Below are 72,089 nucleotides of genomic sequence, written 5' to 3'. Positions count from 1 at the left end.
CACTATAACATGCTGAACAATTTCAATTATAAATTTCATAAGAAACTAACCATTAAAACAACCAGCATTTTATTTTCATAATCATACGATACTTTCTTACATGCTAAGTACCAATAAAGGAACTAGTAAACAACAAATTCAAACATACCTAACATTAACCAATGCAGTTCTTAGCATAGTGTCCCAGCTGTCCACATTTATAACATTTTCCCACTAGTTCATTTGGTTTAGGACATCTTCGAATAGTATGCCCAACTTCCCCGCAGTTCAAACAATTACCATCAAATCTCTTTAGCGAAGCACTCGCGTCCTTATTCACATGCTTACTTGTTTGCCTATTATATGGGTGATGCTGACTTTTTCTTTGCCCTTGACGTGGTTGACTAGAAATAAGGTGTAAGCTGGCTTGTTTTGGGGCATTCTCTTTAATCTTCTCATCTCTGGGTTTATTATCCAATTGTTCATATCTTAATGCCAAATCTAACACGCGATCGAAATTTTCTGAATCAAAGGGTATCAAATAACTCGATAGATATGGCTCTAGTCCACGGATGAACTTTTGGTTCTTCTTTACATGGGTATCCACTAGATAAGGAGCATACCTCGATAGTTCATTGAACTTAGTCACGTACTCTGTAACAGTTTTTCCTCCTTGGGTTAGATGAAAGAATTTCTCAGTTAATTGCTCCTTAACAGCATTAGGAACAAACCTTCCCTCAAATTTTACCTGGAAATCCTCCCAAGTCATAGTTCCCACATCCACATTATCCTTAATAGACCTCCACCAAAATAAAGCTGACCCCTCCAACTGGTGAGAAGCCAACTCCTGCTCCTGCACCTCAATGAGTTGCATCTTAGCAAACACGGACTCACACATAGTAATCCATTTCTCAGCATCAATGGTCCCTTTCTCTCCCTTGAACTTCTAGCCTCCTAAAGTAGCAAAATCCTTGTTTCTCTTAGCAAAAGGATCCCCTAGATTAGCATGTTGACCCCTCTGAATAGTCTGCACCAACTAAGTTAATATTGCTCCCAAATCAGCAGATATGGTATTACTTCCAGTACCAGTAACGTCAGTGTCATCTCCAGCCATCACCTTAAAACAAAACGGACTTCTATTAGTACTCCAAACATCTTAAACTCAAACACACTCAACCACCACATTCCGAGGATCACCTAGACCTTCCCAATCTAGGATAACCTAAGCTCTTATACCAAAAATGTCACAGCCCGAATTTCTAAACAATTAAAAAAAATGAATATTTGAAATATAAATATCTCAAACATCACTCAGTTCAATTGTCTAAAAACCCAGGCTATGACGGGGTGGATACAACACATGTCAAAACCTAAAACCCACATCATAAAGAATCTTAACAACAAAAATAATCTCCAAAAATTTCTCTTTATTTCTTTATGAAAGTCTATCTTCCATCCAAAAATCATCAATATAACATTCTAAGAATAATAGGTCATCAACATCGTATTCTCATGTCATATGAATAGGAAACTACGTTATTACATACTTCCAAAAGGTCAGACCTAATAAAAATAAACTCCCGGATTGCTCCAGATCAAATCCAAATCAAACGCCGCGGTTCAACTGCCTTCCACCTATGTTCCCAAGAACACACCCACGTTACCAAAACAAAGCAAACATGGGTCAGCAAAATGGAATTTGCTGGTATGAGTAGACTAATCACATATAAACATTATCATACTTTAATTATCAAACTATCACTTTAAATGTATCCTAATTTAATCATTCTCAGCTTGGAAGATAGATAGTTTCGTCATTTCAACCGGCATAGTTTCTTCCCAAGCAAGACTTCCATTTTATTAACTCATTATAATAACTTGTTTGAATAACTAAGTCATTGAATTAAAACTTACCGATATCCACTGTTGTATAAGGGTAGGACCGCGTCCCTGTACAAAATATTATTAAGTTCTACCCTTCTGCAAAAGAAAGTTATAACTTCTATATAACATATGTAGATATCCTATAGGTATTCAAAAGTAAGCCCAAACACACTCGCATAATCAAATCAATACCACTAACCCGCAAGGCAAATACCTTAGTTCCTCTCTAGGGCAGTCCAAACAATCTGGTCATTCATGGCACATTCAATGAATACCCGGGTCATTCATGGCACATTCAATGAATACTCATAGATAACGCTAACGGGCCATTTATGGCACATTCAATAAATGCCCACCTAACATATGACATCAACAGTCATAGAACTCAATTCCAAAACTTGAGACGTGGAGAGTTCTAAAAGAGTGCGGTAAATTTGTTTACGCATTATTGAACTTTATTCCATATATTATTTCAGAGAACGAAAGAATATCTTGATTCATGTATTTTTGGTTTACGCGTTATTAATTTCATGGATGTATAAGGGTCATGACGTTGTATAACATAAAAACTGAAATATCACACAGTAGTTAATACACGTACATAAGTATATTTAGAAAGGTCTTAACCTAAAGCCAAGCATGCTAATAGTCCTAGACTTATCCTAATAGACCGAATCATAATCCGAGTTAAAAGTCAACTCTGGTCAAGAGTCAAAGTCAACCAGCCCCAAACTCCTCTAAACCAAAAGCCCAAAGTCAAAGGCCCATAGTCTAAACTTAAGTCAAAAAATAAAATCTAAAATTTAAAAATTCAACATTCAAGCCCACCCACAAAATTCGGGCCCAAGCCCAACAAAACAAAAAAATAACTTCACTGTTCATCTTCCTCACCAACGCCTCCACCTCCAGCCACCACCAATCAGCCACTCGCCACCACTAGTGAACCCAGCGGTTTGGTTCCTTTTTCAAACCCCTACCTATCTATACTAACAAATCATGATTCTCTTATACTGGGTAAATCGAGGTTGACGCCATTAATGGCTCCTCTGGAGCTTCAACAGCCCCAACCACAACAAAATCAACTCTCCACTAACTGAATTTAACCTACAACAAAACCCCATCTAACCATACAAAGAAAACGCGATTTCCCCCACTTCTCAAAATACATCCGACTGCCATTAAAGCTCTCTCAGAGCTTCCACAGGTATCGCTCGGCACCACTGAGCCATGTCCACTCAACACACAACCCTCAACACCTTACCCAACATCCTCCATGTTCAATTCAATCGACAGAAAACAAATCCAAGATATAGAATTCATCAGACATCAATGAAAACAGTTTACATTCTCAACAATCAATAAGTTTTTGATTAAATCTAAGCACGATGAAATACTTAATTCCATGGAAACTCGATTCCATTTATGGTTAAACAGAAAGACAACGTCTTCCATTTTCCCTCGGTATCCGAGGACGAGGTTGCAGTATATATGTTCCTCTGCGTTATACATCTTGTTTTCCTTTTATATACCATATAGTTCAAACAATAACATGCTTATACGACCAAATTTCCACAACTTTACAAATGAAAACAAAACGACGATCCAAAGAATAAACAAACAGATAAAGATTTTCAAAGTGTAACTTTTTATATCTTTGAAAGTATCTACTCACCTTTAGCTCGACGATCTATCAACCCTACCGTAGAAAATCTTTTTTTCTCTCGCCAATAAAACCCCCTTTTTTTTTTTCTCCTCTCTATAAAACTCTCGATGTGTTTTTGACCAACCCTATTCTGTTTCCTTTCTGTTAAAAAACAAAACCCCCGGAATAGGGAAGAAGGTTTATCCCATAAACCCACGTCTCATATTTCCACTAACACTTATCCTATTTTAGTTTATTTATTATCTATTATAGTTATTATTAGGAAAATAAAAGAATAAAAACACGGGGTGTTATAACTACCATCATGGAAGTGATTTCTTTTGTGCATATATTCAGAGAAGTGAATAGAGGTTGCTGACTTTCTAGCTAAGTTATCAACTGATTATAATGAGGAACATATAGTTTTCTATCCCCCTCTATGTAAAACCCTCTATGAGATAGTGGAGGAAGCAAGATGTAACAAGTCATTACTTGAGAATCTAATACAGGTGGAGGTCTGCCTAACCTCAGTAACATTTCTTAAAAAAAGGTTTTCATTCGTTGCCTCCCGGCCAGATTCAAACAAATGAGCTCCGATTCATAACCACATTCTACTATCCTTATGGGTGAGATATTTGAGAATGCTAGCAATGCACTACATCTCAGTCTACCTTATCAATTTTGATTTTAATTCTCTAGTAGTGATTATTGCTACCGTCATTTCAAAACCACAAAATTTTTGGCGGAAGCTTACTACAGTAAGATTGTTTCTATAGTCTTCAGAGAGAGTATGTTATCATCTACTCACCAAAAGCGGTGAATGCTTACAATCCAACATGCGAAGATTTCCTACTTATTAATTGCAATCCCAATGTGGAGACTTGGGCACCAGTACAATATTGTGTCATCATCTTCTGATTCCTTTGTATATTGGCATTTTTTTTTGGAAGCCCTTGATCTGATCCGAAGTAACCCCTACAAGCTACAACCATCAAGTAAGAGTAAAAGTTGCTCTTGCTCAAGCACAAACGCTCCAGAGCAACAAGAACAACTTTCCTCTTACTATCGTAAATATGTAGTAGTCAGGTAAAGTAGAATCCTTTGCGTAAAGATCAGATGATATCACTGAATATTTCAATGTTTCATTTACAAGTACCAATTTCAATCTGTTTTGTTCTTTGGTTCAAATATGATGAAAACTCTACTAAAATTCTGATCAATCTGCTAGAAAGGGAGATAAAGAGAGGACTATGGTAAGCAACCGCGTCAACCCATTGCAACTTCTTCAGGTTTTGAGGACCAAAGGACTTCCTTGCATACGTATGCATCCTACTCCCGCTATGGCACCCAATTGTAATCAAATACATGACAAATTCCTTCAATTCTTTAATATCCCTTAACTGGGGGAGGGAGGGGGGAGTTTTTAAGTGGAGGTATGTTTGAATGTTTGATTCAATAAACGGCTTTATGTTAATAAACTAGTTTTTTATTATTGTTAGGAAACTATAGATTAGTAGAGTCATAGTTGGATTAGAAATTGAGTCTCTATATATAAAGAAAATAGCTTCAGCAGAAATAATATTAAGAGTTTAAGGTAGTCTGGTCTCTAATCAAAAGATGATGGTTTGATCTCCAATTCAAAATATCAATTTAAGGTTCTTAGTTAATTTGGTTAAGCGCTATAAAAAAAATTTGGTTAAGGACCCTATCACTTCAGAACAAAAGTGAAGGATGAATCCCCAATACTACCATTAACATAACGCATAGAGGGCCTGCACATATTTAAACTACTGACCTTATAGCCTACATGATATGATGTAACTCAAACTTGGAACTTGCTAGAGTATATTCAAATATCTCGGCACTGACGAGCGTATTTAACATGTCGGAATGAAGTCGATCAAAAGGAAGGTTCTGTCACTTTGTTCTCCACATAAATATGTTCATTATGTTGATTTGAAAAGTCGCTAGAACGTAGAACCATCATTAAAAAAAAAACGTTATGAGTTCTGAAACAGATATTATAGACAGGAAATTGGGAAAACTCAACTCAACACAACGAAACTTTTCAGCATTGTCACAATTAATAGCTCCAAGAGCTCAAACCCACAAAACATACTAGGGAATTTTATCTAACTAACAACTTTCATCTTCAGTTGGTTCAGCTTGTTGAGTTTGTAGACCAGTTGATGCGAGATTACTCATATACAGCTAGGGAATTTTATCTAACTAACAAAACATACTAGGGACCACAAAACATACTAGGGAATTTTATCTAACTAACAACTTTCATCTTCAATTGGTTCAGCTTGTTGAATTTGTAGACCAGTTGACGCGAGATTACTCATATACAGCTAGGTCAGCTAAGGTTGGCTGATCAGCTAGATCAGTTGTGTTGAGTTTGTAGCCACTCAGGCAAGACAACCTAAGCTTGAAAACCTAATGCAGAGAAACCGAGAATTCGGAGAAGAATACAATTGAAATAGTGGAAGTACACTGAGATATCATCGCTTGTTTTATGGAACTGTAATCCTGAGAATAATATTAAAATTGTTCAGAGTATCTAAATGGATAAAAAGGGAACATGCAAATGAAATTAAAGCTAAATCCACCTTAAGTTTACCCAACAAGACTAGGCTATTTGGATCTTGTTGTCGAATTATGGACTTGGAATCTTGTAGCACATACCACTCGATGGCAGACTGGCACTCAAACTTCTCAGATGAATGGCGGGAATATTGCCCATCTCCATGGGTATTTTGCCCTTCCCTCTTTCCCATCAAATAACTGCAGCAGAAAGACTAAAATATATGAGACAAGGGCAAAGGAAACTGGTCCAGTGATCTGATGTACCAGATCAAAAGGAATCACCTAACATAGATTCAACCATCATATCCGTGGCATATTTGGATCCGATGGTTGTTCAGGTTAATGTTTATGTCGAAGACACACTTTAAGTTATAGCTCTGTAACATGTGTGGTACGCAGAAGATAAATATACCTTTACTAAACGCCTGTGCTTTGCAAGAGCCCAGTTGGTCATGATAGAAGCAGCAACCACAAGGAAGACATAACCCGCAACCGTCTGCGTTGCAATATTGAAACCCAACCACTGATAGATTTCGGTTGTATAATTTGCACAGGTCACAATATTGAACAGAAAACCACGCGGGATTTGATACCCTCCCTTACCATCACTCCTAAGATTCCTCAGCAAAAGGTGGCAATAGAAGTTCAAAACTTGAGAGATCAACCCAAACCCAAGTCCAATCTTCACTTGGAGGTCATTTACAGGAGTATAAAGTGGATGGTTGACATAGTACGCAACATATGCGCCAAATGTCCAATAATAGACACAATTACGGAACACATTGGAGAGAGGTGATGTTGCATGGCTAAACCTGTGGACAAAGAATGTTTCCATGATACGTTTAAAGTAGTGGAAACACCAGTAATACATTGCATAGGTCTGCACCGGGTGAATAACACGCTCCCCTTTGTATCCAAAGAACCGGTAGACAGGAAGGTGGTAAAATATTGGGTAGATGATCAGAGGGCCCAAGTACTCAAAGAAGAAAAGGGTTTTATAGGAAACCTGTGTACCGAGATCCTTAAACACGACAGTCAAGTTGTCACCACTTCCATCACAGTAATCTTGGAGACTTTTCTTGGCATTGAGGACAACTGCTTTCTCCTTGGAACCAGGTCGGAGGGGAAGAGTAAGGCGCTGTCTAGATGGATAATACTTTTTAGCTGGTAAAAAAAATAAACAGAAATCATATATCGATCTATTAACAAATCAATCAAAGACAACTAGATTCATCAGAACAAACATTACAAGTAACCAGAAAATAAATGAATAACAATTGTGCTCAAACAACTAACAAGGCCTTTGTTTTAAAGCATTCTCAGAAGTCCAGGTATGAGTATGAAGCGGATCACTTGTGACAAGTCTCTTAAGCAGAAATATACATAATGGGTTTTATTTGGGACATCTCCAGATCTATCCACATAATTTTGCATTCCCGTAAATATAGTTTTAAGTTCCAAATCTCCTTTGTGATAGGTGCATGTAAAATGTAAGGAATGATGGGGGGAGAGCAACTCTACTTTTTATGCAAAGTTTCTCTCTTCAAAACATAGCATTGCCTCCAAATATGATAACCTTCCACAACAACCTAAATAGGCAGCACAAATTCTTTCATCCCTTTGCACAGATCACTCGAGGCATTTGAGTGGAAAAACTCCCAATTTTTCTGTGCAAATACTGACCAATAGACAGCTTTAATTGAAAATAAATTTCCATGACCATTTGGCAAGCACAAATATGCACAGCCAAAAGAAAGGACGCCATGTGTGTATGTTTCAAAATTACCATACCCCTAGTTATGCTCCAACAAGTAGCACTTTCTCAAGTCACAAAGTAAATAGAAGTATGAGCACGATTTCCATATATATCACAAAATCAACACGACTTTGCTATCTACTAAAATATATAAAGGGTATACACCCTAAGGGGCGATTATTTGGTTTGTACAGAAGTTGATGGCATGTTACTTTTTCTAACCCTGAAATATATATGTTTACACGGGTGACTTTTAGTAATGATAACACTTTCACAAAACCATCAAATCGGTTCATACTAGCATATTGATAACTTAACACCATGTGTTAGATAACTGTTTCAAAGGGGTTTAGTAACCACAGATAACCCACTAAACTCTAACTTTGATTCTTGATGATGCTCGAATTCTTAGTCTCTACCAGTGGGACCATCTCTGAAAATCAGTTGGTTCATCACTCTATGGAGATTTAGTTTTGTAATTAAAAATTCTTCCACCCCCAGTCAAATTTCATGTCTCACGACTTGGCAGTGTTTCTTCCAAGTGTATCAACAAATACCATAAAAAGTTCCTGCTTTAATTTCTTGCTGTTCTGAAGGATATGTTTATAATAATCATCTAGAGAATGTATATTATAACGAAAATTTTAAAAGTTCATTATTGGTTTAAGGATATTTTTTGTACAAATCATAAACTGATGTGAAATGACAACACTAACAAAGTCTAACAAAATATGGTGTGTGTGTGTGTGTGTGTGTGTGTGTGTGTGTGTGTGTGTGTGTGTGGGGTGAGAGGTAACAAAACCGTTAAGTAGGCGACTTAAGAGCTAACGCCTCAAGCGCTTAGTGAATAGAAATGAAATGCATGAGTTTTGCATGTCAAATGGTCTAATAGCAATAATGGTTAAACCATCGAAGGTGTCTAGTGGTCGAGAGACCTTCACCAGGGAAAAAAGGAATTTAAATGAATAGGAAATTAAGTCCTAAGTTCTAACTCTATCAGAAAACCAGAAAATAATTTTTTAAAAAAATGTCTATCATAAAAAGAGTATAACATAAACAAAAAGACAATAAACAACTTAATAAAAGAAACAAGTAATAATTAATTCTACTTGATGTTACAAGTTGCAATGCTGCATGCACATATGCAAAGATTACTATAAATAATCTTTGGACCATCAAGATCGTTATGACTGTTGCATGTCAATAGAATAGATCAGAACTTGACCGCAAGAGAAAATATCTATCTTGCAACACAACAATGTCAGTAACATGTCTTGTAACCCTTGAGCCTTGAGCGGCACAAGTCTGAAACCTGTATGTTTCTGATATTCTGTCTTTACTTCATTCCTGATACTAAGAACTGCTATTTAACTATAGAGGAGAGTAAAACGCCACACAAAGTAAAGTAACAAATGAACAGATCATACCAACCCATAGGCTGTATCTAGCACTGGGATTGCTTCAAACTTAAATTTGCTTTTCCTAAGTAGTTTATCATAGAGACAACAAATAATAAGAAACTCAATTCAGTATTTAAAGTTCTTAAAGAAACATATCAACTTTATTGATCTCACCTTTCTTCTTCTTTATATACAAATCCTAAACGGTAACTTTCTTAATAGAGGTGTTAAACTTTAGATTTCATTTTCAATCTTTCTATTGATCATTACAACTCTAGATAAAGATCACCTAACCCTTCACACCTCTTAAACTCTAGCATCTAATAAGAAACCAACCCAACATGTAAATAACATTGCTTATACTTGAAATAATCCAAGACACGTGGTCTCAAAATTGATTCTCTTTCCCTTCACCTTCGGACCACAAAAATCTCTGCACCACCATTATTACTCCACTCCTCCAAAGCCCATATCTACTAATGAGTTGAGTGAATAACTAAAATTAGTAAGATACTGATGGAAAAAGGGGCTTATGTATGACTCTTGTAAAAGACTAATTAAGTGAGAAGGTCATTCCAACTGCTATAAATCAATCAAGCTACTTATATTATAACAATTACAGAAAGAAATGGAGTTCCCAGTACTTACTTTTACGATAAATAGCCTCTTGCAGATCACTCACATTGGCCTGCACAAAATCAATATCAATCATTCCAGCAAAGAAGATCTAAAAAACGTAATTCAAGAAAATAAAACTGACCGAATCATTGAGCTCAACCCCGCCCTTAATCACCTCCCTACCACTCCGAGAAACAACACTGACCTTCATCTTCATCAAAAATATGAAAGAAGTGGAAGTTTAAACTTTAAAGAAGATGATTTGTCAAAATTAATAATAATTCATGCAACTGGGTAGTGTGAGAATTTAAAGAGGGCAGTTAGAAGTAGATGGGTGGACCGAGGCATGGCAATTAATTTGGAATTTATAGTTGGGGGGTAGGAGAACTAATGACCCATCGACCATGTGAATCTCTTTTCTAGCTTTTAAGAATGTGTACTCAATCTGTCAAGTGTTGCTAACCTTAATATGGGCATGATTGAGCCAATTAAAGATATGGGCAGTGTCTTACTGTCTCATGTATGTGACCACCTGACTCGAATTAGCGAGCGCAACAGTACCATGTAGTCCAATCCGTTATCTACGAATAATAGTCATTGTTAACGATTTTTCCCTTTATTTTTCTTAGGAAGGTTACCTAGTTATCTATCTTCTTCTAACTAATAAAACTAATTTTTGAAACTGTGTTGTCATAGTATATTATTCTAAAAAATATTAGCAACTATGCATAGCTATAAAATATAAAAATTATATTAATCACTCATTCAAATTTCTTGTATCACTCTCTATAAAAACGAAACATCAAATTTTGACAAAACTCATCGACTTCTTTTTGTTATTAAGTTTAATAATAGAAGTTTGATTGAAATTTTATGAAGATGCACAATGTGGCGAAAATAATATTGAAGCTACTTTAATAGCAAGCCATTCTCAATCATAATAAAATAATATTTGTCGATATATTTATTCTCCCTACATATAATACAAACATGTTTTAGTATTATTAGTTCAATGATATGCATTTGCATTAAGTTTCTGATTTTCCATTAATTATTATTTGAGGTTAGTTCAATGTAGTACGATGTATCCAGTTTCTAATTTCTCATTAATTATTCTTTGAGGTTAGTTCAATGTAGTTGCATCAAGAGTTTCCGATTCACCGTTAATTATTATTTGAGATTAGTTCAGTGCAATTGCATCCACTTTATGATTTCCCATTAATTATTCATTAATATTAATTCAGTACATTTGTATCTAGTTTTCAATGTTTTGTTAATTAGTCATTGAGATTAGTTCATTGCATTTGCATCCAGGTTCCAATCTCCCGTTACTTACTCTTTGAGGTTAATTCAATACATCTACATCCAGTTTCTGATCTTCCGTTAATTATTTTTCTAGGTTAGTTCGATAATTTATAATTTATAGTTATTTATATTTTGAGGTTAGTGCAATTTAGTTACATCCGGCTTCCGATTTCTAGTTAACTATTCTTTGAGGTTATTTCAATACATTTACATCCAATTTCTGATTTCTAGTTAGTTAATCTCTTATTTTAGTTTAACGCAGTTGCATCTAGTTTTTGATTTTTCGTTAATTATTCTTTGAGATCAGTTCAATGCAGTTGCATCCAATTTTTGATTTTATGTTAATTGTTCTTTGAGGTTAGTTCAATGCATTTGCATCATGTTTTCGATTTCTCGTTAATTATTTTTTTAGGTTAGTTCAATGCAGTTACATCATACTTATAATTTTCTGTTAATTATTCATTTAGGTTAGTTTAGTGCAGTTTCATCCATTTTTCAATGTTTCGTTAATTAGTCTTTGAAATTAGTTAATTGCATTTGCATTCAGTTTCCGATTTTCCGTTAATAACTATTTAAGGTTAGTTAGTTCAATACATCTGCATGACTGCATCTACTTTCTGATTATTTATGTTTTGAGGTAAGTTCGATGCAATTACATCCGGTTTCTGATTTCCCGTTAATTATTCTTTGAGGCTATTTCAATGCATTTGTATTTAGTTTCCGATTTCCTACCAATTATTTTATAAGGTTAGTTCAATGCAGTTGCATTTGGTTTTTTATTTTCTGTTAATTATTTTTTGAGTTTAATTCAATGCATTTGCATCCAGTTTTCAGTTTTCCATTAATTATTATTTGAAGTTTGTTTGATGTATTTGCATACCATTTATGATTTTTAGTTAAATATTTTTCAAAGATTTGCATCTAATTTCTAATTTCCCGTTAGTTATTCTCTGACATTAGTTTAATGCAATTGCATCCAGTTTTCAATTTATAGTTAATTACTTTTTGAGTTTATTTTATTACATTTGCATAAAATTTCTGATTTTCCATTAATTACTTTTTGAGCTCAATTATGTATTTGAATCCAGTTTCCGATTTCATTTTAATTATCTAATGTGGTGTGTAATACCAACTTCTACTGATCCATCTGTAGTGTCCTTGCAAACATGACATAAAAATTAAATTATGTTTGATTTACTATGTGGGATCATCGAAGATTATCCAGTTCCCGATTTTTTGTTAATTATTATTTAAATTATGCATGACTTATTATGTGGAATCTTCAAAGATTATCTACTAACGGGTACTGTTATATTAATTATTCTGAAAAATATTTGTAAATATGCAAAACTATTATATATTAATATTATATTGATTACTCATATAAATTTCTTATAACGTGAAAACCTCACTCTCCATTAAAAAATAAATAATAACTCGCATTTGATAAAACCCTTCAACTTCATTTTGTTGTTTAATAATAGAAGTTTGATTGAAGTTTTGTAAGATTGCCTAATAAGGTGAAATTCATATATATTGAAGCTACTTGAATAGCTTGGAGTTTCCAATCATACAGAAAGAGATAAGATAAACACCATTTTAAATGCAAAACTATACTTATTGAGATATTCCCACAACATAAAACTCAACTATATTTTGAGGTTAGTTCAATGCATTTGCATCCAGTTTTTTATTTTCCGTTATTTATATTTTGAGGTTAGTTCAATGCAGTTGCATCTAATTTCCAATTCTCGTTATTTATTTTTTTAAGTTAGTTCAATACAGTTGCATCCAGTTTTCGATTTCTCATTAATTATTATTTGCGGTTAGTTCAATATATTTGCATTTAATTTCCTATTTCCCGTTAATTATTCTTTGAGATCAGTTCAATGCATTTGTATCTAGTTTCTAATTTCTCATTAATTATTCTGTCAAATTAGTTTAATCCATTTGCATCCAGTTTCCGATTTATCGTTTATTATTTGATAAGGTTGCATTTGCATCTTGTTTCTGATTTTTCATTAATTATTGTTTAAGGTTAGTTTAATGAATTTGCATATAGATTCCGATTTACCGTTAATTATTTTTTAGGTTAGTTCAATGCTTTTGCATCCAGTTTATTTTTTGAGATTAGTTCAGTGCAGTTGCATCCAATTTCCGATTTCCCTTTAATTATTTTTTAAGATTAGTTCCACGTATTTGCATCATGTTTCCAATTTATAATTAATTTTTCTTTGAGGTTAGTTCAATGCAGTTGCATCCAGTTTTCAATTTCCCGTTAATTTAATCTTTGAGGGTTAGTTCAATGCATTTGCATCCAGTTTTCGATTTCTTGACAATTATTTTTTGAAGTTAGTTTGATGTATTTGCATCCAAGTTTTAATTTCTCGTTAATTATTCTTTGAGGTTAGTTTAATGCAGTTGTATCCATATTCTGATTTTCTATTAATTACTTTTTAAGATTAGTTTAATGTTTGCATTTGCATTCAGTTTTCGATTTCCCGTTTATTTGAGGTTAGTTTGATGTATTTGCATCCAGTTTTCGATTCCTCATTAATTGTTCTCTGACGTTAATTTCATTCAGTATTATATATTTTTTAAAATACTAATTTGTCATTATTGCTTTGCCGTTATTTTATTTTTTTCATTTTCTATTATATATTTTGTGATGTTATTTTTTGTGTAATTTAATTTTCCACATGTAATTTGGTTTGGTTTGGTATATAATTTATTTAATCCTAACGTCCACTTTAACTGAATCTCGTTATTATATATATATTTATATATATATATATATATATATATATATATATATATATATATATATATATATATATATATATATATATATATATATATATATATATATATATATATTTATATAAAAGTAGCTACTTAAGTTAACTTAAAATAAGTACGTAGATAAAACTTCAATTAGAAAATGAATTCAACCTCAATGTTTTGTAGATATGATAAGCTCACTATAAATATCATCTCCATATAAAAAAAATTAGTTCATTGGAAACCTCTAACATTGGCAAAAAATTATTGCAAAAACTCGACATTTCTGAACCGTTAGATTTATTTTTAAAGATGACAACAATTTTTCATCTATGTTAGAGGTTTCCAAATGAGTTGAAATTTTGTGGAGGTGATCTTTATGATAAGTACTTCATATCCACAAAAAATTAGGGTTGAATTCATTTTCTAGGTGAAATTTTACTTACATACTTATTTTAAATTAACTTAAGTAATTACTTTTTAGTGTTGAAGTATATATATTGTTACGTTTGAAGTTTTACTTACGTACTTATTTTAAGTTAACTTTAAGTAGCTACTTTTTAGTTTTACTTACATACTTTTTAGTTATTTTAGGTGAAGTATATATATTATAGCTCTACCATTGGAAATTACATTGTAGTGTTGAAAAAATATAAATTCATAAATTTTATTATAATATGTCATAATTAGTGTGGCCAAAATTGTGATTTTTTGAATCTTTAACTATGAATAAATGTCTAAATCCCACAGCGAATGACACATCAAATCAAAAGGGTTTTGGGAAAATTATTTTCGGTGGAAACTATTGTTTTTAGCAATTTAGTTTTTTGTCTCTTTTTTTTTTTTTCGTAATTAGCTATATTGTTTAGGACAAGTTAGAGACTCTGTGAAACTCTATATGATATTGTTTATTCGTAATTAACTATAATGTTTAGAAAAAGTTAGAGACTCTGTGAAACTTTAGATGGAATTGTTTCCTTCTTTATATCCTACTATTTTATAATTAGTAATAAAGTTTAGAAAAAACTGGAGTATCTACGAGTGTTCCAAAAAATAGATTGGTGGAGGGTATAACTATAATATGTATCTAGGGATAAAGATAAATATTTGTTTCCTATTTGATTTCATATTTTTTTCTTAATTAATCATGACACGTGGACACTCTAGAAATGCTTCCTCAATTGAATAAGGTAGAGCTATAATATATATATTAGCTTTCGAACCCATCCTATGAACATGTGTCGTTATATTAAATTATTATAAAAAATATTAGCAATTATGCAAAGCTATGAGATATGAAAATTATATTAATCAGCCATTCAAATTTATTGCACCACTCTCTATAAAAAAGGAAGCATCAAACCTTGATAAAACTCATCGACTTCTTTTTGTTGTTAGGTTTAATAATATAAATTTGATTGAAGTTTTGTGATAATGCCCAATGTGACGAATATAATATTGAAGCTACTTAAATAGCATGACTTTCTTAAACATAATAAAAAAAATTATGATAAACACTACTTAAAATGCAAAACTATATTTGTCGAGACATTTATTCCCCCTACATATAATACAAACATGTTTTAGTGTTATTAGTTCAATATATTTGCACCAAGTTTCTGATTTTCCATTAATTATTCATTGAAGTTAGTTCAATGTAGTACATTGCATTCAGTTTCTAATTTCTCATTAATTATTCTTTGAGGTTAGTTCAATACAGTTGCATCAAGTTTTCAATTTCCAGTTAATTATTATTTGAGGTTAGTTAAGTGTAATTGCATACACTTTATAATTTCTCGTTAGTTATTCATTAAAGTTAATTCAGTATAGTTGCATCCAGTTTTCGATATTTTGTTAATTAGTCTTTGAGATTAGTTTAATGCATTTGCATTCAGGTTCCAATCTCCCGTTAATTACTCTTTGAGATTAGTTCAATACATCTCCATCCAGTTTCTGATTCTCTGTTATTTATATTTTGAGGTTAGTTGAATGCAGTTGCATCCAATTTTTTATTATCGTTATTTATTTTTTGAGGTTAATTCAATGCAGTTGCATCTAGTTCCCGATTTCTCGTTAATTATTATTTGCGATTAGTTCAATATATTTGCATCCAATTTTCAATTTCATGTTAATTGTTTTTTGAGGTCAGTTAAATGCATTTGCATCTAGTTTCTGATTTTCGGTTAATTATTTTGTGAGATTAGTTTAATGCATTTGCATCCAGTTTCCGATTTCTCGTTTATTATTTGATAAGATTGCATTTGCATCTAGTTCTCGATTTATAATTAATTATTGTTTGAGATTAGTTCAATGAATTGGCATTCAGTTTCCGATTTCCCGTTATTTATTTATTGAGGTTAGTTTAATGCATTTACATCTAATTTATTATTTATGTTTTGAGGTTAGTTCGATGCAATTACATTCTATTTCTGATTTCCCGTTAACTATTCTTTGATGTTCTTTCAATGCATATTTGCATTTAGTTTCTGATTTCCCACTAATTATTCTATGAGGTTAGTTCAATGCAGTTGCATTCGCTTTTTTATTTTTTGTTAATTATTGTTTGAGTTTAGTTCAATACATTTGCATCTAGTTTATGGTTTTCCATTAATTATTATTTCAGGTTTGTTTGATGTATTTGCATACTGTTTACGATTTCCCATTAAATATTTTTCAAAGATTTGCATCCAATTTCTAATTTTCCGTTAGTTGTTCTCTGACATTAGTTTAATGCAATTACATTTAGTTTCCGATTTCTAGTTAATTACTTTTTGAGTTTAGTTTATTGCATTTGCATAAAGTTTTTGATTTTCCATTAATTACTCTTTGAGATTAGTTATGTATTTGAATATAATTTTTGATTTTCTTTTAATTATCCAATGTGGTATGTAATACAAACTTCTACTGATCCATTTGTAGTGTTCTTGCAAGCATGACATAAAAAATAAATTTTGTTTGATTTACTATGTTGGATCATCAAAGATTATCCAGTTCCCAATTTTTCGTTAATTATTTTTTAAATTATGCATGACTCACTATGTGGAATCTGCAAAGATTATCTACGAACGGGTGTTATTATATTGATTATTCTAAAAAATATTTGCAAATATGCATAACTATTATATATTAATATTATATTGATCACTCATCCAAATTTCTTATAACGTGAAAACCTCACTCTATAAAAAAAAAAAAAACTCACATTTGATAAAAACCTTCAACTTCATTTTGTTGTTTAATAATAGAAGTTTGATTGAAATTTGGTGAGATTGTCTAATAAGGCGAAGTTCATATATATTGAAGCTACTTGAATAACAAAGAGTTACCAATCATACAGAAAGAGATAAGATAAACACAATTTTAAATGCAAAACTATACTTATCGAGATATTCTCACAATATATAATCCAACTATATTTTAAGGTTAGTTCAATGTATTTGCATTCAGTTTCTAATTTTCCGTTATTTATATTTTGAGGTTAGTTCAATGTAGTTGAATCCAATTTTCGATTCCCATTATTATTTTTTTAGGTTAGTTCAATGCGGTTGCATCTAATTTTCTATTTCTAGTTAATTATTTTTTGCAGTTAGTTCAATACATTTGCATCCAATTTTCAATTCCCTGTTAATTGTTATTCTTTGAGGTCAACTTAATGCGTTTGCATCCAGTTTCTGATTTCCTGTGAGATTAGTTTAATTCATTCGCATACAGTTTCTGATTTCTCGTTTATTATTTGATAAGGTTGCATTTGCATTTAGTGTCCAATTTCCCGTTAATTCTTGTTTGAGGTTAATTCAATGAATTTGCAACCCAGTTTCCAATTTCCCGTTAATTATTTCTTGAGGTTAGTTCAATGCATTTGCATCAAGTTTATTTTTTAAGATTAATTCAGTGCAGTTGTATCCGGTTTCTGATTTTCCGTTAATTATTCTTTAAGATTAGTTCCACGCATTTGCATCATGTTTTAAATTTATAATTAATTTTTCTTTGAAGTTAGTTCAATGCAGTTACATCTAGCTTTCAATTTTTCATTAATTTAATCTTTGAAAGTTAGTTCAATGCATTTGCATCTAGTTTCTGATTTCGACAATTATTTTTTTATATTAGTTTGATGTATTTGCATTCAAGTTTTGATTTCCCGTTAATTATTCTTTGAGGTTAGTTTAATGCAGTTGTATCCAGATTCCGAATTTCTATTAATTACTTTTTAAGATTAGTTTAGTGCTTGTATTTACATCCAGTTTTCGATTTCCGGTTAAATAATATTTGAGGTTAGTTCAATGCATTTGCATCCAGTTTTCGTTTCCCCATTAATTGTTATTTGACGTTAGTTTCATTCAGTATTATATATGTTTTAAAATATTTGTCATTATTGCTTTGCCGTTATTTTTTTTTTTATTTTCTATTATATATTTTGTGATGTTATTTTTTGTATAATTTAATTTTTCACATGTAATTTGTTTTGGTTTGGTATATAATTTATTTAAGCCCAACGTCCACTTTAACTGAATCTCGTTATTCCGCCGAATTATATATAATTATATATATATATATATACATCCCGGCTCCTAAAAGGACCTTAAATAAGTACCAAATCTAAAACACCCACAACTTCACCTACAAAATGATTTAAACCCTAATCTTTTTGTGCATATGATCTACTAACCATAAAGAACATCTCTACAAAAATTCAACTCGTTTGATATCCTCTAACTTTGATAAAATTGTTTTCCACTTTTGAATATATATATATAAAGGTCCAGAAATGTCTAGTTTTTGCATTCATCTTTTGCCAGTGTTAAAAATTGTCAAACGAGTTGAATTTTTGTAGAGATGTTATTTATAGTTAGCAGATCATATGCACAAAAGATTAGGGTTTTAATTATTTTGTAGGTGAAGTTGTGGGTGTTTTAGATTTGGTACTTATTTAAGGTCCTTTTAGGAGCGGAGGCTATATATATATATATATATATATATATATATATATATATATATATATATATATATATATATATATACGGTTTGTCTAGAGTGCCACTCTTATAGTGACACTCTTATCTCACTCTTCTCCTCAGCCGTCCGATCTCGCCCTCAAGATCTGAAGATCTAATTCACTGATAAAACCGATATTTCAAAATTTCGTGGTATTTCAAAATAAAAAAAAAAACGAAAATTAAAAAACACGAAATTGGGTTCTCTCTCTCTCTCGGCTTTTTCTTCTCTGAGGGTATCATTTGGCAATTCGGCTTCTTCTTCTTTGACAGGTATCATTTGGCAATTCAACTACCAGTTGCATCAATTCAAATTTAAACTTCTTTTGACTGTCTTTGTGGATAGAATTGATAGATATGTAATTACTATAGTGCACTTTTGGTTATGGTGCTTGCCTATTGGAACGTTTTAATTGACACTTGGATTGTCATTATACCATAAAAACTTGAATTTTGATTTAATTTAGGTTGCTATGATTATAGTTATGATTGATACCCTCGTTTAAAGACGGCGACAATTTCGGTGAACTCTGTCAGAGTTCGGTGAACTAGCATATTTGGTGAACTCTGTCAGAGTTCGGTGAACTCTATCAGAGTTTTGAACTCTTTCAGAGTTTTGAACTCTATCAAAGTTCGGTGAAGTAGCATATTCGGTGAACTCTGTCAGAGTTCGGTGAACTCTATCAGAGTTTTGAACTCTTTCAGAGTTCGGTGAACTCTGTCAGAGTTTTGATGTTTAAGTTATTTACACTGTTTATGTACATTGGGATTTTTGACTGTTTAAGTTATTTATATTTTAATTTTTTCGATTTATAGAAATGGAGACAGAGACATCAATCAATATCGAAGAAGACGTAGTTGGGTCTTCATCTACTAAAGCCCATGTTCAAGGCACACAAACATTAGCTGCTTTTACAAGTGTTAACGAGGCAAAGACTTATTACAAAGAGTATGGTCAACAAGAGGGATTTGAGACTCGTGTTCGGATGACTTCCAAGCAACAAAATCAGGTGGATTTGGTTAGTGGTTGTTTACTGGTTTGCTCACGTGAAGGGGTTAACAAGAGAGATGAAGTCCGATCAAGAAATACATCAACTATCCGGTGTGGTTGCCAAGCTAGAATTCGTATTAAGAAAAGAATGCATGAAGAGATATATGAGGTCAGCGTTGCTCATAATGACCATAGTCACGGTCTAGTGACCCCATCGAAGAGAATTTGCATGAAAACTAACAAACATATGCCTGAAGCAGCGAAGTGCTTGACCTCATTATTTAGTGATAACAGCTTATTTGTTGGGAAAGTGGCATCTGTTTTCCATGGAGAGGAAGTTGGGTTTACATAGAAAGATTGTTGGAACCATTATTATGGTTTGACCAGAAAGATGCCTAAAGAAGGTGATGCAACTGCCGTGCTGCAATATTTTATGCAGAAGAGTGCCGAGGATCTCCGGTTCTACTACGCTATTGATTTAGATGAAAATGGGACTGCAATGAACTTTTTCTGGGTTCATGGGAGGTCTTGATGCCAGTATGACTATTTCGGGGATGTTATGTCTTTTGATACCACATATCGTACCAATACATATTCCATGCCTTTTGCCCCTTTTACTGGAGTCAACCATCATTATCAGTCGATTCAGTTTGGTTGCGCATTGTTGCTTGATGAGACAGAAGATACATTCATATGGCTATTTAAGGCCTGACTTGCAGCCATGGGTGGTCGTGCGCCAACTGCAATCATCACTGACCAGGATAGAGCGATGACTGCAGCCATTGCCAAAGTGTTTCCTAGTACTCGCCATCGTATCGTCTTTGGCATATTATGCAGAAATTCAAGAGAAGATGTCATTTACCAAATTTGAGACATTGGTAACCGAAGTTGAAGAACATTATTTCTTTTTTCAGATAGGATTGTTGATTTTGAGAGAAGATGGTGTACAATCATTGAGAAGTATGAGTTGTCCGAAAATCCTTGGTTGACAGAGATATATTTAATGCGGAGAAATGGGTTCCTTGTTATCTCGGTGGCACCTTTTTGCTAGTATGCACACGACCGGGAAGTGAATCGATGAATGCTCATTATGACCCGTTTGTCAATTTGACGACCACGCTTTATGCAGTTTGTACATGGTAATGAGAAGTCTTTGGCTTTGCTTGCTAGGAAAGAAAGAGATTACGATTACCGCGACCGAAAGCATAGTTCACGGATTGTGCCTAACGATGCTTTCCTCCTTATGCATGTCGCTGAAGGTCTATAACGATCTCAATATTCAATAAATTTAAAGAGCAACTAGAAAAGGCAAAGATGGAGTACAAAATTGATGGGGGAACAGATTGATGTGTATGGAACCGAAGCTACATGGTGAAATGGAGAGACCCATTTAAAGAATTTGTTTTGGAAAGTGAGTTTCGATAGAGGAACCTTAGAGGAGATCGCGAATGCAAGTACTTTCAGTTTATGGGTTTGCTTTGTGGTCATATCTTAAAGGTTTTTACGCTTACGAGAGATTGAAGAGATTCCAAACCATTTTAGATTGACGCGGTGGATGCAAAAGGCTAACACTTATAGAGCGGAGTTTGATACTGGATTTGTGGTCGGGAATGTCTCAAATGAACCTTTGAGAGTGGCTCATTCTATCAAGGTTGCTTCTCAAGTGGCTTTACGATCGTCGCGATACTTTTTTGAGGGTTATTCATATTTTATTGAAAAGATTGGTGAAATGGCTATTGAAATTTCAAAGTTTAATGAGACTTCCTACTGAAGGAGACGCTTGAAGTTGCAGAGCCTCCAATTGCAGAGCCTTCGATACCTTCGGTTAATACATCACAAGTTTTTTTTTATTTGAATGTTTAATTTGATATAAATTTAGTGTTTAATTCGGTGTTTAATTTGATATAAATATTTATTTTAATTCGGTCTTTATTTTAGCTATTGATTTTGAATCCCAACATTTCTCAAACAAAAGGGAGGGGGAAGAAGAAAGCGGATAGATGGAAATCCCCCAAAGAGATAGCCCTAAACAATTCAGGAAGAAAGTGTCACAGATGTGGACAGATTGCTAACCATGACTCGAGAAATTGTCCGGAGAAAAATAATACGTAATCTATTGATTGTAAGTATAGCTTTATTCAAAACTCTTTGATTTATTTGTTCACTAGTTCTAATGATATTTTATCTGCGCGTCATGGACTTCATTGATGTCTGGACTTGTTAAGAGTGGTTTAGATATGGTAGCCTTGTTAGAGTTTTATCAAGTGTTGTTAAGTTGAACTGTGTCGAGGGTTGTGTTCTATTGCATCATTATGTCCATTGGATAGTATCTAATGTTGCCTGCTAGGCTCTAGATAGGAAACATCATAATGATAGACCGGTGCTTTTTTTGATAACTTTTTTCTCCCTTTTTATTTTCAAAGTTCAATATTGCTAGTTTAGGTTACTTTTGGGGAGTTTAATTAGACTGAGTTCTAATCTCATTGATGTTGTAGAAAAGAGAAGTATGGCTCAAGGAGAAATGGAGAATCTGGAGGCAAAGCTTTGCTTTAGGTAAAAATACTGCCTACCCATCTGTTCGTTTCCAGCCCCTCGACTTTGCATCAGTCGATCTTCAGTCTTTTCATCATTCTCTGCGGCTATGATCCTGACTGCTACAGTTCCACAAGATGCCACAGTATCACTGCCACCTTGACTATGCACCATTCGAAGAAAGTGCGTCAAAATTGAGTTATTAGCTACTGGGAGAAATTGTCGCGTGGGAAAGAGCGAGAGAAGAAGCGAAGTGTTGAAAGAAGGTGGAGAAGTTGAAGAGAGCTGAAACTTGGAGTGAAAGGCTTGAACAAGCCAAAGCTAGGTGCAGCCGCGTCGTGTGCTAGCTATACTTGTTGCTAATTCATTCGATGTGCTTAAATGTTGTAATACGAACAATAATATTTGGGATTGCATAAAGCATTTTGATGTGCTTATTATAAATGTTCTTTGTTGTTACAAAGCGCCCACTTGCAATTTTGTTCCGTAAGTTGATATGATGTATTGATGCAGATACTATACCACCAGTATAATGCCAACGTTTGTCAACAACAAATTTACCTCAACTCATATGATCATCAATCAACATCAACAAAATTTAGCTCAACTGATAAATTGCCAAAACACGAAACTTCTGTTTTTTTGCCTCTTGACCGGTGTGGCCAAGGGGCAAAAAAACAGACACGTCATTTTTTTATGCAAGTTCAAATCCAAACGATATGGCCGCATCGTTTGGGACTAAGTCCAAACGGTGCGGCCATATCGTTTGGATTTGAACTTGGATAAAAAAAATGACGTGTCTGTTTGGACTTAGTCCCAAACGGTGTGGCCATGCCGTTTGGGACTAAGTCCAAACGTTGCGCCATATCGTTTGGATTTGAACTTGGATAAAAAAAATGACGTGTCTGTTTGGACTTAGTCCCAAACGGTGTGGCAACCGTTTGGACTTAGGCCCAAACGGCATGGCCACACCGTTTGAGACTAAGTCCAAATGGTGTGACCATGCCGTTTGGGACAAAGTCCAAACAGACACGCCATGCCGTTTGGGACTAAGTCCAAATAGTGTGGCCATGCCGTTTGGGACAAAGTCCAAACAGACACGCCATTTTTTTATCCAAGTTCAAATTCAAACGATATGGCCACACCGTTTGGACTTAGTCCCGAACGGCATGGCCACACCGTTTGGGACTAAGTCCAAACGGTCGCGGCCATATCGTTTGGATTTGAATTTGCATAAAAAATGGCGTGTCTGTTGGACTTAGTCCCCCAAATACACCGTTTGGGACTAAGTCCAAACAGATTTTTTTTTTTTTATCCAAGTTCAAATCCAAACGATATGGCCACACCGTTTGGGACTAAGTCCAAACGGTGCGGCCATATCGTTTGGATTTGAACTTGCAAAAAAAATGGTGTGTCTGTTTGGACTAAGTCCAAACGGCGTGGCCATGCCGTTTGGGACAAAGTCCAAACAGACACGCCATTTTTTTTGCAAGTTCAAATCCAAACGATATGGCCGCACCGTTTGGACTTAGTCCCAAACGGTGTGGCCATGCCGTTTGGGACTAAGTCCAAACGGTGCAGCCATATTGTTTGGATTTGAACTTGCATCAAAAAAATGACGTGTCTATTTGGACTTAGTCCCAAACGGTGTGACCACACCGTTCAAGAGACAAAAAAAACAGATTTTTTGTGTTTTGGCAAAAACATTGCGTACTGCATTAGATTTTTGTGTTTTGGCAAATAACATTGAGATTTTTGTTGATAACATTGGGATTTTTGTGTTATGCATTAGATTATTAATAGAGATACTTCGCTGTGACAAATTAAAATGCGCAAGTTGTCGGAGAGCACAAGAAGAGCCATTGAATGGATATAAACTGAGATCTAAGCAAAGCACATACGCGCAGCCTTGGTAAGTAGTATAACTGTTTACTCCACTGACAGCAGACATCCTATTAAAATCAATGCCTGCTAATAGCAGAAACATAACCAAAGGCCATTCTTTGGCATGCCGTTTTACTAGATCTTGCACCAAAAAACCCTAGGATCTTAGGTGAACATGAAAAGAATGACAAGTCCAAAGCAAGATCACTATCATTTCATATTTCAACAATGTGACACCATGTGAAATACATTGTCTGAATTACTAAACATAAAGCTAAGTTGCTACATATCAACAACTTGCACTAACAAATGAGTCCTAACATAACATTTTTTGACTACAAAGAGATTTCCAATCTAACTTTATGACTTTAATTGTATATCTTTGTTCTTTATCTCCTTCCCAAAAAAACAAAAAAATTGAATAAAACAGTCAGTCAAGCAAAGTTAAATCAAACTGCTTTATTAAGGTCTGACAGAAAAACTAACCTCTCCACTTGCTTCCTCATGTTCACCATCTTCTGCCACCACCATTTGCCTAATTACCCCCCAATAAAAACACATGAATCAGTATAAATACTACCACATATGTCAAATCCAACACCAAATCTAGAAACCTCAGTGATTGGAAAACTCTTGAACTTAAGTCATGATCAACTCTCAAAAGAACAAAGAAAGACAAATGCCAATAAACACTCTCCGCATCATCTCAACTAACACAAACTGAAAAGTAAAGCAAAACCCGCATCATCTCAAATGCCAATAAATACCCCGTGATCATCTCAACTAACACAAACTGAAAAGTAAAGCAAAACCCACCAAAAAACAAACACAAATTCCAACTAAAATGATCTCCTAACTCTTTCTTTAGCTCCAAGACACACAGTACACTTACAACTCTCACCGCTAAAGAATCGAGTTAAGAAAGAAAGAATCTTGGAATCAATACCCTCATTTCGGTCGCACAATAACTCAGAAGATCAGTGCACAATGCATGAGCATTTTTATCTACCGGACAAAAACAAAACCACCCTCACTTCCCACTTCCCCCACTTAAAACTCTAAAAAATAATACAAGAACGATAAACACTATTGAGAACCGATAAACACTATTGAGAAGCCCGATAAACCATTGAGAACCGACAAACAAACCATTTCCATTTCCAACACTCGTCCCCAACATAAGATAAAAGGAGGTAAACTAACCAAACTAACCACTAAAACCCTAAACTAACCAAACTCAACATACCTAAATCCTATGCTCCTTCACGATATCGTCCGCCAATGAACTTGCACGGGTCAAATTGTATGCCTCCATGAACTCGTTCTGTGCATCGTCTGGAATTGCAGTCCCACCCAATTGCAGGCCTTGATTGAGCAAGCGAGAAATTTCATCGACGACGGGGTGCTGTCAAAATTAAAACGAAAAACTACATTAGTATATACATTTACATTTATAAAATACCAAAACAAAACAAAACAAAAATTAACGTTGTAAGATATTAACTCACTTTGATTATGATATGGAAGACTCGTAGGGAGTAGTGACTAAGATGATCGGGGTTTATCATTCGAATATGACTATTGTTTTCGCATTACCAACTCATGTATCTACTAACACACTCCCATGGATAAGACGGAATGGGTCCTCATTGTTCAAGTTGAATCAAGTGATTACGCCATTTACTCCAAATAGGAAGATGCAATATTAAATTTCACATCATACCAGCGTCCGGAAGTAGTTCGTCGAGGTCTTTGGTCTTTGGGGATCCGAGGGTACAAACCGCATATGACCCTAACCGACGACAACCCTCAAAACATTTAATCGCTTTCGACATTATCAAGAAAGCATATAAATCCCTCGAAAAATGCTATTTCATCCACCGGCCATATAGCTCGGACTTCAACATAGGGATACCATTCAACCTGTCAAATAGCATATGATCGAGGAAATTAATCATTAACCACATACTAATAATATCAATTAATAAATAAAACTATTTACATACAAAAATGCTTACATCGGTACAAGTCATATTATCAATGGTGGCTCGGGTATGTTTCAATGCAGCTGTTGTGTTAGCATAAAAAGACTGAGTAACTGAGTACCTATGAGCACGGGACATGCTCAAATGATAGTCCTCATTTGGGTATGGCCTGAACACTAGGAAGTACTCATAAATCCATGCCTACATTAATATAGACACCCAGTTAATATTGTAATAGATAGATAAAATTGACATTGAAAAGAAAAACAAAAAAACTAATACCGTAGGAGAGTGAAATAGCACGAAACACCCTTCACCTTGGCACTTGTGGCAGTCCCAAGACCCTCTGTACAAGTAAGTAAAGAAGGTCGCACCCCCACGATAGTCTCTCGATCTCGGCAAATTTCGAAAAGCAATCTCGGATAACAAACGGAACCTAGGTTCGGGCGTGTCGGTGAAGGCGGTACATCTAAAGAAAAATAACGGATAAGCTCTCACAAAGAACGCACCTCTTTTTGGGTTGACTTCTTCTTCACAACAACCCCATTTTCATCACATAAATCTTCATCTCGTTACCTTCCCAAAGAACTGCTTCATCAAGAAATCCATCCTAACTTTGGAAGTGAACTTATTGGATTTCATCTCCGCGATCTATCTTATCCATGGGTATGCCAAGATCTTTGTGGAGGAGTCTTTTTGTTCTATTCAAGGTCAAATCGGTGTCCCGATCCAGCGCTTTGCCTCGATCGAACTCCTAAGAGTTGGGAAACATCGTCCAACGTGATTGTCATCTCGCCCCACGACATATGAAACGTGTTGGTCTCTGGATGCCACCTCTCCACAAACGCAGAGACCAACACAGGATCCTGATGCCTGTATACACCTAAGACCAGAGCACATAAGCCGGTCCTTTGAAGCTCCACGTGAAAAGTAGAACAGTCTGAACACTCTCCGATGATATCCCATTGTACCAACTTGTTTAGGTGCCCATGGCACTTCAACACCCCTCGCTCCGCCTAAAACAACAAAAACTTAGTATTAATGTATGCACAAGTTTCGTAATACAAAATTTAAATACTAATAGACACTATATGATAATATTACCTGCCCCTCCCAAACATCATGAGCCACGATTGTACCTTTGCATAGTCATACAACCGATGTGACACACAAGGGCCACCTCCATAAACACCTCTCTTGAACTCCAAGTCATTGTTAGACTTTCTCACAATATTCACCGGAGGTGCAGTACATGGACTTCCTCGTCATCCTCCTCCTCCCTCGTCCTCTTCCTCCTCGTCAGTCTCCTCTTTGCATCATCAACACCCTCTTCTTCACTATCAGCATAACTTAGAACTACACTCTTCCCACGATCCATATTTACGTCATCGTTATCGTCATCTACATCTAAATCTAAATCTAAATCTAAATCTAAATCTACATCTACATCTACATCTACATCTACATCTACATCACTCAGAACTGTCCCCTTTCTTTTCTTTTGATTTCCTAACTCTACACCACTCACAACATTACTGGGATCATCCACTTTCCGATCCCCTCTACGAACTGATGCCGAAGTGGTTGTTCTCCTTCCTCTCTTTTTCTCAGGCTCCTCATCGCGACCCGAACTCTACTCCCCCCACCTAACAACTTCTTAGCACCCGTGGAAACACTTTTTGCTGCATTCTTCACATTCACATTCTTTGTTCGAGGCATTGCTACAAAATAAATAGGAGTTAAAAATAAGACATTCAACTAATTCAAATTGTTGCAATACCAACGTGAAAAAACAAAGAACGAAATAAGGCGGTGTGCATGCTATCTAGGCAAACTATACTCCTCTATTAAATCCCCCCTCCACACACTAACAAAAAAAACCCAATCTAATTCAAGCATGCGAAATCGACTAAGAAAACTTTGCGAGAACGACTCATGTAAAACTTTAAAGCCGCCATGGAGATAATGAACATTGAAAAAAGAAGCACATTTGTAAAACGAAAATAGTCGACGCGGCATAAGAGAAAGACAATATAAGAGCTGAAGCTAGATGGGGAAAATGAAAGGGCCATAATCTCACGAGTGGAGGAACGAAGAAAGACCAACATCAAAGGGGAACAACTGTCGATACTCGATCTTAAGTCTCTAACTCAAAAACTAATGAATATGAACTGAGTGTAGAAGCTATTAAAGTCACAGTTGTATACATAGCACATCAAGATCAAGAAGTCAGAGAAAACTGTAGAGTCGAATGCATCTACTTTGCACACACACATATATATATATATATATATATATATATATATATATATATATATAAATATATATATATATATATATATATATATATAGCAGGAGGCATTATAGAAAAATTGCTATCAGTTATTAAGTTGGATTCGAGCATATGGCATAGATGCAAGTTAAATGCAGCCACGTGGTCTTGAGTTTGAGGCAAGTACAGTGTCGGCGATACACATTAATGAATTTTGGCGTCTCTCTTGCTAGTTTGGGACGTCCAACATAAACTAAAATGTCAAAAACTTTTAATCTTTTGTACTTGCATGATCTTCATGGAAAATTCTTAGCTGGAAAGAAGCCTTACAACAATGCACGAGAGTACCAGGGTAGGACGGTAGGTAGTCGGGACCTTAATTAGTTTAGTTAAGCGTCACACTCCTACTATGATTTGCATGTACAAAATGGGTGTCTAGAATTCAAAAGAATTGAATCAAACATAACATTATATATAAAAAAAAGATAGAAAGATAGAACAGTTACCTGAAACAGAGCTATATATTTATTTTGAATCAAGCAAGCAGTACTCCAGTCGATATGGCCTCAAATAAAAATCTAGTGATATCAACAAGAGAGACAATAAGTTCATAACTTCATTGCTTGATTTAATGATTTATTTATTTTGAACTTGGATAAACATAACATTGATGTCTCTGTCTCCATTTCTATAAATCGAAAAAATTAAAAATATAAATAACTTAAACAGTCAAAAATCCCAATGTACATAAACAGTGTAAATAACTTAAACATCAAAACTCTGACAGAGTTCAAAACTCTTATAGAGTTCAAAACTCTGATAGAGTTCACCGAACTCTGACAGAGTTCACCGAATATGCTACTTCACCGAGCTCTGAAAGAGTTCAAAACTCTGATAGAGTTCACCGAATATGTGTTTGTCACCGAACTCTGACAGAGTTCACCGAATATGCTACTTCACCGAACTCTGACAGAGTTCAAAACTCTGACAGAATACGGCATGAAGAATAACGACTGAGTTCAAAACTCTGACCGAATACGGCATGAAAAATACGACAGAGTTCAAAGCTCTGACAGAGTTCACCGAACTCTGACAGAGTTTTGAACTTTGAAAACTCTGACAGAATACGGCATGAAGAATACGACAGAGTTCACCGAACTCTGACAGAATACAACATGAAGAATACGACATAGTTCAAAGCTCTGACAGAGTTCACCGAACTCGGCGCGAATCTGGCATGAAGAATACGATAGAGTTCAAAACTCGGCAGAGTTCAAAGCTCGACGGCGAGTTCAAAATCGACGAATCGACATGAAGAATACGGCGAGTTCAAAGCTCGGCGAGTTCAAAACTCGGCCGAATCACGGCATGAAGAATACGGCGAGTTCAAAGCTCGACAGAATTCACGAACTTCGACGAGTTCAAAACTCGGCGAATCACGGCATGAAGAATACGACGAGTTCAAAGCTCGACGAGTTCACCGAACTCGACATAGTTCAAAAACTCGGCGAGAATCACGGCATGAAGAATACGACGAGTTCAAAACTCTGACAGAATACGACAGAGTTCAAAGCTCTGACAGAGTTCACCGAACTCTGGCAGAGTTCAAAACTCTGACAGAATACGACATGAAGAATACGACAGAGTTCAAAAACTCTGACAGAGTTCAAAGCTCTGACAGAATACGACATGAAGAATACGACAGAGTTCAAAACTCTGACAGAATACGGCATGAAGAATACGACAGAGTTCAAAACTCTGACAGAATACGGCATGAAGAATACGACAGAGTTCAAGCTAATTAAATACCATTCAAACTTCAACGAAAATACCATTAAAGCTAATTAAATACCATTAAAGCATGAAGAATACGACATGAAGAATACGACAACGAAAATACCATTAAAGCAAAGTTTACTTCCAATACAGAAACTTGTTTACTTCCAAGTTTCGCGTTTTAAATAACAATATAAACAATTTCATACCCAATTCATACTTGTTTACTTGTCTAAGTTCATAAACAGTTGAACCAAGCGTTTTAAACTTGTTTACTTGTCTAAGTTCATACCTAATTTCGCGTTTTAAACAACAATATAAACAACATCCAAGAATAAAGTTTACTAGGTTAGTTCATACCCAATTTCGCATTTTAAACAACAATATAAACAACATCCAAGAATAAAGTTTACTAGGTTTATTTCAAACGAATTCAAGCTAATTAAATAACAAATCAAACGAATTAAAAGTGGAAAAATACCTTAATCCAGAAGCTTGGTTCAAACTGGAGAAGAAGAAGCCGAGAGAGAGAGAGAGAACCCAATTTCGTGTTTTTTGTAATTTTTTTTTTTTTTTTTTTGAAATACCACAAAATTTTGAAACATCAGTTTTATCAGTGAATTAGATCTTCAGATCTTGAGGGCGAGATTGGACAGCTGAGGAGAAAAGTGAGATAAGAGTGTCACTATAAGAGTGGCACTCTAGACAAACCGATATAAGAGTGGCACAATAATTACGATATATTATAAATTTAAATTTATAAATTTAATTAGAATATATCGTAATTATTGTGGTCAGAATTGTGATTTTTGAAATCCTTAACTATGAATAAATGTTTAAATCTTATTGTCGATGGCGCATCAAATCAAAAGTGTTTTAGGAAAATTGTTTTCAGTGGAAACTATTGTTTTAGCAATTTACTTTTTTTTTCTAATATTTTTTTTCGTAATTAGCTATATTGTTTAGGAAAAGTTGGAGACTCTGTGAAACTCTAGATGAGATTTTTTTTTCGTAATTAGTTATAGTGTTTATGAAAAGTTAGAGACTCTCTGAAACTTTAGATGAGATTGTTTTCTTATTTATATCCTACTTTTTTATAAGTAGTAATAGAGTTTAGAAAAAATTGGAGTCTCTGCGAGTGTTCCAAAAAATAGATTGGTGAGAGTATAACTATAATATATATTTAAGGAATTGGAATATGTCTTAATTAGTGTGGCCGTAATTGTGATTTATTGAATCCTTAACTGAATAAATGTCTAAATCACACAGTGGATGGCGCAACAAATCGAAAAGGGTGATAGGAAAATCATTTTCGGTGGAAATTGTTGTTTTTAGCAATTTAGTTTTTTGTCTCCTATTTTTTTTTCGTAATTAACTATATTGTTTAGGAAAAGTTGGAGATTCTGTGAAATTCTAGATGAGATTGTTTTTTCGTAATTAGCTATAGTGTTTAGGAAAAGTTGGAGAGTCTGTAAAACTCTAGATGAGATTGTTTCCTTATTTATATCATATTTTTTTATATTTAGTACTATAGTTTAGGAAAAACTGGAGTCTCTATGAGGGTAGGAGTGTAAAAAAAATAGTTGACCCATCATCCGGTAGGGTACCCGGTCTTCACCTACTACCTAAACCCGCACCGACCCAAAAATAGACCCACCCCACCCTGCCACCGTTTTTACGCAACCGGGATATGGGTGTAGGTTCTATACTCAAACCCGACCCGTCAAACCGCCCGACCCGCACCGTGTCAAAAGTCCTTGACCCAACCCAGTTGACCCGCACAATTTCAAGACTCTAACTCTAATATTTTTGTATTTTGTTTATATTTTCTTTTAACTTTTGTAGGAATTTGAGAGATATGAACACAAACTTATGAGTTCAACATTAATTTCAAATATTCAAGTTTGAACATTAGGCAAATATCAAAAGTTCAAATTCAACTTTCGAATTTTGGAGAAGATGAATCATTCATCCTTGTATTAGTGTCTAATTCTTTTAGTTTATATTTTATTGTTTTATACCATAGATCCTCACTCTCTTCTTTATTTTATCATGCTATGGAAAATAATCAATTTATAAATGGTAAATCACGAGAAAAAAGTTTCAAATTTACAAATATGGTTTTGGGTTCAAGTTTTTTTTTTTTTTTTATTGATTGATTGATTATATATTTTTTTTTCTCTATGTTGTGAATTGGAAATATATTACTTGCAGAATTAGATAGTTTTTTTTGGGTGAAACTAGGTTAAAATGATAATTTCCACCCGACCCACCCAAAACCAGCCCGCCGTAAGTGAATCTAAATTTTGGGTGATGGTACTAAGACATGACACTTCAACCCACCTCGCCCTGCCCCGTCGGGGACCACTGGATTTGTATCCCCTAGACCCGTCCCGCCCCGACCCATCACTATTTGACCCACGGTTGACCCGGCCCGCCCCGTATTACACCCCTATATGAGGGTATAACTATAATATGTATCTAAGGATAAATATAAATATTTATTTCCTATTTTATCTCATACGTTTTCTTAATTAGTCATGACACGTGGATACTCTAAAAACACTTCCTCAATTGAAGAGGGTAGAACTAATATATATATAAATAAGTCTTGGTGTGGGGGCCGCAGGACTCCATTCGGCGGCTACAAATATTTCTCACAAGTTATGACATGGTAGATTCAAAGTTTTATAGGATATGTGCACTTTAAAATGTTAATTTAAAATAGTACTAGATCATTGCTGATTTGGTCAATAATGGATGCTTTGTGAGCTGGGCTTTTATCATTCGGTTGGTTGGAGTTCTTTTGGGCCTAATTTGAAACAGTGTCGTGGGCACGGGCTATATACTAGTATATAAAATGTAACATCCTCTTATTCATACACAATTCTATCAATAAACTAGATTTTTCTTTCTCATTCTCTCTATTATTTTTCTACTTTGGTTAACGTAGTGTTCTCTAAGGCTAGTTAATTCTAACAAAAATGATTTTTCACTTTAATTTGAGTGTTTTTAGGTTAGGTTACATATAGTAAATTCATAGACGACAAAAGTTTGATATGGAAATTATTCATCAAAAATTCAAAAATTTGGATAATAATTCGTTTTAAAATTCGGTATACAAAAACGAAAAAAATGCCAAACATACAATTCGTCTTTTATACGAGCATAATACAAAAAAAACTGGTTATATTTTTTTTACATTTTAAGTTTAGAATGTAAATTTTTCCCAAAATTACTCATGAACTTACACATACATAATTCATTATTTCATTTACATTTACTTACTAACATTTTAGTTATTTGACATTCTTTATGTATGGACGGTTGGATTTTCAAAACCTTCCATTTCGAAGTTTCAACATACTTTTTATAGTCTATTTATTTTATTTAAAAAATATATGTGCCTTATTATTTGCATTTATAAACATGGACCATAGAATTTGCAAATTAATAATACTTAGATGGAAATCCGACACGGCTTGTTGTGGACCAAATAAACCCCTCTCATTCCGCTCTGTTCCTAGTTCCTACACACAACACAGCTAGCAAAAGTTACGGGTATCCTTAAATCTGGGCCGAATATAGTTGCAAAGTCTTGTTGGGCCAGATCTACAAAGTCCAGCCCATTTCATTATGAGCGCGAATTCAAACTCAAAAAAACAGTAGTAATAATTCTCAAATCCCTAAAACCATTTAACCCAAAAAAAAAAAAAAAATGACAACCACTCCCAATCATCATCGCCACTCAATGGTAGACGACAAAGATCTAGACGACGCAGAATTATGGGCAGTAATTGATTCGGCAGCAGCTGCTTCACATTCCACGTCATCCTCATTAAAATCACGTAAACCATTAACCACATTAAAATCACCAAACCAATCATTATTCCAAACCCCAAAGCTCAATAATAAACGCGATAAACAAGAAGAAGTTAGGACTAATATTCCGTTTTACGGTGAAGTTGTACAAGAATCATCTTCAATTAATCAGAGATCGATGAAGATTGCAAGAACGAGTGGGTGGTGTTTTGGAGATGAGAATCATATTAATAATAAGATGGTTGTTGTGCAAAGGACACCGTCTCCGGAGAGTTTGCAAGAGATTGTTAGTCCTTGTTCGGAGAGGCATAGTTTGTCGGGGAGGTTTCCTTCTGTGTCTTTGTTTAAGGAGTATCAGAATGCGGCTATGGCGGTACTTTTAATTTCTTTTATTATATGTTTAACTCATCACATATCAATAGCAGCTTGTCAAATACTTGAATGTATCCTCCAATTGTGGAATCCAGAACCAATTCATATGAAAACCAAATTATGTTGTTTGTTGCTGTTTAATTAATAGAATTACTTACTTGTCTTTTTTGGTAAAACGTGCTGCCTTAGTTGTTGAATGAACTAAGCATATAAGCCAGTGAAATAAAAAAAACTACATAGTTATCGGCCTCATTATGTTGAGAATTGTATTTGTTTGTATATATAATACTTAGAATTGTGTTCCCTAATCTCTTATTTACCTTGGGCCCGACCTCCCAAGTCTTGACTAGTAGGCCAGTGGACACCTTCCAATTCTTGAGGGTTGTCTAAATAAAAATGATAGCTTAGATTGCATCTAACAGATTCTTTTTGAAGATTGTGGGCTGTGAGGTTTGTTACTGTTACTGAGGCTAGATATGTGGCCTAGTGAAAGATGTTCTACTTTATGAATTTATATTCATATTTGTACGCATACAACTGCTGGAAGTACTCTTCTCTTCATTTTCTTTCTGGCTACATGTTCAATTGCATGCCTCGTTTTTCATCTGTAGACACTTATCACTTTTACCAAAGTGAATTATAACTTGGCTTAATATATGCTCAAGCTCTACCTCCACATTTTTTAAATAATTGGATAGTCTCAAGCTACAATCTCAGTGTCTTTTTAAGTTTTGGTTTTGACTTTTGACATATGGTCTAGATGGTCGAAGCGACTAGGATTCCATAGGTAACATTGATGATTGAAAACAAGCAGAGTCGTATATGGGTGGTTAGAGATGTCAAAGTTTCGGAGGTCAAAGAAGGAGAAACAAATTCACAATGTAGATAAATGCACAATGTTACCAATTTTAAAGGAAAGCACTATCTTCTATTTGTCTCTATGCCATTGATTTTTTTTTTTCAAATGGTACTAGTTCATTAAGTGTGGTAATTAATGTTATCAGTCTTCAAGTTTTAAGTCTCTAAGTTATCCCTGCCAGTTTGCATGGCGTACTGTCAAATTCGCATCATCTACACTGGGTCACCTACTTTTTATGTTGGACTTATCAAAGTTTGTGATCTAAACATTTGGCAAGAACTACATGATTCATATGATTATGATTTGCTACATGATTGTCTTTGTATTTATGTTCTTTAAGATAATCCATCATCTGATACATGCAACAATAGTTATGAGTACTTTGTAAATAGTAAATACGGTGTTCGTTGCTTTAGATCTGTGTGATTCTTTGTGCTTCTTGACCTGAGTTACATGTGTTTTATGCATCTGCCCCTTTGGTCCTACCCTGAGCTTTCACCACTTGTAGGACCTAACTTAGAGTGCACTGAAGTTGATAACGCTTTTAGGAGTTGAGACACAGAGCCAGTCAGACATTTCAAGATATTAAGTTGCTGGATATATATGACTAGTTTACTGATGTTAAACACTTTTGGAACATTTACATATTTCCTTCATTTTGCTTGCCTGAGGATTATTCTTTTCTTACATGAATTTGTAACTTGACTTTACAGATTCTAGAGAAGTCTGATTACACCGTGATTTCTGGGAATCCATTTATCAAGAAATCAGGTAATATCTGAATTCTGAAGTGACAATTTTATGGACCTACTTTATAAAAAAAAATCTTTTGGAAAGAGAAAAAGTTCTTTATATGTACAATTCACATGGCCTATCCAGATCATCCCTCTCGCAGCTAACCTTACTGATTGGTTTCTTCTTTATTTTTCCACGCGATACCTTTTGTTTTGACACTTCTAAATACTGATTGTCGTTGTTCCTTTTTATAAAATGTAAAAAATAGAAATAAAATAATTCTCTTTTCTACACCCGAAGGTGTTGTCAATGAAGTTGAGATGGAGTTTCAATGATTTATATGGGGAGTAGTAGCGGGGAGAGAAAAATTCATTGGGTTAGGTGGGATAGGCTTTGTATTGATAAAGAGGACAAATGATTATTAGGTTGCAAATATGTCGAATCCATGAATGAAACACTTTTGTCTAAATGGTTATGGAGGTATGGGGAGGAGAAAGAGCATCTAGAAAAGTGATTTTTGGAAAGTATGGTGAGGAAGATAGTGTGGAAACCTAGAGGGCCATATGGGATCACTTTGTGGAAAAGGATAACTATTGGCTCAGAGCAATTTGATGAGGCGATGAAGGTATAATCTTTCAACTGGAGGGAAGCAATACAATTCATTTTGGAAAGATGTATAATGTTTGGGTGGGAGAAATGGCGTTGAGTGACCAATATCCAATCATCTATGATGTAGCGGCTAACAAGGATGCTAAAGTGGCAGAGTACTTGAGTAGAGGAGTGGATGGGGTGGTTTGGGAGGTGGCTTTGAGAAGAAACCTTAAGGATTGGGAGTTGTTTTTTCTCATCTTTTAATAAAATTATTGGATTTGGCCGGGTGGGGTGAGAGTAAAGAGGCTCTTTCTGTACGAGGCAAGTGGTTAGTGGAACATCTTCCAAAGGCAATAGTGTGGGGAATATGGTTGGAACGTAATCGAAGAGTGTTTGAGAAAATGGAGAAGGAAATGCACAAGATATAGGTGAATGTCAAGGAGCTATTGTATGATTGATGGAGAAATGCCATCACTTTTAGGGAGTTAAGATCTCAAGATAATTTTATCTGTAATTAGGATATTCTAGTTTTGTAATTGTTTGTATTTGACCATCTTGTGGGATTGTATTTAGCTACTATTAGTTCCTTGCTAAGAATTAGCTATCTTGTTATTTAACAATGTAATTTTGAATGAAATATAACTTCTGTGGATAAAAAATGGCCGCTAGTTGAGTAGTTGGAACCTTCATTCTGTCATTTGCTCGGTTGTCAGAATGAATGAAGCCTTTGCAACCACTACTTCGGCTACCATATACATGTAGAGGATTCTGCAACAGTAGTAGGTTCAGACAATTCATTCTCATGTTTAAATTTCTCATATGTGAAGTTGTAATTTCACTGAGTAAGACTTGATCTGGGGGTTATATACAAATAAATTAAAGTTTTCTTTTATGTTTCGTCAGGATGGAGGAAAATAGCATTTTACTTCAATCTTTCATTTGAAATCAAAGACAAATCTATTGAGTTTGATGATAATCGGAATGTCCAACGCGCTGAATTTGTTGTTCGGGCGTCTATGCAGTATGTCTTCTGACTTCGGTGATATTGCATGATTACATGGTTCAGTTGAGCAGTCATTCTAGTTTCTGCTTTCTTTAATCTAGTTTTCTTGTTATTCATATCAGAGGTGGTAGGTTTTCTGATGGATGGGGTTCATGTGAACGGCGGGAGAAAAGGTTTATGAAGCCAAACCATGACATTCCCAGCACAGCAGAAACCCGAGCGAAAAATAAAGCATGCCAAGTAAATTATTACATCTTTTTATGGACTTGTTTCCAAATCTTTCTTTAATCATTTCCTTGTATTTTGTTGATTTTTTATTTTTATTTTATTTTTTTAATATTATCAATTTTACCCTTGGTGTTGGCTTCACCTTTAGTTCAAGTTGCTTCACTATTCATTTAGGTTACATTGACACGGGCACGCGTGTCGGTGTCCGACACGGATACGGGGTGTCGGATACGGCGAGCAGTTGAAGATCGACATGGGGACACGGATAGGAATAATTAATTAATTTTTTAATAATTATAAATTTATTAAATTAGATGGTAAATTAGAAATTCGAGGTAAATTAAATACAATATGTGTCCGTGTGTGTCCAACACGGATACGGACACGGACACGTGGATACGTATCCGACACAGATTTTTTTCAAAATATGGCGTGTCCATGTAACCTAGAATTCAATCATGTGGGAAAGTGAATTTGGTTGTTTGGTCCGATGGTTATGGCTTCATAGTTCATTCTCCTCCTAAGTCCCAACTCCAAATGCAGAAGAGTCAATTATTATTCTCGTAGTTATTGAAAGCTTACAACTAAATCATAGACCTCAACCATTATCAATAGTGATAAATTGAATCTTTTTCCTCCTTTTACTTTGTCCAATATCGTAATATCTGTCACAACTCACAAGCTTCTATGGATCTGCTCTCTCGACCTCAATTCATGCCCATTTTGTTCTTCCGTCATTCTTGCAGAGTTCTCGACTTGTGTTCTCTTTTTAACTGGGATCATTGCTTATTGATCTCATACGACTTTCTTTCAATTGGTCCCCTCTTTCTTAATATATCCTTTATGTAATAAATTACCACACATGATTGAAATTTAGTTCCATGACGGATAGTATTCGTTTTTTTTTCTTATCTTTTCAATGTTAGTAAAATGATCCGTTTTTAACTTATGATTCACTCGTACCATGTTATAAATGATGAGAATGCAAAATAGATGTACCTCAGCTCTATAGCACCTTTTTAATCTTTTTCTTCTGAACTTTTGAGCGATGCATATTACACACGCAAGAATGTTTTCCTTTTCATCCTGCATTGTATGCTAGACGAAAATTTTGATTATTAATTGTTCTTTTAGCATCTTAACTAAGTTTGGACTGGACATGGAAGCTGTACTTTGAGTGAACTCCAAACTAGAAGTTCAAATGGGAATTGCCTGATTGATCTTGGTTCAACAGGAAAATATTCATGAACCAGCCTTTTTAATCTTTATCTTCCCAGACTCACTGAAACTAGCTAATCCGTGTATTCACACTTTTTGGAACACGGGTTGGAGCTGAAGTTCGCTGCTCCATGAGTTGGCTGGAGCTAAGGACACCCACGTAGGAGTTCAACCTTGGACACTCAACACCAACTTTTAATGGATTTCAATTCCCACGAGGTTGGTGGTAGTTACCAACCACAACTCACTCCGCAAGACTACACTAAAATGAACCATGCCCTATGAAGTCCCTACACCCTCCCTCTCTCTTGTTTAAAAATTAAAATCACATATCAGAAACTAGGCCTCTATTGAGTAAGACAGCTTTGTTGTTCCTTCTTCTCTTTTATTTATGAAAGAATTCATAATTTATGTCAAGGAACAGTAGTAGCCTGAATTCAAATAAGAAATAAATAAATAAATAAATATATATATATATATATATATATATATATATATATATATATATATTTGGATATGAATATGAATTTGAACATTGTATGATATGGAAGTCTTTCTGAAATTGAAACAACACAACTTTTGGAACCCCCAGTATAGTATTACCACCAAACTATCTTTAAAACAAAATACCCAAGGTTACCTTTTACCAACTTCTTGGAGTTGGGTTCTAGGGAGCTGAACCGCAAGTTCCAAACAGACCCTTGCAACTCTTTCTCGCAAATCTTTAGGCTCTCTCATCCTTTTTAGTTTTTGTCTCTTTGAAAGTTATCCCGTCACCTTTCCCCATGGAGAAAACAAAGGGTTGTCGAGAAGCTCGACAATCTCTTGGATATTGGTTACTTCATGGGAGGTGTAGAAGTTTACAAGTTGAGGACATTTCAGAGTAGAAAATAGACAATATTAGCAGTTGAAATTGATGAAAATGTGTTGACTGGTGAGCTTCACATAATGTAAAAAGATGAGTTTGTTGTTGCTTAAATTGAAGTTTCTTACAGTAACTTGATACAGAAAATTTACTCCAATGGAATTATTATTTCAACTTAAATTCATTTGGATGTCCTAACATTGTACCGGTGGTCGTGTCCTCATTTTTCCTTTGAAAACTCATGTTTATGGAGTGAATGTCATTTCCGTAGCAATGTTTTGTCTTTATACCATGCTTAAAGATCAAACGTCCATTTTGTTGTTCCAGGATTTGCTAGGAATCGGAGAGTATCGACCTGGTGCAGTCAATGCTCACCGATGAAGCTAGCCATTCTCTGTACGTTGAAAAACAAATGAAATTCTGGTTCCTCAAATTTTAGAATGATCAGAAAAAGGACATGAGTTGCAGACTTGCAGGTGATCGAAGCATTTATTGGATTCGTCTTAATCCATTGCCGAGGTCTTGAATAATACTGAAGAAAGAAGGAAGACGAGATCAACATTCCATTGAAATGGGACAAAGTAAAAGATTCTATATCTTTTTTAGTGGTCCCCAATGTATCATTTAAAAGTGTCCTATTAATTCTTTGAAAATGACTATTAGAAACGTTGACAGATAAGTTTGATTCCTTTACTGGAAGAAACCACCATTTCTCCGCAATTTAGTGCTGCAGTAGTTAAACTGGATGATTTTGAACTGACTCTTACCTATCTGAAACATTGCTGGTGAGGATTTGGTGTTGCCTTGTAAGGCAATTGATCATTATACTGTCTACAGTCTGTGATTCCTCATTTGGGGACTGCAAGGACCTCAGAATAGTACCAGTGGCATGAGTGATTTGCTTGGCAGTTACATTTTCCATATGTTTGTAGTTTTGTACCAATCACGCTACTATTGAGCAGATCCAAAGAAAGTAGAATTTCATGTCCAGGTATATAAAAAAAGCTTGTTGAATTCCGACACAGCTTCTTGATTAAAGGTTGAAAAACCTCTCATACTGCTCTGTGATAGGCACCTTAGCAAAAGTACATCTCTTTCATCCTTTATTGGATTCTCTATTAAGTATTACCCCTAATCATGAAATTGCTATTCAATTAAAATTTTATGTAGGACCGAACATTTCGTATCTTTTATTATCCTTTATTTGAGTTGTTTTTGGTACCAAACGTAACAGTACGCATACCGTGCATGGCAGTAATGCAGTATGTGTCTGATTAATCAATTGATGATTGCTTCTAAGACAGACATTGTGTGAAAATGTCAAAGAAGAAGGGCACTATGGTAGTTTTCTGAAGAAAACGAGGCATCCTTGCAATTTAGTTCCACAGCCTTTCTCCCACGTTTATCTGCTTTTTCTGTGAAACAAAATTATTCTGTTTCTTCTTTGGCTACTCTGACCAACTCAAAGAAAGCAAAGTGTCTTATCAGTTAGTTTGTACTTAAACATAAATGCAAGAGTGCCAAATGCCAGTAACTCACTCACTCTCCCACTTCTCATTCCACTGACTTGTGTTTTTTGAGCTAAAAACTAGGGTGGCCTTAAGAAGTACTGAACGTTTTCTCTCTTTCATTCTCTCTCTACATCACATTGCCAAACTCTCATGGCTCAAATACAGGTATTTTTACTTCTTTTACTATTATTAACATTTTTCACTTTTTGGGGGGTGTTGTCTAAATGTTTCATGACTGTGGACTTGGGGTACTGTGCTTTAAAGTGTTGTTCACTTTCTTGATTTATATAGATTGAGTTGAAATAATGCAGGAGGAAGGGTGGCCACTGGGTTTGCAACCACTGAATATGAGAGCTGGGGTGGCGAATAATCATGACTTTTCAGGGTCAATGTCATTCAACACTTTGCTCACTGGTTCTCCAACTTCCTCAACAGCTTCTTCATCAGATCTGGATACTGAGGTCAGATATATGGTTATGCCAAAGACCACTATATACTTATATTTTTCATTCTGATATTGATTTATTTTTTGGTGAATATTCTTTTGAGGAACCTGGATGTAGACAAGTTGAGGTCTATAGCGAAAGGCAGTGTGTCAAACTTATCCTATTGTTATTAGCTACTAAAAAACGTTAATTAATTGTTTGCACTAGTGTTGTGATTATTACTACAAATTAGTCGGTGCTTGGTGTAAAGCGGAATATTGCTGATGGAATTATGACTGGTGATTGGGCTTTGAGGGGATTATGGTGTGGTCAGTATCTTGGTGAAAATCTCACTTTATGTAGTCATGAGCGCCCAAATTCCATTATTGGTTTTGAGGGGATTATGGTGTGGTCAGCGTCCTTTTGTTTTTGTAATGGAACGAACTCTCGATTGGATTTAAATCGTCTTAGATAGTGAATCTGGTGGTGAGATCAAAGAAAGCCCTAAAAACACTATTGCTGGGGTATGCCGGTATGCAAGCCTCACATTGATAGAGATATAAGTCTTCTGCTTAAGTAGTTATAAACTTCTAGCTTAAGTGATTCTAAGTTTTTTGATAAATTGGCATCTTATTCATATGAGAAGAAAATAAGAAAAAAGTGAGTAAGTGACTCACCAATACAAGGAGGTGTTGAAGAAAAAAGAAACGTAACAGTGAAAAATCCTAGCTAAGTTACACCTGAAATAACAGATCCCCATTCTAACATTAAGTTTCCAAAACAGTAGCCCCTTCTTTTCAAAAGCATTGATGTTCAAAGCCACAAGTTTGCTTTAATGTTACGAATTGTGGTTTCAATGATGCTAGTTTGTTGTTAAAGATGGCATCGTTCTTTGTTTTCCAGATAGACCACCACGTGGCATAAGGAACTAAAGGCATTTCCCATAGGTCGTAGTATTTGGCGACAACCAGCTATGAAGGCAAGAGACTACTGAATGAGGGCAGATAGCCTGGTTGATATCAGTGCCCACCGGTTGTAGAATGTTTTGCCACATGCCTTTACTGAAAACTGCAATGTAACATAAGGTGATTTGCAGTTTCATCAACTTGAGTGCACAGCACACACTCTGCCTCCACATCCTTACCCCTTGTGCGCAGTTGATCCGTTGTCAGTATTTTTCCTTGTAGTAAACACCAAATGAAGAACTGCACTTTAGGAGATACACCACTGTGCCACGCCATCGATAAAAACTTTGGAGTTATAGGTTGGGGGGGGTAAGGAATGCTGGCCATAAGATTGTAATAGGATCGAGAACTGAAATTACCGTTGCTACACAGCTTCCATACCCATTTATCCTCTTCCACCGAAGGGGTTAACCCTGCAAGAGCATCCAACATGCAAATGACGCCATCCATGTGTCACTCCTTTTACACCGTACCTCAATTCGAAATTCAAAACCATATGATCTTTTACCAGCCCATCCTTGTCACTCGCATATCGAAAAAGCTCTTCAAAATCATCTTTGAAAGGTTTATCCGTGCACCAAGCATCCTTCTAGAATTTGCTTTATCACCTTTCCCCACCTGGTATGATACATTTTCTTTAAGCTTACCTTTGGTAGCGAGAATGCCATGCCATAAAGTGCAACCATAGGAACTAGAAACATTGGGTGGCCAGCCCCACCTCTGGCTCGCCGAATTTGTCCTAAATGATCTCCTTCCATAAGTCTGGTTCTCCTCTGCTGTATCTCGACACCCATTTACCCAAGAGGGACATGTTAGTTGCTCTATATGGCTCACTGTATATGTGGTTAACTAAGAAAGCTCTTTAACTCACCAACTGCATCGTATATCTGATATGCTAAGTAAAACATTGCCAAGTGTGTTTAGCTTTCTTCAGCAAGCTTTCAATACTTCTATTGCTACCTGAACTTTTGTGTAGCCCGTATACTGGCAAAGCGTGATACCTTCTAAGACGCCATGTTACTGCATAGCGTCATTTGATAAATATATGATTTGCTTAAGTATGATTTCCTTCAATTGATGTAAGATGCTTTCTTTGTGATTGGTTATAGTCCACTGGGTCTTTCTTCCATGACAAGAGCATCACACTTGGGAGTCTTATTGGTGTGTCTAGCATTCTGGAGCTCTCACGACGATCAACTAGGGGAAGGAGAGCAGATTCGATGTCCTTGAGAAGCAAAAAGAGTTCGAAGTCCAGAGGTTGGTTCTTATCTTTGTGTTCCAAGGCTGAGGATGCTATTAGTGCACCATCCCTTGCCCATTTTCTTGAAGTGGAGAGAAGAGCTTCAAATGATTATAGGAGCAACCAGAACTCAATGATCTATGACGCTGATGAGTACACTGCCTCTGAACCGAACTTGTTATTTATTAATGGCCATGTTGCCCCTCCGCAGTCAAGTCCATGGTTACGTTCGAATGATGGAGAGAGAACCAACCGAAGCTTAGCTAATGTTGGTGCTTGCGGAGTTCCAGTGCTGTGTTCTTGCATGTGCGGACAACCAACCAACTGAAGGGGAGCAACTTCTTACCTTTTCGATTTTCTTTCTTATGCTGTTATTGAACTTTATACTTCATCCTTCTGGAAGCGAAATAATTGTTTCGTTCATTGTTTGAAATGAAGCTAACCGTTCTCCCTCTGAATTTATATCCATTCCAAGTAAAAGAGTCTGTTCACTAGATTTAAGAATTGGATCTTGAATCTTGGCAGCAAGAAATTCTTACAAGGGTTGTCAGTTATGTTGTTATTTTGGTCTGGTTCTGATTAGTCCAATTTGTTCAAGTTAACATGACTTTCAAAGTGAGATAAATAGGTACCTCACTATGGCGTTGATCTAAGCATTAACCGCCTACCAAATCATGTTATATTCCTCAACGGAGTCTAGAGAGCTAGCTGCTTAGCTTCCATAGCGCTGTGCAGAAAGTGAAATCCCATGATGATATTCTGGTACTTCTGTGTGGTTCTCTGGTAGTCTGGTATTCCTTTTAGTCAATGAAGGTTGTTATGGGGCGGACTAGTCCATGACTCCATGACTCCATGGGCTGGGCAAAAGGCCCGGGCAAACACTCACCTTTGATGAGGAAGGCAAAGCAACTAGACAATGGGCTGAGCCAGAGGCCCTAGCTGTCTAGCACACGCTAATGACGCTACTGATGAGGAAAGCAAAGCAACTAGACGATTGTGAAGAGAGCAAAGCTTATAACTAGGCATAAAGACATGAATTAAAGGGACCCTTAATTAAAACTCCCTGCCCAAGCACATTCTGATGTACGTGTAAGCAGTATCAGTTGATGTGAACTTGTAACGATATTATGGACTCCTTACCCATGAATCACGAGTTCCTTTGTGGTCATGAGTTGTGGACTAAACAAATCTTTATGAAAAGTATTCGAGTGGCATCTGAATTTAAGTGGTAATCACTTCATGCATGTGTCCCGTTGAAACATTTAGATCAGGTGGAAACATTTGGATCAGGTGGCTGTTATGGTATTTTTGGACTAAGGTACACGTTATCGTCAACTCATTGAAGTCCCATGGAGAGCCAGAGCCCCAAGGCAAATACATCTAGTGGAACTGTGGAACCATAAGAGGCCCACCATACCTGCCTTAGTGTAGTCTTTTTTTTGGTAACGACCAGCCTTAGCATAGTCAAATTGAGTTCTAATTTTGAAGAAATGATATTTCGCCGGTTTTCTCGCTTGCCATTTACTCATATATAAGCTGGGGTAGTCTGTAGAAAGGCAAAATAGCATTTATAAACTAAGAGCATCATCAATACGTTGTTATATTTTATTTTTAATGTGATAGATGGAAATGATTTTGACAATTTCGATCTTGCTACCAAAACATAATTTGTATTCTAACAATTGTCAAATTTCAAACCAAATTCGTGAGAAAAATAGAAATGAGTAAGAGGCAAAACAAACCAAAAAAATATCCAAAATCACTAAAGCCACATCGGGACAAGTTTGAAAGAAAACGTTTAGAATTTTTAGTTTTTTTGTAATTAAAAAAATTAAAATAGTCAAATCGATTTTAGATGTGGGACCCAAGAAATTGGAACGGAACAAGTTTTGCCGTTCAAAAATTTTTCAATATTTTTTTAATAAAAAATTAAAATAACAAATTGAAAGGGCTGGATTTTTTTGGGCCCAACAAATATATTTAAATTGGAACGGGACAATTATTCCCGTCCGAAATAAAAATCCCAACAACTTGACACGTTTTTACCAATTTAGATCGACAAAAAACCTGATGTGTAAAAAAATTATAGAGCGCGTTGATGGTGCTCCAATACAGCTTGTCTGGCACTCGTAAAAATGAGGAGGAATGAGGTGTATTGATTGATTTGATTCGTAAGTGGATAGGTAGAGGTTCTGACATGGGAGAGCGCATGATTTGGCTAAATGGGCTTCTGACAATGTAATCGGCAAGCCTCCCCCTATCCACAATCAAAACTCTGATGTAATTCGGTTTTAAGTTTAATAGAAAGTCTGTTTACCGAAAAAAACAAAGAAAAAAAAGAGAGAGAAGAGTTCCCTATTAGGAGAAACAGTTGTATTCATCTTTTCCCAAGTAGCAGTTGATTGGATCTATGTGGACCTAATTCCATGTTTACTTGACCCCACCGGCCCGCTCAAACTGTCTGTCTGATTCGAATCCTTGGCTGATACTGCTAACTGGCCCAAATGAAAAGTACTTGGGCTCCCACTTAAGATTAGACTATTCCACGTGACCAATGGATATTATTGTATCTCACTGCTGAACCCACTAAAAGTCCAGTTGTCCATATCATCAAATCAAGTGAGGATAGAGAAGCTCACACTCAACAGTACACACTACACATGAGTGTCTCTCCATTTGTTCCCACGTACACAGCAAGGAAGAACAGTTCGTTAGTATTCAGGTCATTCTATCTTAGTGATTAGCACTTAAACTTTTATTTCAGGAGGTTAGCTTCTTCTTCATTTTTCGAGTCAACATTTTAATTAGAACTGTATCTAATAAGACCATTTAGCTCCAAGCCTCCAATGGTTAGATTTTTCTATAATATGTTTAGTTGAAAGGAATATCATAAAGTCTTGGCCCCTTTTTCGGGCAATTTTGATGTTGGCTTTTTCCTATCCCCGACGGGCCTTATTTGATGAGACCAACTTTGACACTTTCATCAAAATACGCTGATGGGAAGTAAACTATAAAAATAAAACATATTTTATCGTGGTATCTATGATTTTAAGTCTATATTCATTGTTCAGATATAAAGATTAAAGAGTGCTCATTGCTAAAGAAATACCACTTGTTATAGTATCTAAGTCTATGTTCAGATGTATAAGGATACGCTGATTGCTCAGTTCACTTACTATATCAAATCTGATTTCTCACCAACATTACTCAAATGCTTATGACAATGACGACAATCACATGAGTCATGAGTCATGAGTCATGAGTCATGATAACCAACAACCTAGCAGCCCCTTTCTTTGATATAAATACCTGAATCAGATCAAACAATATTACATTTCACAGTATTCACATTTCCCCACTCTTTTGTTTAAAAAGAGCAAATATGACACACACCAATTGACTTCTCATCAAGAAAATAAGTATCGCTGTTTGTTATGGTGCAGCAGCCATTCAGGAACTTGACCTTTTTCTTCCAGTGTCCTCTGAAAAAACAAAGAATTTGTTTTCTATGCAAGACCAGAGAAGAGCCTGGGGTACTTCCATCAAAGCACACTTCTCCTTCAATCTAAAGCTAACCATAAAAAGCTAATCTCACCAACCCAAACCTGCATACTTTCAGCTTATTTTGGTCCCTTTTGTTGTTACATCCAAAAAAATTACATAACAATGAGTGCCATTTGTATGTATACCCAATACCCAGTCTATTATCTCCATGTGTCAAGACTTATCGTCGGCCCAATCATTACTGTCAGTGGTGATTCTTCCTGAGCCACGCCCGCTCATTCGTCCAAATGAACCCACTGCTGACAAACTCTTGAAGCTGCTGCTTCCCTCACAGTGGTTCATGGATTTTCTCATCTTCCTTTGCTTGGAGGGGTTGATGTCTATGTCCACTTCTTTGTCGGATTTTAACTTGGCAACAACTAGTCGCACAATGATACTTCTGCAGAAGGGGCAGATTGGAGTGGGCATACAAGCAGTAGTAGGGTTCGGCTTATTGTGACAGCACAAGGAGAGTGTGCAATGTGCACACATCTGGTGGCCGCAGTTTTGGACCTCAATTGTGCATACCTGATCAAAACAGATGCTGCATAGTTCGGTGTCGCTGCCCTGCATGAGATAACTCCATGCATCAGTTTTTCTTTTTTTGGGTGCATTAAGACCTACTGAGAATGCTACTTGTATAGTATTTTTAAAGACTAGTTTTTAATCTTTGTTAGAGAAGCAATTAAACATGGCAATAAGATCCTAAAATATGATATGAACCGTAATGTTCTTGATCAATGCAATCAAACAGGACTGACGATCAACTCTGAGAATGAATGTATAGCTTATGTTCTACTAACGATTGAGATAGTGCACGACCTACACTAAGCTATGCAATATCTTTCTCCATCTCATAATATCTTTTTCTACGGGTATTTGTTCACTTAAGCTTGAATTTTGAAGACAGACGATTAAGGCAATTTACCTCAGAGCTAATGTCATCGACTTCATCAGAATATGCTGGGGATGCAAGTGAGAAAGACGTCTCCTTCAAAATTTTCTTCTCCCTTTCCTTATTAGCCTCCATGAGAGCTCTCTCCAATAAGACCTTTGCCTCTGGGTTGAGCTCACTGATGAACTTTAACGGAGATGGCCAGACAATAGGCTCGGCAGATGTAGGGTTCAGCAGTGCTGCACATGCTCCGTGTTTGTGTTTGAGCGCAACCATGTAGGGGATATAGCTGCAGAATTCCCCAATTTAGTAAGACACCAAATTCCTAATTGAAACTATGAAAGAGGCTAGTTTTTCCAAACATCCTTCAATATCGTTATTTAAAGCCTTGAATCTTTGGTGCTACCAGAAGAATCACAAGAATCACATTGATCAATAAATAGATCACTCGAGGACAAAACAGCGCTTACCCAGATGCATCCCTATAAAGCCGATCTGCTCCCCACGCAAGCAATTCTCGGATGCAATCCAGTGAACCCCCTCGTGCCGCCAAATGAAGTGGTGTACTTCCAGGAAAGCTGCAATTAGGATTGAAGAACCTATCAATAAGAGGTACAATTGCTATTCATTGAAAATATGACAAATGATGACCTATTGTAAGCAATAATAGGTTACCCATATCCCCCAGTAGAAGCACAGACAAGAGCCCCACTATCTAACAAAATATGGACACAATCAGGCCGTCTTTGACGAGCCGCTAGATGCAAAGGGGTTGCTCCATTACCATCTCTAATATTCACGAATCGCGTAAATCCCCTGCTTAATTCCAAAAACACAGAAATCAAAATCGACAAAATCCTACAACCAAAAGGTCTGAAATCCACAGAGGTTCATTCTAAAACAATTTGAACTAAGAATCAAATATAAACAATACCCACCATGATTCTGAAACAGGAGACGAATGAGCAGCTGAAAGAATGCCTTTCAAGCAATCTGAATGGCCGTAATACGCGGCATAATGCAAGCAAGTTCTTCCATTGATCGAATCAAACATCAAAATCTAAAAAATTCAAAGACACCCCGAGATCAAAATTCTGCATTATTATAATTCACAATACAGTAACTAAAACAAAAAGAAAGAAAAATTAACAGATTTGCATACGTTAGCTCCTGCTTCAAGCAACTTTTGCACACAGGTAATCTTGCCATGCATTACAGCCAACATCAAAGGAGTCTATAAAAATCACAATTCACACAATCACAAAACCAATGAAGGATCAAACTTTGCCTTATTGAATAAAACAGATAAACACCATTTCTTTAAATACAAACTTCACTTACCTGTTTATGGCGATTCAAGATATCTGGATTAACATTTCGATCCAAAATGAATGAGAGAACCTGTTCACACCAAATTAATCAAAAATCCAAAAAACTCGCATAAAGATCCACAAACAATAAAGAAGAGACTAATAATGTGAAGAACCAACCTCGATCTGATCATTTATAGCTGCCAAATGAAGTGCAGAAAGTCTATCATACACAGTACTGTGAATCAACACACTTGGGTCTCTTTCCAAAGCAGCTTCAACAGCTTCTAAATCACCCAACTCAACTGCTTTCAAAAACTCATGTTCAGAACTAGAAGTGCAACTTAGTCCCTGACCCATTTCTCTCTCTGTTTCTGTAGTGTAAGCTTAGTTAACACACACTAGCCTACCACCTTATCTTGCACCAGAAATGGTGGCATGATCATTGATCAGTGGTTAAGAAAAGTGTACAGAGAGAGAGAGGGAGAGGTGAACATAATGAAGGAGACAGAGAGACTGAAAGAAAGCAAGAAAGAAATCTAGCTTTGGATATTGAAGCTGCCCCTTTAAGCCTCGAAACTCAAGTGTGTACGAAGAGCTGACCGTATATAGACTTTTAAGACACAGTATTATTACTAGTCAGATATTTTGGTGACTGCTTTATTTTGATGGATTCCATTTTTTTCCATATAAACTCGAGAAATTGACTGTACATTTTTTTTCCATACTATGCATGTCATTGTCGAAATCAAGTAAGGTCAAGGAAGGCTTTCAAAATAGTTGTTGATTTAACGGACAAGTCGACATGTCGTACATTTTGGTAATTGTAAACCAGAGATCCGATCTAGAGAATCTAAAAAAGAATCTGTATCTTGCATGGTTAAATACGTGAATGTACTGCAGTCTGCAGTAATAAATGTATTTTTCATTTTTTCAATCCTTCAACTCCATTTTTCTTTTCATTTATATAATCTTTTTAAGTTGCCGGATTTATTAAATTTCATTAAACTTTCAGACTTTCGAACAAAATCGTGGTTAAGCCTTTAAGCTTGTTGGATTTTGTAAAGGAAGCTAAAAAAGAATGCTAACTACTAGCAAAAGAAGTTCCAAACGTGATAATATCATCACAAGACAAGACGAATTTTCTTTACATACACAACATCAAGAGTAATCAATATGCTACAAGTTTATCCGGATAAGTTTTTAATGATTTGAATGATACAATCATTTTTGTTTTACAATTAGTCGGTACATGTGATATGATTATGGCTGAAACACCTCATCAGAGTGACGACTAATGAAACAAAACCAAAATTTAGAGGCACAAAAATAAATATTAATAATTAGAGTATTAATGAATCCACTGCACGACATGAAAAGTATCAGTATGGCTAATGAAACCACCTCATACTCCAAATCCTTCGTCAAAGAGTTTCACATAAAATGTTTAAGAGATGGAATTTCTTGATATATCAAATAATTACTAACTTGATTTGAAGAGGAATTTTGTTTGACTCTTCAATTGCGTGAATCTCAGACGTCAAAAACCTTAAAAAAAAAACTTCAAAATAGACACATATGTGCCTCGAGAGGTTCCTTATAATCAATTATCTCGAAATACCGAAACCGATCTTATTGCAACGCGTGTTAGAGTTTTCACATCATTGTCGAATGTCGATGACCATCCAACTGTCTCACATTTTTAAGTTCTATAATTTCTATTCACTCTTGCTTATTTTGATTGCGTATTGAATTCCCCAATCTATAGTATAATCTAATAGTTTAATATAAGATTAGCAGTTCGTGTTGAATTCTTGTACTCAATGACGTTTTCGATAGAATTGTAATTGATCAGGTTGTTAATGTCGACTGTGTTCTGTGAATTATTTAGAAACAGAAGGAAGACCTCACTCCTTTCATTCCATTTGCCAATATATAGTATTATATAAAAGGTTCCGTGAAATCAACTATATCTTAGGTTTTGAGAGATCACCCACCTGGCTACCCACAATAAATATCTATCTTCATACCTTATTGCATATATATATATATACTAGTATTGCATATATATGTATATATTCCTGACCCGTATTTTTTTTTTTTTTTTTTTTTATGCTAGTATGCTAAATTGCCAACTAGAAACCAACTCTCCACCTTCAACAAGGGACCATGCATATATAACAACTGCACGCACCCAATTATATATTTATATGTATATATTAAAACAAAACGTGACCCGTATTTTATCCGAGTAGAAGAAATCAAATAGAACCACAAGGCATGGTGTTCATATATTTATAAATTATATTATTATAATTTTATCTAGGATAAACAAATGAAAATGTCTGTTGTAAATACCTTCCGTTCTACATTTACAAGACACGGTCCATACACTGTGAAAGAAGTCCATTTCGTACTATTTTTTATCGAGTTTTTGTTATATAAAAAAGCGTGCACCCGAACTCGAATATCCCCAACATCAGTTACAACAATTTATAGAAGCAAATCAGCTAGTTGTAATTTTAATTGAAAAATTGTTCGTAAATTATTTCCAACACAACAATCTTAATTTAAAAAGACATTTACCGTGAAGATCGTGATGGTAATGGATTTTTAATCTCCAAGATAGCACACAAGGTGGATCTACACTTCATAACGGATGGATGTGAATAAAAAGCAAATATGGAAGGACTTTGACTTGATGATCAAACATCTAATTTATAAGTAGAGAGATGAACCACGTAAGACAATTTGATTCAAGTTGACCCCAAGAAACTTGATATGTCCAAAAGACAACTTTACGGCCCAATTAAATATGGAAGGTCACCAAACATCTATAAGAAGAGAGATGCTACGTAGGTCATTTCCTATCACACAAAACATCAGTCATTCGTTATCGTTAAGAAACTAACAAACATCTATATCAAAATTATCACGGGTTCGTTCTCTTGAAAAACACGATACCATTTTCTCAAGCAAGCCCACGGCCGGGTTACAACAAGCCACCATGGAAGCATAGCTACAAGCATTAGCAGATCAGATGAGAACGCTACAAGAGTCATTCATAACACTTCAACAGGAAAACCAGACAATGCGTGAGCACACCACCTCCAACACCAACAACGGTGCTTCAGACGCAGTGGAGAACAACGCTGTCACATCCCTCACCAACACCACCAATCAAAAGCTAGAAGACTTCGCACAAAGGTTGGAGAAGTCGAATGACAAGGCTAGCGCACTCCAGATCGCTCAAAAGATACTCCATACGTACAAGGCATCACCATTCACTCATCAAATCTGGAAAAAAGCGGATCACCCTCGAGTTCGGTCCAACCAAAGTTCCCAATCACGGACTCGTGGTCCGGTCCAGACGACGTGATCTAGCTCGTTTTAGCCAAACTTTCACACTCTACAGCGCTCCGGAGTACGACTACCTGAAGTGCAAGCTCTTCCTAGCCAGCTTTAAGGACGGAGCTTTAGAATGGTTCTACACACTAACTCTTGATTCAATTAGCAACTTCAACAAGCTAGCTGAGACGTTCGCAGTAGAGTTCGTCCACAACAGAAAGAAGCAAGCCGACCTGGACTCTTGGTTTCATCTCAAGCAAGCTCATGGAGAAACGATCCGCGTCTTCCTAGAACATTTCAAGAAGGAACTCGTCTCAATGGAGCCAGGCCTAAAGGACAGTTTTGCAACTTCAGCATTCACCAATGCTCTCTTAGAAGACTCCAACCTCACAGGATCTCTGATGCGCAACAAACCAGAACGCTTAGATGACCTGTACCATAGAATTGACAAATACATCAAGTACGAGGAGTGGCTTGCCCATCGCAAAGGAAAAGAAGTCCTCGCAGTAAGCGACAAGCGAGGACCAAAAGAAAACAACCACGTCCTATTCAGGCAACAATAGCAACAACAACAACACCAACAATTACAACAAGGGCGCCAGCTCCAACAAGCCCTCTTACACAAAAAGGGAATTCTCCAACTTCTCCAAGACACCCAGCCAAATCCTGAAAAAGATATATACAGCACCATACTTCAAGCCCAACATCAACAAAGTTATCGCCATACTTGAACGTCCATACTGTCATTTTCACAAGCTCAATCATCATGACACCAATGAATGTTGAAGCCTCAAGCACTACCTCCAAGACTTAGTGGAGGAAGACAAATTGAAGGAGTTCCTGCCAGACAGCGACCTCAGGCATAAGCTAGATGCCAAGCGACACAGAAGCAGGAGCCGCAGCCATGAACGAGCTGCCAACAATAGAAGCAGAAGCCGAACGGCTCAACGATTTAAATCACCAGGTCGGTCGAGGCATAGCAGGAGACAGCATTCCTCCGACCATGATGAGGAAAAGGTAATCAACATGATTACAGACACCTCCAACGAGAAAACTTCAGGTCGGGAAAAGCGCCGAAGAGTTGGAGCGTTTCAAGAAATCTATTACCTCTCCCACAAAGCTGAGGTGATCAATCCCACCAACCCTCAAACAACAACAACAACAATTTCATTCACTGAAGAGGATCTCGATAAGGTGCGCTTACCTCATAATGATGCTCTGGTAGTGCACGTCAAAATCAACGGGTGGACAATCAAAAGAGTTCTCATTGATCCAGACAGCTCGTGCGACATACTTTTCTATCAAACTTACAAGGACATGCACCTGCCAGACTCGGTGATGATATAGTCAAATGCACCACTCTATGGGTTTAATGGAGACTGCACTGATGCCATTGGAGACGTCATCCTACCAGTCTCTATTGGGGAAAGAGAGGACATGGTGAAAACTTCAACACGTTTAAGTGTAATCAATGTCAAGTCATCCTACACTGCCATCCTAGGACGTAGATGGATTCACAAGATCCAAGCAATTCCATCAATATTGCACCAAGTCCTGCGGTTCCCCGGACCCCGAGGCATCATGGAGCTCAGAAGCAACCAACTAGAAGCTCACCGATGCAATTACGTTAGCACAACGACCTTACCCAAGTCTCAGGTTGTCGAAGACAAGGACATCCCAAAGAAGCAAGATCCTCAAGCATCCAGCCCTCCAGCAATTGTAGCAGACAAGCTCAAAGGAAAACAAGCTCAAATAGAACCAGGAGAAAAAGTTAATTTGGGCACAGATGATGACCCAAAGTTTGTTTATGTAGGGGCTAATTTAGACCCCAAGCTCAAGGAGCAACTTGTCAAATTCCTATCTCTCAATAAAGATGTTTTTGTTTGGTCGTATATCGATATGCCAGGAATCGACCCTCAAGTCGTATGCCACAAGTTAAATGTAGAAAACTAGTACTCAAATTTCAAAAGACCATCAACGAAGAGATAGAAAAGCTAAAAAATGTGGGATTCATTAGAGAGGTTGAGTATCCAACCTGGCTAGCCAACATTGTAGCTGTTCCAAAGAAGAATGGTCAGGTGCGACTTTGCATATACTTTACTAACGTCAATAAGCACTGCCTAAAGGACAACTTTCCCTTACCAAGAATCGACATACTGGTAGATCAAACCTGCGGTCACGAGCTTTTATAATTTATGGACGCATACAACGGATATAATCAGATACCGCTTGCAGAGGAAGATCAGGAAAAGACATCCTTCATAACCGAGCAAGGAACGTTCTGTTACAACGTCCTACCATTCGGCTTGAAGAACGCCGGTGCGACCTACCAAAGACTGGTCACCAAAATATTCAAAGACTTGCTAGGCAACACCATGGAAGTCTACATAGACGACATGGTGGTTAAAAGCGAGAAGGCGGGCGATCACATTTCTCACCTGCAAGAAACCTTTGAAAGGTTACGCCAAAACAAGATGAAGCTCAACCCAGCCAAGTGTGTATTCGGAGTAACCTTAGGGAAGTTCTTAGGTTACCTCGTTTCACAAAGACGCATTGAAGCAAACCCAGAACAGATATGAGCTCTCCTTGACATGCCAGAGCAAACTACAAAGCAACAAATCCACAAGTTATCTGGAATGGTTTCAGCCCTCAACATATTCATCTCACGGGCATATGATAAGTGCAGACTATTCCTACAAATACTAAAAAAAGGCGCAACATTCACATGGACAAATGAATGCCAAAAAGCTTTCAACGACTTGAAAGCTTATTTATCAACTCCACCCGTCCCGTCCAAATTAGAAGAAGGTGAAAAGCTAGAATTTTGGCTTGCAACTACCGACTTTGCAATCAGCTCAGTCCTCTTTCGCGAAAATAAGGGAATCGAAAAGCTTGTCTACTTCACGAGCAAGACATTGGCCAATGCAGATAAACATTACTCGGCAATGGAGAAAACAATGTTGTCTCTGTTATACTCAGCTCAGAAATTATGTCCTTACTTTCAGGCCCACAACATTAAGGTAATAAGTGATGTACCCATCAAGCAAGTTTTGAGTTCCAACAACAAAACGGCTCGAATGGCCAAATGGGCTAAAGAGCTTAGAGAACACCACATCGAGTTCGTTCCCAGAACATCTCGCAAAATAGGTCGTTGCTGACTTCCTTGCGGATTTTCCCGCCGAAGACGTCAACTGGGAACCTGAGCCCATCACTTCACTCCATCAACCAGAAACCCCAGACACATGACACCTCTACGTAGATGGAACATGCAACAACAATGGTAGTGGACTGGGGGCTGTGTTAACTTCACCAGAAGGCACCCAGCTACAAAAATCAATCAAGATCGATTTTGTAACGTCCAACAACGAAGCGTAGTACGAAGCATTGATCACAGGCCTCCGCATGACACAACAACTACAAGTCCCAAAGCTTAAAGCTTACAGCGACTCACAGCTAATAGTCAAACAGATCAACAAGGAATATGTCACAAATGGAGCAAACCTTGCAAAATATGCTCAGGTCGTCAGTAACTTCATCAGATCGTTCAAAACGTTCTCATTAGAGCATATTCTATATTCCCAAGGAAGATAACAGACATGCAGACAGTCTAGTTTTTTTAGCCTCAAAGATACAAAAGGTTTGCCCTAGCACAATCTACATTGACATTTTAGAGAGGCCCGCCTACCAACAAGAAAGTGTCAACAGCCTCACAGATTTCCAGCCCTCATCCGAGGAAGAGATCATTCAATCTTGGATAGGCCCATTTGTCAAGTTCATCTTACATGGCGAGCTCCCATCAGAGATAAAAAATGCTCGTGCCATACAATTCCGAGCTCCCATATACACCGTAAATCAACGGACGCTTGTTCTGTAAATCAACAGGCAGACCCCACCTCAGGTGTATCACTCCACGCTAAGGCCAACTCATCTTCGACAAGATTCACAAGGGCGAATGTGGCAACCATGCAGGAGCAAGATCCATGGCACATAAAGCAATAACCCAAGGGTACTACTGGCCAGGCATGCATATCGAAGCAAAAATATACGTTCTCAAATGCCACCAATGTCAAACATTTGGTCACAACCACCTAAGCCCAGCACGAGAGTTGGTCAATATAGCCAACCCTTGGCCTTTCCACATGAGGGGGCTAGACATCATGGGACCATTCATCCCACAAAAGAAAACAGGACTCAAATACGTGTTAGCAACCACAAATTACTTCACCAAATAGGTAGAAGCAATCCCTCTAGTTCAAGTCAAAGAAATCCACATCATCAATTTTATATGGACCAATATCATCACAAGATTTGGTCTCCCCCACACCCTTGTCATGGACAACAGAACTCAATTTGCTGGCTCGCAAGTTAAGACATTTCTATAAAAATGGCGTGTCATTCAAGCATTTTCTACACTTAGATATGCACAAAGCAATGGCTAAGCAGAAGCTACCAACAAAGCAATCAAAGAGAATCTCCAAAAGAAGTTGGAAAGCAAGAAAAGCCAATGGCTGAAACAGCTCGAGAATATTCTATGGGCATACAGAACAACAGCCAGAGCCAGTACCAATGAATCCCCTTTCACACTTTGCTTCGGAACAGAAGCAATCATACCATCAGAACTCACAATCACAACCACACGTTCTGACATCATCGAATCATGAGAAAATGACAGCATCTTGGCAAAAGAGGTCGATCTTCTAGAAGAACGGAGGGAAGCAGCTGCAATATTCCTAGCTCGGTACCACCAAACAATCCAACGATCTTACAACAAGAAGGTCATTCCAAGATCTTTTCAAGCTGGTGACCTAGTTCTCAAAAAGACACTCGCTCCTGCCAAGCTCGACCCAACATAGGAAGGCCCCTACATTGTTGACAAAGTCGTTGGAAATGGCACATACTGGATCAAAACTCAGCTCGGTGATATGCTTCCCCTACCTTGGAATACAACTCTCCTAAATCAATTTTACCAATAAGTTTTTTTTCTTCCAGATATATCAGTCGTTATGAATAAATTTTCATTAACGTTTCAAGTATAGATGTCATCATTTGCTTTACATGAGTACCAGACATCTTGCACTACACAAAATGACCTCGAACATCACAATGTTAGGTCGTACATCAAAGACGGAGTCAAGAACAACTCAACTACAACAACCACATAGTGGTTAGTTATCAATCAATTCAACCCAAGGTCCCCTAAAAGGACCTTAAATCAACTTAACACTAACGCTAGGGTTAAGTATGATTCAACTATAATTGCCACTCAAAGGCCAATTATCAGACAAATACAATCCAGGGGTCCTCCAAAAGGACCCTAAGCTAGCTTACAACCTCGATATGGTTTAAGTTAGACTCAACTATAATGGCCATTCAAAGGCTAATTATATCAATAAGAAGTTCCCCCAAGAAGGAACAACTCAGCACATACACCTAAGGGCATGAGAAAACCTAGGTATCAACTACGCAAACATATCAGGTCACACACGAACGCTCTACGACCTGTTACAACCAGACGACCTACCAAAGTCTAATAGTTCATCAATTCTGAACACAGGTCATCATACAATAAATCAAAAATAGCAAAAACAATCATATGCAGGCAAACATCAAGCACAATCTCAGCAAGTAAGTAATTTAAATATTACTACTTAAATACAAATTTGGATAGATACTAGAGGCCCCCAGATTATTTTGGGAAACCGACCTCATTATCCCCATCATCAAAAATATAGTTTATTAGTAGCAAACAAACAAACAGATTTAAATATTGTTCAAAGAGCCTGCTGACCTTGCCTCTTTTTTGTGTATGTAGATGGTGTATGGTCGTTGAACAAAATAAGCGTATAAAAATCTAATTATCCCTCAATAAGTAAAGGATGAGTAGGGTATCGTTCCACTTTTAAGTGTATGTTATGTGAAGGGACGAATTTGGAGAGGGGTTTAAGGGATTAAAAACTATGACTATAGAGATTTTTTAGATTCTAATACTAAACTAAACTAAATTAACTAAACTATTGAGAATTTATAAGAGAGGGAATTCAAGATATTAGAATCCACCAATACTTTTAATCTATGACTTTCTGCTTCATAGTTGTTCTTACAAGTAGACTACAATTAGGCAATCGAGCGAGTGCCGATGCTCTCTTGGATAAAACATCGTTAACAATTAACTCTACTTAAGGTTATTTCTATGTTTATGCTATTAATATCTTTTTTTTCCTTTTATGTAAGCAACTCAAGGGCAGCCATTCAATGTATTACCAAGAGTAACATCAAGGAGTACTTCCTAATAGGGCACTAGCATGATGATAACCATTCAATAAATCACCACTTAAGACAAACACAAAGAATACTTCCCTAGGCACCTAACCACTCCCCTCGAGCTACCCTTTCTAAGGCAAAACACAAAGAATACTTCCCTAACTCTAAAAATTATACTACTAGAAGAAAAGTAAAGAACACTAGCATGATATTAATATTGCAAAACATAAATCCTATTCTATACTTCCATCAAAAGGTGTGGGCAATGGAACTAATAACTAAAAACATAAAGAACTAACCCGATTGAAGAACACCATGAACCGTAAGAATCATTAAACCTTTAAGATTCGGCTTCATCTCCTCCCTTGAAGGAGAAGATTAGCCTTCCATAAAAGAAGAAAGAACACTAAAATGAAATAAGAACAAGAATTGAAAAGAAGAAGAGTCGAAAGAACATAAGACTAGAAAGACTAATTTATTAAGACTAATTAAACTAAGTTAAAACCGATATTTTATTATTAATCTCTCTTTGCCTCAAAAGTTACGAGACAAGAATATAAGTGAATTGGCCAATTACATGAGGCACTTAGGTCATCTATTTATAGAGGTTACAATGAGCTCTAGAAGCATTTCCAAAAACCGTCATTTGTTTCCTAATACAAATACATAAAACACTTCTTTCGAGTCTAACTTCATAATTGGTCTCCAAAACAGTTTTGGGAGAATGAATTGGCTAAATCCTATGATTTACTTCCATCCGATTCATGTGTCTCGACGAACCAGAAGAACTATTCATGCGCCTCGTGACGAAGCAATGCGTCTGGACACTCGATCCATCGCCCCGAATTGGCCAATTACATGAGGACTTAGTCCTCCATTTATAGGGTTAATTTCACAAGCGTGAGTCATTTCATTCCAAATACAAATAGACTTCTGTCGTTAGCCTTTTTTTTTCTTAGACTAATTTAACGAAAGAATAGTTAAACCTTAATTTCTATCCTTCTATCCTCTTTTGCGGGCTTTGGTCAAAGCAACAAATCTTTTGGCCTTGGGATTCCAAATAGGCTTTAAAATAGGTCCAAGTCACATCTTTAATAGCTTCAATTCCTTGGCCTTCTCCATGATTGTCCACGGGCTTCCCATGTGATCCTTAATGCTCCATATTGCTCCATTTTACCCCTTTTTCTCTAATATTCTACAAAACTCTCTTTTTCACCTGTAGAATCTTAAAACATAACTTACAAACACTATTAGTCCACTAAGACGGCTAAACAAGATGCATAATCGAAGGTTAAATAACACTTTTTGAGCACTTATCACCTGCAAACAAATAAACTCACCAGAGAAGATCAATACTACACAACATGGGAAACTTGCTCTACATTCAAAGGATCTAGCTCGCAGCCTATAGGAACCGTTATGGTTTCGCCGAATGATTTACTACGAACAACAAAACACCCACGCACAGCGGAATAAGGGGTGTCATGGTTTGGTTAGAAATTTACCTTTAGATCAGCTTCTTGATATCTCTGAGAATCCAAGCTTTATAAAATCAACAACCTCTTGATCTTCTATTGTATTCCTATGCACAGAGTGGACGTTGTGTGGGCAACGATCTTCCAACCTCTTCTTTCTCTCTTGGTCTCTCTTTCTCTCACAGCCTTAGAACCGAATTTGGATATGTTTTTGCTTGAGTGAAACCTTGAGAGCTAAGTTTAAAAAACGGCCAGAGAAAGAGGTTTCTTTTTATAGGCTACAACAGGGACCATGAGGAGAAATTAGGGTTGGGCCTCCTGACGGCTTGGGCTTCCCATGTTCGCCCAGAACACACGGCCCAAGTCTATCAACAAATGACTTATTCCACTAAAGGCCATCGTTACACTACCGCTCTAATCCCAAATTACGTGTCAGCATTTATGAGCTCCATATTATATGCTCGTTGATCTCCCTGTGTTTAAGATATCGAATGCCCGTTGATTAAGTCAAGTTACTGACAACTACATTAATAAACTTCTTATGTTCTTGAGTAGTACCACTCAACCTCATTGTCATGTCGGATCAAATCCATCTGCAAGGTTTACATGACAATCCTTATGAGCTCCTCAAGGGGACATCATCAGCCCGACTTCTTGCGGGACACGGATTCTTTCTATAATCAACATCACACCTTACATACAATGTCATTACCCAATCCATCGAGTTTGTTGATTCACAAATGAATCTCATTCATTGATGATTTAAAGCAATGTACAATGCACGTAAGTGTCCATTATTATATCCGGATTAAGAGGACAAACATTCATAATAACAGAGGTGTTTGTTATCTTATATAGTCAATATAAAGAGAAACAACCTCACTTGGTCCTGTTCAATACACACAAAGTGTACTAGTGTATTCCTATAGTCAAGATAGACTAATACCAGATTATACTACAACCGTACCAATGGTTTGTCCAAATCCATCTAGGTTGTGAACGATTACTTATACTTTACAAGGTACTGATGATATGATCTTCTATATGTCACCTCACACCAAATCATCTACAACATAAAGTATTAGACACATGCATATAACTAATAACATATATAATATGCATAACATTTGCCCATATGATTCTCATTCAAAATATAAAGAATTAGAGTTATTATAAAAGTAATGCTTTTAGTATATAACCCTATCAATGCCCTCTATAGCAGTAGAGCTGCTAGCCTGATCATCAACCACTTTCAACACATCTACGACAACTTCATCAGGAGAGGCAACTGGAGCAGCACCTAGGTCAGAGGGCAGATCAAATCGTCTACTAGCATCTGTAGTGGTACTTTCACTAGTTACCACTGCAGCCCCACTTTCGACAGATCTCTTCAGGGCGTTGTACTTACGATCCAGCTCCATATAATCATCCATCAGAACGTACTAACACCAATCTCTACCAAATCAACCAGGTCGTTATACTCAGCAGCCTGAGCTTTTTCAGTAAGAACCAATGCCTTTTTGCACTCACTAGCCCAGTGCTGAGTCTCTAGCTTTGAAGCATCAAGAGCAGGTTGCAACAAGGCCACATTCCCAGCCAGATCGTGCACCTGAGCCCTCAGCCCAACAACCTCAACCCTCTCCACCTGTTGTACAACCACCATCTTGTCATAGGCCTCCTTGGTGGCATCCAACTCCTTTTTGTATAGGTCGGAGATGGTTGCCATATCCCTTAACTTCCTGTACATGGCCAGAACCTAACAAACAACAAAATAAGTTAGATCAGCGATACTTACAAAGCATAAAGAAAACAAGCTCAGATCATCAGAGCACTCACAAAGCACGGCCCGATCCATCCATCTTTTCAGTGCAAAACCCACCCAAACCTTTCCCAGAATCCAACTTACGCCTATCTCCATCAAGAACAATGCTCTCCAGCAACCCTCCAGCCACCAATGAGGACTTAAAACTACAGTTCCCATTCTTCACAAACTTCCTCAGCCCACTCGTAGGGTCTTCATACATGACAAGCCTACTCAGAACGTCATCTCCACTCTTGTCACCTGGGGCCGCACTCCCCGACCCCTGACATTTTTGGGCAGCTAACCCAGACTCTCCAACTTTCTTCTTACCACGGGCCTCAGCCACCCCAGCATCAACAGCCAAATCACTCAAGTTCATCTTCTTCAAAGGTACCCGACCTGAAGAAGTACGATCTTCACAAACACCAGGTTGTTCTTCAGACTCAGTACGGGACCTCTTTGCCCCCTCCGTCTTAACCACTTTGGAGCGCCTCTTCAGATTAGGCCTCCGGAATAAAGTGGGAGCATCACCACTTCCACCAGCACTACCACCAGCACTTCCACCAACACTTCCACCAGCATTTCCACCAGCACTTCCATAACTCACCTTAGAACGTTTGGATGCAGAACGTTCACCATCACCCACCTCAGAGCGTTTGGATGCAAAACGGCTTTCAGCAGCTCCTCCAGCCTGTCCTCATTGAAGCAGAACGGCTATCAGCAGCCCCTCCAGCCATTCTCACTCCAGAAACAGGTGCTTTCTTTTGGCTCTCCTTCTCCATTGTAGAATTCGAGCTAGAATTAGAGATATCAACAACAACCTTGTGAGCCCTCTTCTTTTGCTCCAGTTTCTTACGGTTGATTTTCTCTTTTCCATGCCTCTTAAAATAATGCGCAACCTCCCCTAACAAAGCTCGTTTTTCCTCTAAGCTCAAACAAGCAAACCTTTCTATAACACCGGCCTTAGTATGATCAAGAATATGAACCTCTGCACAAACAAAACAAATAAGTCATAACGTCCAAAATATAATATAACATACACACAGTACGACCTAGAACAAATGACCTACCCTCCAACTGTACAACACGGGTGTTCAACTCCCAAGGAGAAGGACAATATCTACCCACAATCAACAACGGCCTACGCCCCCAGTTCTCGATCATTACTCACTCCCACAATAACAGGAGACTTGCCCTTCCTCGACTGAAAACTGAAGTTCAGAGCAGCCGACCTCTTCACAGTGAAATGCTCCAACACATCTGATAAGCAGATGTTATAACCCTCTCATTCAACAAATCCAACACATGAAAAATCCTCCAACTGTTCCCTATGAACTGACAAGGGGTTTTTCCTAAAAATTCAACACCTCCACAGTAAGATAGGAAAAAGGCAACCTCATCCCAGCCTTCAACTGCCCATAACAAACCACTACCCTTCCACCCCAAGGAACGTAGTCACTACTATACAAGTTCCTCTCCCCACTCAAGTCGTACATGGCCAGGTTGGCCTCCACCCAACCAAACTCATAACAATCCTCCGACCTAGGCCTCCTCGCATCATCAGCCATCGTCTCCAACGATGAAGACGATGAAGCCTCATCACCACTACAAACCCTAGCTTCAACTTCTTCAGCACTTACTGTTTTCTCTCTCCACTCATCTATCTCAACTTCACCACTTAAACTATCAATGGTCATAGACATTATGAAAGCAAAAAGAAATAAAGATCAAGTTTTTTTCAAAGAACGCACCTGGAAAACGAAAGAGCAAAGAAAGGTTGTTGAGTATTTTTTCTCTCTAACTCCTTATCATAGAATCGACGTAGTATTCCCATAGTTGTTTAAATAGTCGACTAGTTGCATCTTGTGGGTAGTTGCATCGTAGTCTAGTTATCATTTCGTAAATCTCTCATTAGACTTAGAGTAGAGTAATTAGACTAGAAAACACAAAGATGGAAGGACTAGGAGTGGAACGAACTTCCTACTCCACTATATCTGTTCAATAGATCGAGAGTAGAACAATCTTTGATAAATTTAGACACGTAATTAAGTTTTAGTTTACTTACGTTTTGAGTTTTATCGTTTATTTCGTAGGTAAATTTTATCTTTTTACATTTATCAAATGGCGCCACTGCCATCTTAGTTACCTTTAGCATTGTTTTCTTACTATAATTAGTCATTTTTAAGTCCCATTAAACCCACCCACCCTTGTTCGATTCTAACTGTGGTTGTCTTTTTTTCAGCATTAAACTTCCTCGAAAAAAATTGCACCGAGCTTTAGATCATGCACTAAGTTCTTGAAGCCGAAGCGACCGCCAAACCGAAAGCGACAATGGGCCAAACATCGAAGTTTACAGCGAGCGCACACTGCCTTCAAAGTGCGCAGCGCTACTCGAAATGAATTTTGCCGGATTTCTACAGGTTTGATTCGAACCCGATTTTTCAAGTTTTTCAGTGTTCTAACTTGTTATATACACCGAACACGCCGTAAACAAGACAATCTTTTATTCATAAAGCGAAGCAAAGACGCAATCAAATATTCCTTTCTTCCACACCTCGCATCTCCTGCTAGAGGTTTATACTAGTATATCAGGATTGTTTGAAGTGTTGACGTGTTTAGCTAAGTTTGGTCTTAGCCTTGTATGAGATTAAGGTCTGGTCGAACAAAAACACCGAACGTAATTACACGACAACGTCAACAAACAAGTCTATCTAGTATACTACCCACTACACCTCTAGCTACTATTTCACACACACCACCTGATATAATGCCTGAAGAAGGAGAGACTCCTCTCTCTGACTTCTACAAAGCCTTGAGCGATAGCCCCAAATCTTGCATCGTTCTAGCAGACCCAGTGGGGGATTTCTAAATCTCCCCAAATATTTTTAATTTGTTACCCGTTTTTCATGGTTTAGACCATGAAAAACCTTATCAGCACATGCGTAGGATTAAACAAGTCCTAACAACATTCCACCATCCTACGGTTGGTGCAGAACAAATTAAACTGAGGGTATTCCCTTTCACCTTAGCCGATAAAGGCGTCTTGGTTAAACGCCCAAGCCTAATTCTATGGACTTGTGGGCTAAACTTGTTCAAATTGTTTATGGAACCATTTTACCCACCCCCTAAAGACGGATGAGATGCTTTCCAATATTCATTTCTTTTCGACAAAATCCTCATGAATCATTTTGAGGCTTGGAATCGCTTTCACCGATCTCCATATAGAGTGTCCACATCATAAACTAGCTTAAAGACACGTTAGTTCGTGCCTTTTCAAAGGACTTCTACACCACCATAAAGAAGTCCTTGACATAATGAATGGGGGTAGTTTCTTAAGTAAAGGAGCCTCGGAGGCTTATAAATTTTAGAGGATCAAACTAAGCTTAAATAACAACCGGGGTAGTGATGATATCCACCGCTCGCTAGTTCTTCTAATACGCTGATTAAGGCGCGGTATGTTTGAAATTAAACACCATCCCGAGCTTAAAACTCTAATCGAATCACTTACTAAAAAGGTAGAGGCCATTTATGTTCAACAAAAGCCTATCCCCGTCATGAATGTAAATTCAAATCCATGTAGTTTTCGTTGAGTCCCGAGCATCCCCGACTCCCATCTGTCCTATAGCCTATGAACAGGCTTGTTCCATTAATAGTGAACCTAACGCCCTTGGAGACAAAATCCCAACTTCGGTTGGAGAAATAACCAACACGCCACACCTCCGTGGTACAATAATCAATATGTTAGGCCAACACACAGTTATAACCAAGCTCCACCACGACAAGGATAGGGTCAGGGTAATTATAATAATTATAACAACCAAGTGCTACCTCGACAAGGTCAAGGTAGTTATAATAATTATAATGCTAATAGAGGTATTGTTCCGGTAAATAATAACTATCAAAATCCGCCCATAAATAATTCACGCTAGATAGTTCCAAATCCACCACCCCGTGACTACTACACCCACACAATCGGATCATCTTGACACCTTCATACAAGTGAGCCAAAAACTTTTCCAAACCATGGCTCAATCTAACCAACAACTTCTACAATTAGTTAATAATTTAAGCCAACAAATGGCCCAAGATAAAGCCCAACCCAAAGGTGTGTTTTCGTGTCACACAATACCTAATCCTAAAACAACAAACACGGCCTTTGAGGTAACCGATAATACTAGTAATGAATATGAAAATGTAGGTGAGCTAAATGCCATCACCACTCTCCATTCTGGCAGAGTGGTTGATAACAAAGTAACTATGCCTATAGTTACCCCACCAGTAGCCCCTACACCTGCTATTTTACTAGATAACGAAATAGAAACTCAAGAGCCTACCCATTGTAGAGGTACCGATTACAACACAACCTAAGAAATAGAAAGCCAAGGTTAAACATCCAGGTGATACATATGCTAAATATAGAGAGAAACCACCGTTTCCACAAAAATTAGCCATGTTAACTAAGGATACAAATTATGAGGAGATTAAGGACGTTTTCAAGAATCTAACTATAAACCTTCCCTTCCTCGAAGCTATTAAAAAGCTACCACACCATGTTAAGTTTCTTAAGAAGTTGTGTACTACTAGGCGTAAGACCAATATACCAAAAGACGCCTTTTTAACAGAACAATTTCCAACTCTATCTGAACATAATGGAATTGTTAAGTACAAGGACTCGGGTCGCCCCATTGATAATGCACCTTAGGAGATTCCTATCTGACGACGGTTATTATTAGACACGGGGGCTAGTGTTAACTTACTCCCCGCTTTTATTTGTATAGACAAATAGGTCTAGACGAGATGCAACCTACTAAAATGACGCGTTGCAATTAGTCGATCGGTCTATTAAGTATCCTAAGGGTGTGGTCGAAAATGTCTTGCGGTAAAAGTTCAGATTTCTACTATCCGGCTGATTTTGTCATCCTCGATATGTAAGTCGCTAACGACTTTGTCCCGATCATCTTAGGGCGCCCTTTCCCCGGCAACCGCCAATGCACTCATTAATTGCCGCGATGGTTCGATGTCCATGTCTTTTGGCCATCTTGTCATTTGAAGTAAATATTTTAAAACAAAGACACATTTACCCGATTAGATACATGGATGGAGAGGTTAGCATGATCGAGAGCATCGCCGAGATTATTTCAACAACACGTTCCCCGATAATCATATGCCCAAATTTCTTTCCTTTGGAAGTTCGGACTCAACATTTTCATCCTTACACTAGTCGATACACATATTATGGATGAGGATGAGATAGATGACTTTCTCAAAGATATAGAGGACTACCATAGTAATGTGGATATGACCAATCTTGATGAGGAATTCGATGAGTTTCTTAGAGCAGGTGATGATTCACCCTATCAAGAACTACTTTGCACAACATCCACCTCGACTCCTTCCACCTTTTCAAAGGAATCTCGAAGTTTGCACTCGATCCTTTTGTTTCTCCCAGGCTTCATAATTTTTAAATCCACCTAGTAAACAAATACTTCAGAAGGACAAACCATTTGACACCTTCATTTTCAGACTTGAGAAAGTCCCTACCTACACCATGAATAAGTTTTGTGCTAAACCCACATCCTCATTGTTTACATGCTTTCCTTCTACAACTTATCCATATCCACCATATCTTCTACAACCATTCACTTTTCCACACTTATTCACTAGGACACCCTCTCGTTCAAAGATGAAAAAGAAGGTGCATGCTAGGTTACGTTATAGGTCTATCCGACTTCGCTTTCAGTTCACTAGATTGCGTCATATGAAATCTTGGTGCTTGATTGTGTTTGGATATGTTTTCTGTGATATTTATTTATGAAATGATCCACAACTATTTCGGTTGTTGATATATGATAAATTGCATGTTCATACATATGTTTAGATAAAGTCTCGAGTATCTGACTATAAATAACTCAATTTTTTGTGTTTGGTGCATTTCCTTTTATTTCCATATATTGGTGAGTGCACCATTAAGGTAACCGGGCCCTCCCTATGGAGTGTGTGGCTGTAAGTACCGGATCCTAAGTCCACGTTTAACATAATTCACGTTTTCCACTCTTGCATGTTTTCTCTCAGATTTTTTTAGGCATGTTTCTCTATGGGGTGAATTATGTCCTTATTGGTTATTGTTTTTCCTTATAAAATTGATAAAAAAAAAAAAAAAAAAAAACAACAACAACAACAACAAATTTTCTAAACTCTGTTGTAAAAAATCTGTTTGGGGGTGGGGTCTTCGTGTTTCTATCCTAGAATGTTTTAGGTCCCATTAGAGTTGCTTAGGCCATTTAATTGTATTCCGATTCGGGTTGACATTATCTATGAATTTAGAGTTCATTCGTTCGCATAACTTACGTCATGCACGCACTTCGAGGCATTTTCCACTATCTTATATGTCATCCACGGTCAGAATAGAGTGTTTTATGGATAATTGGATTGGAAATTCTCTCCTGATCATTTCCATATCTTATTCGCAAAAATCGGACCGGTGATAAAGCGGCAAATTTAGTTTGAAGTTGCGCTAAAAATCGACAAAAGTCGAAATATCGAAAATTGGGCTTGGGCCCAACTCTACAAGACAAGGACACGCACTAGCGACTGCGCCTTTGCTCCACACCAACAGTCATGACTTCATCTTCTCAAACCGCCATTAACAAACAAAAACAAAACAAATTCAAAACCTAAAACCAAAAATTAAAAAGGAACCTAATTAAACCCACGCCCACAGTTCAAATCAACTTCAAATCTTCTCTAAAATCTTTCCACCACCACCTCCACCAAGTTAAATCACCAAAAACCACCGAAAAATAAAGAAATTCACGCTACCGCGCCACCACACCACCACCACCATCGTTTTTTGTGAGGTTGCCCCTCATTGCTTCCCCACTACATTCCAAACACTCCAATGGCTCAACAATGCCGAATTTTGCCGGAGCAAGCATTTACTGGCGACCACTTCACGCCATTTTATGGTGATGAAATGGTTAGTAGAGATTAGAATAGCTTGTGGTACTCCACCAACGCCTTCTACCACGAAGAGTTAGTCCGACGGTTTTACAACACGAGGGAGTTGGATGGGAGTAGAATTTTTGTTACGGTGGCGAAGAAGAGGAAAGAAGTAACTACTGAGTTGTTGGCTGAGATTCTAGGCATTCCACCTAGAATCCATCTGAATGCCACGTTACAGGAGTCCCAATATAATGGGGTAGAGCCTTTGATGAACGCGACTGTTACCAATGGGAGCTACAATACAAGCTCGCATTGTGGTTTGCCAGCATCCTCGAACCAACCAAAGAAGCCGCGCAGCTCGATGGATTGGTCGGAACGCCCTAGGGAAGGAGAAGGTCACGACATCGGTCCGAATTGCCTCTACATTCTATGGATACTCGGGGGGAGCAGAATCACGAAGTTCTGCATTTTGGAGTTTTTGCTTAGCATGATTAGGGGAGTGGGAAAGTCTATTGCACCTCTCCCTGTTTTGATAACCATGATCATGCTGAAGTTGAGAGCGACTCCAACGTCTGATAGGATTTACCTCACCCTACACCAAAATCCTCGTATTTATAAGAATTGTGTCCAACTAGTTTGGAGGTTATCTGAGGATAGGGTAGAGGACGAGGAGGATGGTGGAAATGAGAATGACTCGGAGGATGAGGAGAACTTGACTTGTTTTGATGCTGATGCTTTGGGAGAGGTGTAGTTCAGAGGTAGAACGCATGGCTGTGATTCATCATGGCATGCGTTCACTCAATACTATCTGCGAAGACCTCCGGACTCGATAGGCTACTATGCACCATAACTTCGAGATTCATACCCAGCGAGAGGATGGCGGTGGGGAATGGATGAGGGTCGAATGGAATCTCATCGCCGATTCGAGCCGATATGCTTGCACGCTTCCCACCTCATGGGATTCTCCTCCCGAGGATACATCATCGAGGCACACGGCGCCGTCGCCGAAAGGCTTAATGGTGCTGGCCATCGGGAGCTCGGGAGCCATCTCCGGCGTGTGCCCTCCGCTACCCGCAGACCGGCGTGTTTAGGGATAGTATAGCTTGATGATTTTTATTTGTAGTTTTATTATTGTTAGTTATTTTAATGTAAGTTTTAATTTCGTAATTTGAATTTTGTAGTGAAAGGGCATTTAATGCCAATATTAATATAATGTCGTTATTTTCATCGTGCGTGGTTGTTTAATGTTGATCCCACTTTCCCAAATTGTTTGGGGTGGTATTATTTAGTCCAAAGATGATTTTTATATGACCCCATTTTTTAAGAAGTTATTTGAGTCGGGGTGAGAATATTGCCGATTAGGCATATCTATGAATAAATATCATGGTAGGATGAAATCTCGATAAAATAGGTAGGTTCTATCCTAAATTCAACCTAAAAGATACTAGGGTTGTTTTAGAATAAAGAATATGAGTTGTTTCCGTTTTCGGGTTTGGAAATTTTAGTATTTCCGGAAACTGCCGTAAAAGCTTTTTTGGCAACTTCCCGATTCATTTTAGCAACTTAAAACCTATATAAACTTCATTCATTCTACACTCACAACCCACACTACACCTAACTTCCATCACTCACCTTTCACTCCCACGTTTCGTCTCATTTTTCAACCATCGAACATCGAGCACACCTCCACGCTCTCGCAGGAGCGACTCGCCCATACTAATTTTTTTGAAATTTTGCACAGGAGCGCCTGCGCCCAAAACATCAGAAGTCAAAACCCCGAGGCGCACTCGCTAAAAGTGGAGCGACTGCATACCGACTTCCGTGGACCAGAAAAATTCCAGTTTTTGCCGCAGTTGTTCGGGTCATTCGCAGCCTATTCAGAGCGTAATTTTGGGATGACATCTCCTACATTAATACCGAACAGTCTTTCAAAATTTGTTCTAAAGCACTACTTATGGTGCTTGGTTTCACGAGGTGATCACATACGTAAATTTGGGAACCGCTTATGGTAAAGACTCTTTGAACTTTATTCTCCAACACTAGCATCTTATTTTTACGATAACGCATTTTCTTTGAGAGATCAAATGGAGAACAAGTGTTCTCCATCAACATTGATGATGAACCAATGGAAATTACCGTGTAATCTTGCTAGCATTTGTTCTTGGACTTGCTATGCATTTGAAATACAAGACCCATGGTGCTATTGGGTAGATAATATGTATGTCTACACTTATGAAGTTTTGCATGAGTCGTATGGGGCTGGCATTTTCCATTATCGAGGACCAAGAGGAATAT

General features: G+C 36.9%; 5 protein-coding genes across 6 annotated transcripts; 2 read left to right on the top strand and 3 right to left on the bottom strand.

The window, feature by feature from the left end:
* Window positions 1-154: 154 nt before the first annotated feature.
* On the bottom strand, window positions 155-877 carry LOC147488870 (uncharacterized). Its single transcript, XM_086574508.1, has one exon. It carries the CDS (start codon window positions 875-877, stop codon window positions 155-157), a length of 723 nt encoding a protein of 240 aa, XP_086430634.1.
* Window positions 878-6,019: 5,142 nt separating this feature from the next.
* Window positions 6,020-10,334, bottom strand: CER10 (3-oxo-5-alpha-steroid 4-dehydrogenase family protein). The gene is made up of 4 exons (XM_086570888.1): window positions 10,011-10,334; window positions 9,899-9,938; window positions 6,507-7,258; window positions 6,020-6,292 (listed from the first exon to the last, which is right to left on the bottom strand). Exons 1-4 carry the CDS (start codon window positions 10,083-10,085, stop codon window positions 6,224-6,226), a joined length of 936 nt encoding a protein of 311 aa, XP_086427014.1. The 5' UTR covers window positions 10,086-10,334; the 3' UTR covers window positions 6,020-6,223.
* Window positions 10,335-34,036: 23,702 nt separating this feature from the next.
* LOC147488868 (peptide transporter family protein) lies at window positions 34,037-40,997 on the top strand. Its single transcript, XM_086572252.1, has 5 exons — window positions 34,037-34,580; window positions 36,152-36,209; window positions 37,668-37,785; window positions 37,890-38,007; window positions 40,406-40,997. Exons 1-5 carry the CDS (start codon window positions 34,104-34,106, stop codon window positions 40,457-40,459), a joined length of 825 nt encoding a protein of 274 aa, XP_086428378.1. The 5' UTR covers window positions 34,037-34,103; the 3' UTR covers window positions 40,460-40,997.
* Window positions 40,998-41,508: 511 nt separating this feature from the next.
* LOC147488867 (uncharacterized) lies at window positions 41,509-44,713 on the top strand. Of its 2 annotated transcripts, none has more exons than XM_086572253.1 (3): window positions 41,509-41,754; window positions 41,901-42,050; window positions 44,089-44,713. In XM_086572253.1, the coding sequence occupies exons 1-3, from the start codon at window positions 41,740-41,742 to the stop codon at window positions 44,545-44,547; spliced, it is 624 nt and encodes a 207-aa protein (XP_086428379.1). In that variant the 5' UTR covers window positions 41,509-41,739; the 3' UTR covers window positions 44,548-44,713. The 2 variants fall into 2 exon arrangements, with proteins under 2 accessions (XP_086428379.1, XP_086428380.1); XM_086572254.1 differs by having other exon boundaries at window positions 41,617-41,754; window positions 41,881-42,050.
* Window positions 44,714-47,485: 2,772 nt separating this feature from the next.
* LOC147488866 (putative E3 ubiquitin-protein ligase XBAT31) lies at window positions 47,486-50,629 on the bottom strand. Its single transcript, XM_086570934.1, has 8 exons — window positions 50,148-50,629; window positions 49,999-50,058; window positions 49,820-49,891; window positions 49,596-49,717; window positions 49,333-49,473; window positions 49,128-49,235; window positions 48,691-48,946; window positions 47,486-48,329 (listed from the first exon to the last, which is right to left on the bottom strand). The coding sequence occupies exons 1-8, from the start codon at window positions 50,325-50,327 to the stop codon at window positions 47,937-47,939; spliced, it is 1,332 nt and encodes a 443-aa protein (XP_086427060.1). The 5' UTR covers window positions 50,328-50,629; the 3' UTR covers window positions 47,486-47,936.
* Between the last annotated feature and the right edge of the window lie 21,460 nt (window positions 50,630-72,089).

The sequence above is a fragment of the Coptis chinensis genome, chromosome 7, assembly GCF_015680905.1.
Source record: "Coptis chinensis isolate HL-2020 chromosome 7, ASM1568090v1, whole genome shotgun sequence".
Classification (NCBI taxonomy): domain Eukaryota; kingdom Viridiplantae; phylum Streptophyta; class Magnoliopsida; order Ranunculales; family Ranunculaceae; genus Coptis; species Coptis chinensis.
Note: the sequence above shows the minus strand (reverse complement) of the source record. Positions and strands in the feature narration are given on the sequence as shown.

Excerpts from the sequence above, each read along its gene's own strand:
- LOC147488870 (XM_086574508.1), bottom strand. The coding sequence starts at position 877 with ATGTGTGAGTCCGTGTTTGCTAAGATGCAACTCATTGAGGTGCAGGAG.
- CER10 (XM_086570888.1), bottom strand. The coding sequence starts at position 10,085 with ATGAAGATGAAGGTCAGTGTTGTTTCTCGGAGTGGTAGGGAGGTGATT. Across the intron at positions 9,939-10,010 it reads GGGTTGAGCTCAATGATTCG|GCCAATGTGAGTGATCTGCA; the intron begins GTCAGTTTTATT and ends GATTTTGTGCAG. Across the intron at positions 7,259-9,898 it reads AGAGGCTATTTATCGTAAAA|CTAAAAAGTATTATCCATCT; the intron begins GTAAGTACTGGG and ends TTTTTTTACCAG.
- LOC147488868 (XM_086572252.1), top strand. The coding sequence starts at position 34,104 with ATGACAACCACTCCCAATCATCATCGCCACTCAATGGTAGACGACAAA. Across the intron at positions 34,581-36,151 it reads ATCAGAATGCGGCTATGGCG|ATTCTAGAGAAGTCTGATTA; the intron begins GTACTTTTAATT and ends TTGACTTTACAG. Across the intron at positions 36,210-37,667 it reads TCCATTTATCAAGAAATCAG|GATGGAGGAAAATAGCATTT; the intron begins GTAATATCTGAA and ends ATGTTTCGTCAG.
- LOC147488867 (XM_086572253.1), top strand. Across the intron at positions 42,051-44,088 it reads CATCAGATCTGGATACTGAG|TCCACTGGGTCTTTCTTCCA; the intron begins GTCAGATATATG and ends GATTGGTTATAG.
- LOC147488866 (XM_086570934.1), bottom strand. The coding sequence starts at position 50,327 with ATGGGTCAGGGACTAAGTTGCACTTCTAGTTCTGAACATGAGTTTTTG. Across the intron at positions 49,474-49,595 it reads TCTCCTGTTTCAGAATCATG|GGGATTTACGCGATTCGTGA; the intron begins GTGGGTATTGTT and ends GGAATTAAGCAG. Across the intron at positions 48,330-48,690 it reads TCGATGACATTAGCTCTGAG|GGCAGCGACACCGAACTATG; the intron begins GTAAATTGCCTT and ends TATCTCATGCAG.